The sequence below is a fragment of the Rhipicephalus sanguineus genome, chromosome 6 (genome assembly GCF_013339695.2).
Source record: "Rhipicephalus sanguineus isolate Rsan-2018 chromosome 6, BIME_Rsan_1.4, whole genome shotgun sequence".
Classification (NCBI taxonomy): Eukaryota; Metazoa; Arthropoda; class Arachnida; order Ixodida; family Ixodidae; genus Rhipicephalus; species Rhipicephalus sanguineus.
In genome coordinates, this window is record NC_051181.1 from 66,799,428 (window position 1) to 66,871,516 (window position 72,089).

General features: G+C 48.1%; 1 protein-coding gene across 1 annotated transcript; it reads left to right on the forward strand.

Annotated features, from left to right (window-relative positions):
* The first annotated feature begins 3,900 nt into the window (after nt 1-3,900).
* LOC125758855 (uncharacterized) lies at nt 3,901-51,686 on the forward strand. Its single transcript, XM_049416526.1, has 4 exons — nt 3,901-4,638; nt 45,982-47,015; nt 49,625-50,479; nt 51,540-51,686. Exons 2-4 carry the CDS (start codon nt 46,008-46,010, stop codon nt 51,684-51,686), a joined length of 2,010 nt encoding a protein of 669 aa, XP_049272483.1. The 5' UTR covers nt 3,901-4,638; nt 45,982-46,007.
* Nucleotides 51,687-72,089: the final 20,403 nt, after the last annotated feature.

A 72,089-nucleotide genomic window follows, 5' to 3' on the forward strand; every position in this document is an offset into this window, starting at 1 on the left:
CCTTGAAATTTGACCCATTTCCGCGGCGCGTAGCGTTGCAAATTTTGGCAGACGTGATCGTGAACACCCAGTGTATGCATTGCGCCCCTTAGCTCAAAATTGTCAAAACTGGTAAGGGGCCCTTCAATAGATCAAATTCCAGAAACATTTCTGGTCCTTGGAGCCTTAAATGCACACAGCAGTCTATGGGGTGACTCGCTGCGATGCGCGAGGTGGTCTGATTGAACAGTTCCTTTTCTCTTGTGGCGCATGTCTCTTGAATAAAACACAACCAACATATTATAGCCTTGCAAACTGAACGTTCTCGTCCATAGATCTCAGCATAACGTCTCCAAAGTGAACTCCTTGCGACTGTACTACCCGCGTAACATGTTCTATTCTACGTATGTGGATGATGTGCAGGTTGGCTATAAGTCTTGTAATTTTGCAATATGTGAGCGGCAGGTTCAGCTTGGTTTGAGCGAGGTTTACAAATGGGCAGAGGAAAACGGGTTGCCACTTTTAACGCTTCTTACGGGTCACGGCCGCTTCCCGCAGTACTTTTATCGCTTTCACTTAATGCGCGTTCCTCGTTGTCCCTGAGGCTTCTACAACATGGACATGTCGCACTTCCTCCATGCATGTGAGGTCACTACGCCTTTCACCTCGCGTATTCAACCGCAAGAACCGTACCGAGCTGGGCATTACACGCAGATCCTTGCTTGTCCCAAAAACCGCGCCCTCCTCATACGCGCGGTACGTGCACTGAGCGCCGCTATCCATCACGTTTCGTCACGAGATGCCAACGCGTGCATTAGCCGGATGCATCTCATTTATATCGCAAATGGTAGGGAGCTATTGCATAATCGAGGCGTACACAGTGGCCATCACGGTGGGGCCCTTGGGCCCCTGTGCGCCTCGTTATGCAAACTCTGCGCCGAAATCTCCTTTCGGCAGACCGGTCATGCCTGCCGTGTGCTGGCGCAACGTTCATCGCTTACAAGAACCCGTGCCAAGCCAGCTGCGCAAGTGCTCATCACTGCCTCCCTTGACGTGCAGAGACAAGTCTGCACCCTGGCAATCTGGCAGCCTTGTGCAGGTCACCGCCGTCAAGTCGTCGGACTTTACCTTGCCTCTTAACTCTAGCTATTCATGTCAGTTGCTTTGTGCTCTCTCTCTTGCGTTTGTCATCTGTTCCTGTCTCTACCCTTTTCTTCCATTTTCCTTTTCTCCTTTTACTTCTTTCCTTCATCGTTCAACCCCTTTCACTTTACACTTTCTTTCCTGTCTTTCACGTCACACTTCATTGGGAATGCCAATGCGAAAACCGACTCTGTCTCATTATTCATTTAAAAAAACGCCTGCTGGGCTTCTGTGCTCGTCGTCCCAACACCTTAGGGCCCAAATGTGCTACCGTTGCGCATATTTTTCTTTTATCTAATTGGCGTTTCTTCTAAATTTGCGCTTTGGGTTACATTTCAGCCCTACATTTCAACCCTACTTCCCCCGCAGGGGCGTCTGTGGAAGCAGGCGTTTGGTGTGTAGCGAAACCACGGACCCGAGCTAACGGGGGGGTTTCGACCCCCTACCACGCCTAGCCGTGCGTGGCTTTGCCGTGTCCGGGGAAAAGGGGATCCTGGGGGTTGAGCCGACGCCGGGTGATTGGACCTTTAAGGCCCCCTGGCAGAGGCAACACACCCCTTTGGCCCCGGCTTCACGCAGACGGCACCCCTGGGCTGACCCACCCAGGGGAAATCGGCAGTCGCCTTTTCCTGTCTCTCTCTCTACCTACATCTTCGTCTTTTTCTCTCTTTCAATCTTTCCTGTCTTGTCCTCTTTTCTAGATACTTCTAATTTTCTTGGCGGCAAGGGTTAACCGTGTGTGGTCATCCAACCTTGGTACACCATATTAGGTTATAGTGGCGGCGTACGACTGGCGTGCTGCAGTCCTTTTTTACAAAGCTATGCCGCGTCCCCCTGTAGGGCTCCGTGGTAGGCGGTCGGCGCTGTTGCCGAACTTACATATTATTCTTATGGCTACACAAGCTTCCGCCCTTCTCGATCGGCCTCTCAAGAGCAACCGCACCGAAGCAACCTTCCATTTTTCTCTCCAGCCCAGAATAACATTCCCGAAGTACCACGTATTACACTCAGACAGTACACCAGCAAGGAAGCTATCACCATTTTTGGTGGCCAAGTGCCTCAAAGAAAAAATCGGACCAAAGCATAAAGTAACTAAAATGTCAAGTGGCGATTTGCTCATTGAACTAACTGAAAAAGAACAAGTTCCGAAGATCACCGAGCTTACGAACATTGAGAACACAACAGTATCTACCACCGTTCACAGATCTCTAAATACAAGCAAAGGCGTCATATCCGAGCAAGATTTCATTGGCCTTAGCGATGAGGAACTCCTCGACGGGTTCCAAGATCAACAAGTCATCAAGGTTCAGAGAATTGTAATACGACGAAATGATCAAGAAACTCCAACAAAACATATCATTCTGACCTTTGCAACAAGTGACATGCCTACCTCAATTGAGGCAGGATACCTGAAAATCAATGTAAGGCCTTATATTCCAAACCCGAGGCGGTGTTTCAAATGCCAACAGTTTGGGCATGCATCGCAAGTATGCCGAGGGAAGGACACCTGCGCAAAATGCAGCTCAAATGATCACAAAGCTGAAAGTTGCGAAGCCTCACCTCATTGTGTCAACTGTGGTGGAGACCATCCCGCCTATTCACGGTCCTGTCCATCCTGGAAAAGAGAGAAGGAAATCATCACACTAACCGTAAAAGAAAAGATCTCATTTGTCGAAGCGAGAAAACGCTTGTCACACCTCTTCCACAAAAGCTATGCCGAGGTGACGCGTAAGGGGGCAGCGTCACAACGGCCTCAGGAGTCCACCGTGTCCGCTCAAAGCGATGCGGTGGTACCTCCTCCCGCCCCCCAGGTGGAAGCAGCCACGGCTGCTCCACCGAATCTTAAGGCCCCGCAGGCGGCAGCCTCGCAGGGCCTTAAGATCAATCGCACCTCGAGGCCTGAGACACGCCTTTCAGTGCCCGAGTCTCGGACCCCCAGCGCCTCTGAAAAGGCGATGGAGGTCGATCCCAAAACCTCGGTGTCGTCGACACCGAAGGACCAGCGCTCCCTCGAGCGCGCCAAGCGGGACAAGATCCCAATAACTCTGCAACCGAAGCGATAACCCAAGTGGATATCGCTCTTCACGGACCCAATTTCTACCATATGTCACCTACCATCATTTTAACAATTGATCCACATTATTAGTACATTTGCTTCCTTGTAATTTCATCATGGCTTTTATTGTTCATTGGAACATCAGAGGTCTATTTCAAAACTTAGGTGACATAAAGGACATTTTTAACAAGTTTTCCCCGATAGCATTGTGCCTCCAGGAAACAAACCTGGGCGCAAAGCACACTCGTATACTAAAAGGTTACAGAGTTGTCCGTAAGGACCGGCAACATTGTATCCGTTTATCGGGAGGAGTTGCAATTGTAGTAAAAGGTGGCATTCCCACCCGAGCAATCACATTAAACACCCCTCTCGAGGCTGTAGCAGTCAGCATTATAGCACACAAAACCATATCCATCTGCTCCATCTACATTCCCCCCCATGAACAATTGACACTACGAGAACTCGAGGACTTGACAGCGCAACTTCCAGAACCGTTTGTTCTCGTAGGCGATTTTAATGCTCATGGCACGCTATGGGGCAGTGACCAAACAGACCAAAGAGGGCAACTTATTGAAGATTTTATTTTATCGAATGACATCTGTCTTTTAAACTCGGGCACACCAACTTACTTTTCACCAAGTTCACGCAAGTTTAGTTGCCTCGATCTTGCAATTTGCTCACCATCTATTTTTAATGATTTTAAGTGGGAAGTACCGGACTCTTCGTACGGCAGCGATCATTTACCTGCAATCATCAAACTGCCATCGTCACTACCCACCATCACCTCTAAACCACGCCGCTGGCTAATCCATCTTGCGAACTGGGCACTATTTTTAGAAAACGCGAAACTAGAGGACATCATCTCGCCAGATATTACGATCGATGACATTAATGACAAAATCACGGAAATTTTAATTGCAGCCGCAGAAAAGTCAATACCACGATCGTCAACTCATGTCCGAAAAACGAGAAATGTCTGGTGGACAAAAGAATGCACTGAAGCAAAGAAACTGCAAAATAAAGCTTGGGGCGTCTTGAGGAGGTACCCCACATATAGCAACCTCGTAAACTTCAAGCAGGCTAAAGCGAAAGCGCGCTATATCCGTAGGCAGGCCGAAAAAACATCATGGCGCGATTACATAACTTCTATAAATAGTACTGTCTCGTCTAAACGATTGTGGGACCAGTTGAGAAAATTCAGAGGAGACTACTCAGCCTACACTATACCAATTCTCACAAGCCCAGACATCCAGACAACAACACAAGAACAAGCCGACATATTAGGGGAGCACTTCTACAACATTTCCAGTTCAGCCAACTACACTGATACTTTCCTCAAACACAAAGAAACCGCAGAGAAGCAGAAACTACCGCTCACAGGTGCTTCACACGAAGCTTACAACCAACCCCTAACACTACAGGAACTAAACATTGCACTCTCACATGGTAAAAAAACGGCAGTAGGCCCCGACAACATACACTACTCTATGCTGGCACATCTGTCCGAATCATCGACAAAAGTTTTACTTACATTTTTCAACATGGTATGGCAATCCGGGTCTATGCCAGAACAATGGAAAACTGCCATAGTAGTCCCATTTCTGAAAGCCGGTAAACCCCCAACATCCCCGAGCAGCTACAGACCAATTGCTCTTACCAGTTGCCTCGCGAAAACTTACGAAAGTGTTATCAATTGCAGACTGTCTTTTATCCTCTATTCAAGAAATTTGATTGATAATCATCAATGCGGATACAGAAAAGGTTGCTCAACCACTGACCATCTTGTTCGTCTTGAGCATGAAATACGAGAAGCATTTCGCTACAAACAGTACTGTCTCGCGGTTTTTTTCGATCTAGAGAAGGCCTACGATACCACGTGGCGACACGGAATTCTGCAAGACCTCGCTAATCTAGGCATTCGAAGCAAAATGCTAAAGTGTTTGTCCGACTTCATGACTAACAGAACATTTCAGGTGCGGTTGGGCACTGTGCTTTCACGCACGTTTGTCCAGGAAAATGGCGTACCACAAGGCTGTATCCTTAGCACTACCTTGTTCATAGTAAAAATGAATTCAATCAATAAGATCATACCACCCACAATAATGCACTCTCTATATGTTGACGATCTGCAAATCGCTTCTCGTGCCTCTAACCTATCAACCTGTGAGAGGCAACTTCAAATTACCATAAACAAACTAACACATTGGGCCGACAGAAATGGTTTCCGTTTTTCCACACAAAAGACTGTTGCTGTGATGTTTACACTAAAAAGAGGATTATTCCCAGACCCAGTTCTTACATTAAACAACATGGCGATGATGATAAAACACGAACAAAAATTTTTAGGTGTGACATTCGACAGTAAACTGAATTTTCTTGCTCATATTAATGCACTTAAAATAAATGCAAATAAAGCGCTTAACATACTAAAGGTTTTGTCCCATAAGCATTGGGGCTCTGATAGATTATGCCTCCTGAAGGTTTATCGTTCTGTTGTCCGCAGTATTTTAGATTATGGGTGTGTTGTTTACGGCTCAGCCAGAAAATCCTACATTGGGCGTCTGGACCCCGTACACAATCTCGGTCTCCGGTTGTCCAGTGGCGCGTATAGAACATCCCCGATACAGAGTTTATACATAGAGTGCAATGAACCTCCGCTATGCCAGCGTCGCGCACTTTTAACCCTTTCTTATGTTCTAAAGATCAGGTCACAGTCTCAACATATATGCCACGACATCACCACGCAATGTCACTCACGCTTACATTACTCTAATAGGCCACACTTCATCAAACCACTGATTTTACGTTTTGAAGAGCATTGCCGCTCATACGATATTTGTGAGTACGCACTCAATGTCGCCATGAAACCGCCGAGACTGCCGCCATGGTCTGATCTGACGCAGCTGTGTGACTTTTCACTGACCAATCTAAAGAAACACAACACCGCGCGAGAATACATAATCCAGGAATTCCGTGCACTTCAGGACAAATACAAAGGATATACCGAAATATACACAGACGGCTCGAAAACAAAACACCATGTAGGCAATGGGATTGTGACAAAAGAAAGCGCTGTCAGTGTTAGAATACCTGAGTTCATGTCCATTTTCAGCGCTGAGATGTACGCCTTATTGGAAGCAGTACAAAAAATCATCACCGAGAAACACCGACAAGCAATCATTTACACGGACTCATTAAGTTCAGTAAAGGCGCTACATTTAAGATCGGAGTGCGAACCCTTACTCGGTGATATCCTACACACTATCTCCAGTAACGAGGATGTCACTATTCGTTTCTGTTGGGTACCAAGCCACATAGGGATACCAGGCAACGAAAAGGCGGACGAATGTGCGTCGCTAGCAGCACAGACATCGGTTAAGCGAATAAATATTCCCCTTAATGACAGCCTCCGTAACATTCGCGTAGCATTATCTTCAAAATGGCAGCAACAATGGGACTCCTGCACGAGTAATAAACTGCATCTAGTGAAGCCCACGGTGGGAGAATGGAAGTCGTGCCGTCACCAAGAACGGTTCATTGAGGTTATCCTATGCCGACTCCGCATTGGGCACACCCACCTCACTCACAACTTTTTGCTCAAAGGGGAAGACATGCCGGAATGTGGAAAATGTCAACAGCCATTAACAGTTACACATATTCTAATCACGTGCCCACACATTGAAACAGAAAGGCGAAAACATTTCAGAGAGTTTTACAAGCGTCAAATACCTATGCACCCGAATCTGATTTTAGGAGAGGATCCACTTGTTCCCCTATGTAACGCTATCAATTTCTTGAAAGCAAGCGGCTTTTTAGATAAACTTTAGAGATACTGGTTATAATAGAACACCTTGTGTTTGGCGCAGCTTAGCCTGAGTTGCTCTTGCGCCATTAAACCCAATATAACTAACTAACTCAACCCTACTTCCTTTATATTTATTTGATTTAAACCTGGTATGCTTCGGCAGGAACAGGTCTTTCCCATCACTTTCTTTTTTATTTTATTTTTATCCTAACACCCCGCAGGGGCGTCTGCGCAAGCACGCGTTTGGTGTGTAGCGACACCACGGACCCGAGCTAAAGAGGGGGTTTCGACTCCCTCCCACGCCTAGCCGTGCGTGGCGTTGCCGTGTCCGGGGAAAAGGGGATCCTGGGGGTTGAGCCGACGCCGGGTGATTGGACCTTTAAGGCCCCCTGGCAGAGGCAACACACCCCTTTGGCCCCGGCTTCACGCAGACGGCACCCCTGGGCTTACCCACCCAGGGGATATCGGCAGTCGCCTTTTCCTGTCTCTCTCTCTACCTACATCGTCGTCTTTTTCTCTCTTTCAATCTTTCCTGTTTTCTCTTTTCTAGATACTTCTAATTTTCTTGGCGGCAAGGGTTAACCGTGTGTGGTCATCCAACCTTGGTACACCATATTAGGTTATAGTGGCGGCGTACGACTGGCGTGCTGCAGACCTTTTTTACAAAGCTCTGCCGCGTCCCCCTGTAGGGCTCCGTGGTGGGCGGTCGGCGCTGTTGCCGAACTTACATATTATTCTTATATCTACACAAGCTTCCGCCCTTCTCGATCGGCCTCTCAAGAGGAACCGCACCGAAGCAACCTTCCATTTTTCTCTCCAGCCCAGAATAACATTCCCGAAGTACCACGTATTACACTCAGACAGTACACCAGCAAGGAAGCTATTTCCATTTTTGGTGGCCATGTGCCTCAAAGAAAAAATCGGACCAAAGCATAAAGTAACTAAAATGTCAAGTGGCGATTTGCTCATTGAACTAACTGAAAAAGAAAAAGTTCCGAAGATCACCGAGCTTACGAACATTGGGAACACAACAGTATCTACCACCGTTCACAGATCTCTAAATACAAGCAAAGGCGTCATATCCGAGCAAGATTTCATTGGCCTTAGCGATGAGGAACTCCTCGACGGGTTCCAAGATCAACAAGTCATCAAGGTTTAGAGAATTGTAATACGACGAAATGATCAAGAAACTCCAACAAAACATATCATTCTGACCTTTGCAACAAGTGACATGCCTACCTCAATTGAGGCAGGATACCTGAAAATCAATGTAAGGCCTTACATTCCAAACCCGAGGCGGTGTTTCAAATGCCAACGGTTTGGGCATGCATCGCAAGTATGCCGAGGGAATGGAGGCGATGGAGGTCGATCCCAAAACCTCGGTGTCGTCGACACCGAAGGACCAGCGCTCCCTCGAGCGCGCCAAGCGGGACAAGATCCCAATAACTTTGCAACCGAAGCGATAACCCAAGTGGATATCGCTCTTCACGGACCCAATTTCTACCATATGTCACCTACCATCATTCTAACAATTGATCCACATTATTAGTACATTTGCTTCCTTGTAATTTCATCATGGCTTTTATTGTTCATTGGAACGTCAGAGGTCTATTTCAAAACTTAGGTGACATAAAGGACATTTTTAACAAGTTTTCCCCGATAGCATTTTGCCTCCAGGAAACAAACCTGGGCGCAAATCACACTCGTATACTAAAAGGTTACACAGTTGTCCGTAAGGACCGGCAACATTGTAGCCGTTTATCGGGAGGAGTTGAAATTGTAGTAAAAGGCGGCATTTCCACCGGAGCAATCACATTAAACACCCCTCTCGAGGCTGTAGCAGTCAGCATTATAGCACACAAACCATATCCATCTGCTCCATCTACATTCCCCCCCATGAACAATTGACACTACGAGAACTCGAGGACTTGACAGCGCAACTTCCAGAACCGTTTGTTCTCGTAGGTAATTTTAATGCTTATGGCACGCTATGGGGCAGTGACCAAACAGACCAAAGAGGGCAACTTATTGAAGATTTTATTTTATCGAATGACATCTGTCTTTTAGACTCGGGCACACCAACTTACTTTTCACCAAGTTCACGCAAGTTTAGTTGCCTGGATCTTGCATTTTGCTCACCATCTATTTTTAATGATTTTAAGTGGGAAGTACTGGACTCTTCGTACGGCAGCGATCATTTACCTGCAATCATCAAACTGCCATCGTCACTACCCACCATCACCTCTAAACCACGCCGCTGGCTAATCCATCTTGCGAACTGGGCACTATTTTTAGAAAACGCGAAACTAGAGGACATCATCTCGCCAGATATTACGATCGATGACATTAATGACAAAATCACGGAAATTTTAATTGCAGCCGCAGAAAAGTCAATACCACGATCGTCAACTCATGTCCGAAAAACGAGAAATGTCTGGTGGACAAAAGAATGCACTGAAGCAAAGAAACTGCAAAATAAAGCTTGGGGCGTCTTGAGGAGGTACCCCACATATAGCAACCTCGTAAACTTCAAGCAGGCTAAAGCGAAAGCGCGCTATATCCGTAGGAGGGCCGAAAAAACATCATGGCGCGATTACATAACTTCTATAAATAGTACTGTCTCGTCTAAACGATTGTGGGATCAGTTGAGAAAATTCAGAGGAGACTACTCAGCCTACACTATACCAATTCTCACAAGCCCAGACATCCAGACAACAACACAAGAACAAGCCGACATATTAGGGGAGCACTTCTACAACATTTCCAGTTCAGCCAACTACACTGATAACTTTCCTCAAACACCAAGAAACCGCAGAGAAGCAGAAACTACCGCTCACAGGTGCTTCACACGAAGCTTACAACCAACCCTTAACACTACAGGAACTATACATTGCCCTCTCACATGGTAAAAAAACGGCAGTAGGCCCCGACAACATACACTACTCTATGCTGGCACATCTGTCCGAATCATCGACAAAAGTTTTACTTACATTTTTCAACATGGTATGGCAATCCGGGTCTATGCCAGAACAATGGAAAACTGCCATAGTAGTCCCATTTCTAAAAGCCGGTAAACCCCCAACGTCCCCGAGCAGCTACAGACCAATCGCTCTTACCAGTTGCCTGGCGAAAACGTACGAAAGTGTTATCAATTGCAGGCTGTCTTTTATCCTCTATTCAAGAAATTTGATTGATAATCATCAATGAGGATACAGAAAAGGTTGTTCAACCACTGACCATCTTGTTCGTCTTGAGCATGAAATACGAGAAGCATTTCGCTACAAACAGTACTGTCTCGCGGTTTTTTTCGATCTAGAGAAGGCCTACGATACCACGTGGCGACACGGAATTCTGCAAGACCTCGCTAATCTAGGCATTCGAGGCAAAATGCTAAAGTGTTTGTCCGACTTCATGACTAACAGAACATTCCAGGTGCGGTTGGGCACTGTGCTTTCACGCACGTTTGTCCAGGAAAATGGCGTACCACAAGGTTGTATCCTTAGCACTACCTTGTTCATAGTAAAATGAATTCAGTCACTAAGATCATACCACCCACAATAATGCACTCTCTATATGTTGACGATCTGCAAATCGCTTCTCGTGCCTCTAACCTATCAACCTGTGAGAGGCAACTTCAAATTACCATAAACAAACACATTGGGGCCGACAGAAATGGTTTCCCGCTTTTCCACACAAAAGACTGTTGCTGTGATGTTTACATTAAAAAGAGGATTATTCCCAGACCATGGAGATGATGATAAAACACGAACAAAAATTTTTAGATGTGACATTCGGCAGTAAACAGAATTTCCTTGCTCATATTAATGCACTTAAAATAAAGGCAAATAAAGCGCTTGACATACTAAAGGTTTTGTCCCATAAGCATTGGGGCTCTGATAGATTATGCCTCCTGAAGGTTTATCGTTCTGTTGTCCGCAGCATTTTAGATTATGGGTGTGTTGTTTACGGCTCGGCCAGAAAATCCTACATTGGGCGTCTGGACCCCGTACACAATCTCGGTCTCCGTTTGTCCAGTGGCGCGTATAGAACATCCCCGATACAGAGTTTATACATAGAGTGCAATGAACCTCCGCTATGCCAGCGTCGCGCGCTTTTAACCCTCTCTTATGTTCTAAGGATCAGGTCACAGTCTCAACATATATGCCACGACATCACCACGCAATGTCACTCACGCTTACATTACTCTAATAGGCCACACTTCATCAAACCACTGATTTTACGTTTTGAAGAGCATTGCCGCTCATACGATATTTGTGAGGACGCACTTAATGTCGCCATGAAACCGCCGAGACTGCCGCCATGGTCTGATCTGACGCAGCTGACTGACCAATCTAAAGAAACAACACCGCGCCAGAATACATAATCCAGGAATTCCGTGCACTTCAGGACAAATACAAAGGATATACCGAAATATGCACAGACGGCTCGAAAACAAAACACCATGTAGGCATTGGGATTGTGACAAAAGAAAGCGCTGTCAGTGTTAGAATACCTGAGTTCATGTCCATTTTCAGCGCTGAAATGTACGTCTTATGGGAAGCAGTACAAAAATCATCACCGAGAAACACCGACAGGCAATCATTTACACGGACTCATTAAGTTCAGTAAAGGCGCTACATTTAAGATCGGAGTGCGAACCTTTACTCGGTGATATCCTACACACTATCTCCAGTAACGAGGATGTCACTATTCGTTTCTGTTGGGTACCAAGCCACATATGGATACCAGGCAACGAAAAGGCGGACAAATGTGCGTCTCTAGCCGCACAGACATCGGTTAAGCGAATAAATATTCCCCTTAATGACAGCCTCCGTAACATTCGCGTAGCATTATCTTCAAAATGGCAGCAACAATGGAACTCCTGCACGAGTAATAAACTGTATCTAGTGAAGCCACGGTGGGAGAATGGAAGTCGTGCCGTCACCAAGAACGGTTCATTGAGGTTATCCTATGCAGACTCCGCATTGGGCACACCCACCTCACTCACAACTTCTTGCTCAAAGGGGAAGACATGCCGGAATGTGGAAAATGTCAACAGCCATTAACAGTTACACATATTCTAATCACGTGCCCACACATTGAAACAGAAAGACGAAAACATTTCAGAGAGTTTTACAAGCGCCAAATACCTATGCACCCGAATCTGATTTTAGGAGAGGATCCACTTGTTCCCATATGTAACGCTATCAATTTCTTGAAAGCAAGCGGCTTTTTAGATAAACTTTAGAGATACTGGTTATAATAGAACACCTTGTGTTTGGCGCAGCTTAGCCTGAGTTGCTCTTGCGCCATTAAACCCAATATAACTAGCCAACTATTTTATCCTAACAATGGCAATGAATTTTACTGTGGCAGAGGAAAACGGGTTCTGGCTAAATCCACAAAAGGGCACGTGCGTCTTATCTCCAGAAAGAGAGACATACACCAAGAACAGACATTGACCTGTAAATAGAGAACATAAATTCCTAAGGCTAATTTTAGACACGAAGCTGGCCTTCAAATCACACATCAAGTATATCAAAAACAAGTGCATAAAATAATGAATGTTCTGAAAGTCTTGTCACGTACTACTTGGGCTACTGACAGAAAGTGTCTGATGAATCTGTGTAGAAGCCTTATACGCACGCGTCTGGATCATGGGGCGATAATTTATCAGTCTGCAACACCAAGCGCCTTGAAGGATGCTTGACCCTGTCCATCATCTAGGCATTCGCCTTTCTACGGGTGCTTTTCGTACTAGCCCCGTAGAAAGCCTTTACGTTGAATCAAACGAGTGGTCGTTACACCTCCAGAGGTCCTACCAATCTTTTGTATGGTTCCTCAAGGTAAACGCGAACAACGACACCCGTTACACTCTACTATCAATGATTTGTCCAGTTCTATCCTGTTTGACAACCGTCCTGCATGAGAAAGCCCTACGCAGTTCGTGTCAAGGGCCTAGCTGAAGAAATAGGTGTGCTACTTTTTGAGCACCGTCTGCTGACTCCCGCTGCATATCCCCCGCCGTGGCGGTGGAACTCAGATTGCGATGTATCCTTCATGAAAGTTACTAAGCACGCGCGTACTGCATATACCCGTACACACTTCCTCGAACTCCAGCGCAAATACACTTTTCCAGAATTCTTTACCGATGCCTCAAAGTCTCACAGTTCGTTGTCCTCTTTGTCCTACACAGCGGTTGGTCCATCCTTTTTGTAGGCGTTGTGCACCCCAATACAAGCATCTTCACAGCAGAATCATGTGCTATATTTGTGGCCATCAAACATATTGTTACGCATATGGACAAAGAAAACGAAGGCCGGTGAACGTGCTGGCCGCTCAGAGGCAGCTGAAGAAGAAGACGACGACGCTGGGAGATTCAACCTGTTGGCCGCTCCTGCGCTCACCTTCGCGTCCAAATAAACGGCCCCTTCAGTCGTATACGTCTCGGCCTCCTTCGAGCGTAACAGCGTGGTGGAGGTGCTGGGTACGCGCTCACGACGACGGAACCATCACTGCTGCAGCTTCGTCGAAGCCGTCGACTCGCCGGCCTCCGCCATCTGACGAGATTGTCTCCGACATGCCCCAAGAAGGAGATGCTCCCAGGGCAGCACCTTGCGGTCCGTTGCAGTACTACCGAGTCCCACCGCCCTTCAGAGGAAAGGCGGGTGAAGACGTCGACGCGTGGCTCATCCAGTACAAGCGAGTGAGCAAGTCCAATGGATGGGACACAGCCGCTCAGCTCACCAACGTGGTCTTCTCCCTGACCGACACCGCACTCGTGTGGTACGAAAACCACGAGGACGCGCTTACAACGTGGGATCTTTTCGTTGAGGAGCTGCAGGCGTGTTTCGGGGACTCTGTCGCAAAAAAGAAGCGTGCTGAGCAGACGTTATCGCAAAGAGCGCAGCTGCCAGGTGAGACGTGCACGACATATATCGAAGAAGTATTAAGGCTGTGCAAGGTAGTCAGCGCTAATATGTCGAGGAAGATAAAGTCGGGCATTTGCTAAAAGGAGTGGCTGACGACGTCTACACTTTTCTAATCGGAAAGGATACCCTCAGTTCTGTGTCCTACTTCATTCGGCACTGCAGAACTTTTGAAACGTTGAAGATGCGTCGGATCACGCCAAAGTTTGGTCGGCTGGCTAACGTGACGACTGTTGCCAGTGTAGACACGAGCCCTTGCCTCGACATTTCCTCGACCATTCGACAGATTGTCCGCGAGGAACTCTCCCGCCAAGAAATGCTGCGTTCAACTGCCGACCATCATGAGATGTACACGCCACGTGACGCTATGACTGCGCCTCTTTCGGCCCCCTGGCAACCGACGATTAGCGCAGCGGCTGTGAGTACAGCCCAGCCCCACAGTCAAGGGTGACAACGCGCGTTCCAGCTCCGCGCTATGATCGACGCGCTCAGCGCACGCCTCCCCGACGACCGACGTATCATCATGACATCCCCGACGAACCCATCCGCTATACAAGAGCAAACGGTGACGCTCATTTCACTGAAGAGCAACCAAGGTTTCGACCTCTGCCGGTGTGCTACTCCTGCGGTGTACCGGGCCATATATCACGGTTTTGCAACCGTCGTGTAGCTCCGCGATACGGCCCACCGCCAGAATATTCACGACCCTCCGAACGGCATCGCGGTGTCACGCGGCCACCACCATCTGGCAACGATTATTGGCCAAGCAGCTTCCGGAATCACTCCCCGGCATCTGACAGGAGTTTGACGCCTCCACCGCGACCGCGTGCTCCCCGTTCTCCCTCACCGCTGCGTCGCACCACGTCCCCTCGCCAGCGGAAAACTAGCTAGCGCGGCCGATGGAGGTGAGGTCGCTGGTGATGTGCTACTGACAGAAATACCTCCTGTGTGGATGCTCAAAAATAAAGTGCGTGTTCTTGTGGATGATGTGCCTGTGATGGCCCTGGTGGACACAGGGGCGACAATTTTCCGTAATGAGTGTTTCTTTTAAAGACGTGCTAGGGCGCAAAGTTGTTTTTAAGTGGGACGAAACTTCAAAGTTCTGCGGAGTGAGTGGCGAGCCGTTGCGTCCTATTGGTGTGTGCAGTGCTGACGTGCTTTTGGAGGTCATGTTATTACAACGGAATTCACGATTATTCCTCGGTCGACCCATGACGTTATTCTGGGCATGGACTTTTTGCGGGAGTGTGTGCCACTGTCGACTGCCGCACAGGGAAGATATTTGTGAGTGGTCTTCCATCAGAGCTCCTGGAAAACTCTGCGGAAGGCGAAACTACATTGTGTGTTTGTGGCGATACTGTCATACCTGCGCTCATCTACCGTTCGTGTGCCTGTTGTCTGTTGCGGCGCCGATTGCGACAGCTTCGACGCCAGCGTAGAGCCGATGCACGTTAACTGCGTGAAGAAGAATGTGTTGGTTCCCCATTGTGTGGTGTCTATCAACAGCGGACGCACTGGCTTATGGACCGTAAACTGTTCTTCAGAGCCCCGTGATGGTACCAGATGGTTTGAAATTGGCCTGGGTCAGCAGAGACCGGGTCAGCAGAGACCACGCGCCCTTATCGGTGGCCGAACTAACAGATGTGCCGGATGAACCTGGAGTTCACAGTTCGGAAACGCCCTTTTGTCAATGATAAATAAGTCGCTTAGCACAAGCGAACGGCGAACATTAGTGGGGTGCTTTCGAAGCACGTTTCGGTATTTGACTTTGCGCAGATGGACAACATACCCTCCATCCCTGCGTCTCGAACACGCCATACCATCAACACGGGTTCGGCCAATCCGATTCGACAAAAGCCGTATCGTGTTTCACCATCAGAGCGCCAAATTATCAACGATCAAGTGCAGGAGATGGTGAAAAAGGGAGTCATACAAGAGTCAGCCAGTCCGTGGGCAGCTCCAGTGATTCTCGTTAAAAAGAAAGATGGATCTTGGAGATTTTGCGTGGACTATCGCCGGTTGAATGCCGTAACAAAAAAAGACGTGTACCCACTCCCACGCATTGATGACGCAATAGACTGCCTACATTCGGCCTCTTACTTTTCCTCAGTAGACTTACGATCCGGCTACTGGCAAATTCCGATGCATCCTGAGGACAAGGAAAAGACTGCCTTTGTGACTCTGACGGGCTCTTTGAATTTAATGTGATGCCCTTTGGACTGTGCAATGCTCCGGCGACGTTCGAGAGATTTATGGACACCATTCTGCGCGGCTTGAAGTGGAACATCTGTATGTGCTACCTCGACGACGCGTCATCTTTGGCGGACATTCAGTGAGCACAACTCGCGTCTGGATATTGTTCTGAACTGCATCCGAAACGCTGGACTAGTTTTAAACTCGAAGAAGTGCCACTTCGGAGACCGCCAAACCCTCGTGCTTGGGCATCTCGTCGATAAGGATGGCATACGCCCCGATCCCCAGAAGACAGCAGCCGTTGAAGCATTCAGTGCACCGCGCTCTGTCAAGGAGCTCCGCAGTTTTCTGGGGCTTTGTTCCTATTTCCGACGCTTTATTCCCAAATTTGCTGACGTCGCGCACCCTCTCACATGCCTGCTACGAAAGGGCATTCCCTTTGAGTGGACTCCGGAGTGTCAGTCTTCTTTTCGTCAACTGAAGTTTCTGCTCACGTCACGACCTGTCCTTCAGCACTTCAATCTTTGGCCCCAACAGAACTTCACACGGATGCCAGTGGCGTAGGTATTGGTGCCGTTCTAGTCCAGCGCTATGGTGACCGCGAACACGTCATTGCATACGCAAGTCGCTCACTAAGCCGGCCCGAACAGAATTACACTGTCACGGAACAAGAATGCCTGGCAGTAATATTTGCGATCCGCGGTTTTCGGTCTTACCTGTAGGGCGGCCATTCACAGTAGTCACTGACCATCACTCGCTGTGTTGGCTTGTCAACCTTCGTACCCTTGTGGCCGCCTTGTGCGCTGGGGCTTAGGCGGCAGACAAGAATACAGCTTCACGTCTCTTACAAGAGCGGCCGACGACACGCGATGCGGACTGCCTCTCACGTATGCCACTCAGCACTACGGACTGTGACGCCGATGACTTTGACCACCTTATAGCTTCTGTATCGCGTAATTTTCCAGACCTCGACACTTTCAAAGCAGAGCAGCAAAAGGAGCAAAATAGCACCGCTCTTCACCACCACGTCCGCCTCTACTAATGCGCGCCATTTCTGCATGCGCGATGGACTCTTGTACAAGAAAAACCTTTCTGGCAATGGCGTACGTTTTCTTCTGGTGGTGCCGGAGAGCCTTCGCACAGCCATTATGAGTGCCATGCACGACGACCTACGTTGGACATTTAGGTTCTGCGCGGACGCTCCACCGGACTAAGGAACGTTTTTATTGGCCTGGAATGCAAAAGTCCGTTGAGATGTATGTGGCCAGCTGCATGCAGTGTCAGCGCCATAAACGCCCATCTACTGCCCCAGCTGGTCTCCTCCAACCGATGCCACCCCAAGCACACCTTTCCAACAAGTGGGCATTGACTTCCTGGGCCCTTTTCCAAAAACGGCTAAGGGCAAACCGTGGATAATTGTTTGTGTCGATTACCTGACACGCTATTGTGAGACGGCGGCCGTCCCCTCCGCAACGGCCAGTGACGTCTCATTGTTCCTGCTGCAACACGTCATACTCGACATGGCCCACCTCGCGTGATCATCAGCGACCGTGGACGACAATTCACAGCGGATGCCGTGGAGGAGCTTCTTCGTTTATGTGAATCCCGCTTGCGTCACTCGACACCTACCATCCACAAACGAATGGGCTTACGGAGCGCACCAACCGGACCATTATCAACATGTTGTCTATGTATGTCGCATCCGACCATAGAACTGGGATGACGTGCTACCTTTCATCACATTGCATTCAATACTGCCAAGCACGAGGCTACCGGCTATAGCCCTTCTTTTTGTTGTACGCACGTCCACCTCGGCACACAATCGACACTGTTTCCTTTCTGTATCACGAAAACGTCACAGTCGCCGAGACCCTCTGCCTGCTGAAGAGGCGCGTCGTATAGCACGATTACGCACCTTGGCATCTCAAGACAGAGCGAAAGCACGGTACGACATTCACCACCGGCCTGTAACCTATCGACCGGTGATTTAGTCTGGCTGTGGACTCCTACTCGGAAACGCGGCTTATGTCAAAAGTTTTTAGCCACATACGATGGACCATTGTTTTATCACCAGACTCACAGGTCACCTATACCATCGCTCGCCTTACGGCAAGTGGTAGACGAGCTGCCAAGACCCAGGTGGTCCATGTCGCCCGCTTGAAATTTTTTACGTCGCGACAACCCGACTGACTCGCCCGGCGGCCTTCGTCTGCGAGGAGAGGAATGTTAGCATATGGACAAAGAAAACGAAGGCCGGTGAACGTGCTGGCCGCTCAGAGGCAGAGAAGAGAAGACGACGACGCTGGGAGATTCAACCTGTTGGCCGCTCCTGCGCTCACCTTCGCGTCCAAATAAACGGCCCCTTCAGTCGCATACGTCTCGGCCTCCTTCGAGCGTAACAATATTAAAGAATTAAAAACTACAACGTGCAGTGATATACAGATTCGCTAAGCGTCGTGAAAGCTCTGAAACTTTAAAAAGCACAAGAACCCTGTCCTAGTCTAGGTCTACACAATATTCTGCACGATCTACGCACTCTACGGCATGTCGTAGTGTGCTGGGTGCCAGGGCGCCGCGAAATTCAAGGAAACGTGTTTGCGGACCAGCTAGCTGCTACTGCCCACGAAAACGCTGCCGCCAATACATATATAGCTGTGCCTTCACTTGACTTAAACCCTTCCTTAAAAGAAAGCGCAGAGACTACTGGCAGCGGTCGTGGGACAGGCAAAACAAAATAAATTCATCTCATCAAGCCATGTCGCGTATTGGCCGCCAGTATCAGTCACATCGCACAAAGTAACACTTACCAGGATAAGAATAGGACACACACAGTCATAGGCGTGCGCACAGAGGGGGCAGGGGGCGGCTGCCCCCCTGATCACCTAAGAGGTGGGCGCGAAATCTGCCCATACATTGACTTAGTAGGGTGGGGGGGGCGCTGCGATGAACGTTTGCCCCCCCCTCCTGATGGGGAACCCTGCGCACGCCTATGCACACAGTGCACATCACACCTTCTCCGGTGGTGATCCACCCATGTGTGTGAGATGTGGTGAAGCACTAACCGTGCTTCACATTTTAATACAGTGTAATCAACTAGAACTCTTAGAAAACAACACTTCTTACCCTACGACAACAATTACCATTTCACCCATCAATATTCGTCGTTAGGGAACCTGTTATTAGACATCAGTCATGTTCGGGTTTTAAAAGAAGACGATTGCTTTCACGTAAATATACCCGGGAATCCGTAGCGCCTCTGAAAGAGGTTGTTGCTACTGTAGTTACATTATAGAAATACTGCCTCCTTGCCTTGGCCTCAAAGGCGTTAAGGAGGCATCGCGCTTCCACCATATCCCCATTGTTTTATCATCACGACCACTTGCCATTCATATCTATGCACATGTTTCACGTCACTCTCTAGATTTTTTATGTTTTACCCACCCTTAGCGATATGAATTTTAGGCCCATACAGCCACTTAACAAATCATGTTCACATTCGCTGTCATGTCCTGACGCCTTTGGCCATCAAATGGCCCTTGCGCCAATAAACATCACATATTATCATCAAAGTCAATGCCGGCGAAAGACTACAGCGAAAACCCTAGTGCGAAGCACGGGCAACGCCGGCTACAGAGTCTGTCTGGCAGCTGCTTCGCCAGAATAATAGCGCCAGTTTACTAGCCAAAGAGACGTGGACGAGAAAGAGGACACAGGAGAACGCTAGACTTCAACTACACTTATTACACATAACACTTAGGTATATATAGACAAATTGGGGACTGCATGCGCGCAAAACGTCCTGTTAATACTGATATTCAGCAACAAAGATGAGTTATCAGTTTCTTTCCGGATAGCCAAGTTAGTTGTCAGAGGAGAGCGTAGGAGGGACTGCTGACACACGCGGCAGCTTCTTTTTTAAAGGGACACTAAAGAGAAACAATGAATTGGTTTAGATGATAAAGTGTGCTCGGAGAACCTTGTGTAGTTTATTTCACCACCATAGGTTTATTATTAGAGGAGGAAAACCAAGTTCAAAGTTTCATTTTTAAATTTCGCGCCGAACTTTGTAATTTGTGACGTAAAAGACTTCAAGTAGCATTTAACGTATTTTGGCGCCACGGCTCGACGAAATTTCGACAAACTCTTTATGTCAAGTCTCTGGCCCCTCAGAGGACAATGTACTTCGATTTCGATTAGGAAACTACGTAGGCCCAAGCAGGCGCCGTCAAAAATATCTGACGTCACGGAAAATGGTGCGGAAATTTCAAGGTGGCGTCGCCACTTGTATTTTTTTTGCGCGTTTTCTCGCTTATTAAGCGTCTTCGCGCAGAAAGCATGGTGTTTTTGGCATCGTGGAAGACTACTTTACTAATGCGAGAGAAATCGTTTTGCTCTTTAGTGTCCCTTTAATGACCAAAGCTTCATAAATTTCCCTCTCCCCTTGCGTTACGAAGCTGCGCAGCTCTGATGTTTTTTCATAGTATGGGGAGCAAGAACAACTGCTATGGTCAGCAAGGTGCCCACCACCGGCCAGCGCCTTCACTGCCGCTCGGTGGTCCTGCAGCCTTATGAATGCAGCGGCCGGTTCGGCCTACGTAACACCGGCCACAGGACAGCAGAATCTTGTACACCACTGCGGTTTTGCACGGAACAAAATGAGTGGCGTGACTCAGTTTACAGGCCTTGTCTTGGCTTAAGCCGTTCACCGATGCACACATGCGTAGAAGCTTATTCGGCGCCGTAAACACGATGTGTACGCCGCATTTTTCCGCCACTTCTTCAGTCGGGCGAGAACTGGTGTACGCAAGGAATAGGCACGGGACGTTCCGTGGTTCACCCTGTTTTGTCTGGTGGCTAGGCCGCCAGCCTTCACTTCCTTTACTAGACTCTCCACCACGGACTTAATCAGCGGTTCAAAAAAGCCGGCCAATTTCAAGCATTCAACTTGGCCTCTCACGCTCTCTCTCCTACAAGGTACTCGCCCGACTTAGCAAGCGCAGCTCGCAAGCAATTTCTTGCTATCCCTCTCTTTACAATCCTTTACTGGGCCGAATGATATCCCAGGATCTGTTTTTGGAAGAGGTCCGTATTCCCAGCAAATGTGCTGACTACAGCTAATGCGCAGATCTAGAAAATGTGAAATCCCTCATTAGGCATCTCTCACGTGAACCTGAGACCCTCACCGCATCTTTCAAACTGCAGGACTTGCTCTGTAGCCCCTGCACCCTTGAGGTGTTCTTAACAGCACAAGGTAATCATCCAAGTACCTAAAAATCTTTGCCACCTTTGCAACGCCAACAGATGACGCAATACGCTATCAACGTATGTTAAGAAAATGTCGCTTAAAATTGTTAGTATACATGATCGATTGCACCCCCTCTTTTTGTACAATGTGTCATTGGCGAAGGTTACCACTTTACATGATAGATAACTCTAAGCATTTCTTTAAAGAAACTGTCAACAGAAAGCCCCGCCGCGTTCATAAATTCAACTGCACCGAAGGTATCAATGCTGTTTCTGACAGCGCAAAACAAGGCACTTTTTGGAATCAAATAAAACAAGTCTGCAACGTCTGCGGAAAAGCCAACCAGCTGCGTCCCCGTCCGTGGCTACGCGGATAAAAAATCAATGGCATCGCCTGAGTTCCGTGTCAAATACGGATCATCCAGCTGAACAGCTTGATCCAACTTTCAACTTTCCGCCTTACATGATCGCTTCGCCAGAACCAGGCATGCAAGAAGAAGTAAGAGCACCGGGAAGTCGAGCGGTGAGGCTCAAGAGCTATCGCTCGGTGGCAACATTTCACCGAATACTCTTGTGTTGGATACAGTGTGCTATACCGGGAGCGATTGCATCGACAGTCCCACGACTACAGATCTACAGATTCCTGCAGCCCTGTGATACGTTACAAGTCACATCAGCTTCTACCTAGCTGCCTGACAAAAATAAGTGAAACTACATTTGATATAATATGCGTGTGGTAAATACGTATACCATTACCTTTTACATCAGTACTGGGTCCCCGCAGGGGCGTCTGTGGAAGCAGGCGTTTGGTGTGTAGCGACACCACGGACCCGAGCTAACGGGGGGGTTTCGACCCCCTCCCACGCCTAGCCGTGCGTGGCTTGGCCGTGTCCGGGGAAAAGGGGATCCTGGGGGGTGAGCCGACGCCGGGTGATTGGACCTTTAAGGCCCCCTGGCAGAGGGCAACACACCCTTTGGCCCCGGCTTCACGCAGACGGCACCCCTGGGCTGACCACCCAGGGGAAATCGGCAGTCGCCTTTTCCTGTCTCTCTCTCTACCTACATCCTTCGTCTTTTTCTCTCTTCAATCTTTCCTGTCCTCTCCCTCTTTTCTGGATACTTCTAATTTTCTTGGCGGCAAGGGTTTACCAGTGTGTGGTCATCCCACCTTGGTACACCATATTAGGTTATAGTGGCGGCGTACGACTGGCGTGCTGCAGTCCTTTTTACAAAGCTCTGCCGCGCCCCCTGTAGGGCTCCGTGGTGGGCGGTCGGCCTGTTGCCGAACTTACATATTATTCTTATGGCTAACACAAGCTTCCGCCCTTCTCGATCGGCCCTCTCAAGAGGAACCGCACCGAAGCAACCTTCCATTTTTCTCTCCAGCCCAGAATAACATTCCCGAAGTACCACGTATTACACTCAGACAGTACACCAGCAAGGAAGCTATCACCATTTTTGGTGGCCAAGTGCCTCAAAGAAAAAATCGGACCCAAAGCATACGTAACTAAAATGTCAAGTGGCGATTTGCTCATTGAACTACTGAAAAAGAACAAGTTCCGAAGATCCCGAGCTTACGAACATTGGCAACACAAACAGTATCTACCACCGTCCACAGATCTCTAAATACAAGCAAAGGCGTCATATCCGAGCAAGATTTCATTGGCCTTAGCGATGAGGAACTCCTCGACGGATTCCAAGATCAACAAGTCATCAAGGTTCAGAGAATTGTAATACGACGAAAATGATCAAGAAACTCCATACAAAACCTATCATTCTGACCTTCGCAACAAGTGACATGCCTACCTCAATTGAGGCAGGATACCTGAAAAATCAATGTAAGGCCTTACATTCCAACCCGAGGCGGTGTTTCAAATGCCCAACGGTTTGGGCATGCAGTCGCAAGTATGCCGAGGGAAGGACACCTGCGCAAATGCAGCTCAAATTATCACAAAGCTGAAAGTTGCGAAGCTCACCTCATTGCTGTCACTGTGGTGGAGACCATCCCGCCTACTCACGGTCCTGTCCATCCTGGAAAAGAGAGAAGGAAATCATCACACTAACCGTAAAGGAAAAGATCTCATTTGTCGAAGGCGAGAAAACGCTTGTCCACACCTCTTCCACAAAAGCTAGCCGAGTGACGCGTAAGGGGCAGCGTCACAACGGCCTCAGGAGTCCACCGTGTCCGCTCAAAGCGATACGGTGGTATCTCCCCCCGCCCCCCAGGTGGAAGCAGCACGGCTGCTCCACCGAAACTTAAGCCCCGCAGCGGGCAGCCTCGCCAGGGCCTTAAGATCAATCGCACCTCGAGGCCTGAGACACGCCTTTCAGTGCCCGAGTCTCGGACCCCCAGCGCCTCTGAAAAGGCGATGGAGGTCGATCCCAAAACCTCGGTGTCGTCGACACCGAAGGACCAGCGCTCCCTCGAGCGCGCCAAGCGGGACAAGATCCCAATAACTTGCAACCGAAGCGATAACCCAAGTGGATATCGCTCTTCACGGACCCAATTTCTACCATATGTCACCTACCATCATTTAACAATTGATCCACATTATTAGTACATTTGCTTCCTTGTAATTTCATCATGGCTTTTATTGTTCATTGGAACATCAGAGGTCTATTTCAAAACTTAGGTGACATAAAGGACATTTTTAACAAGTTTTCCCCGATAGCATTTGCCTCCAGGAAACAAACCTGGGCGCAAAGCACACTCGTATACTAAAAGGTTACACAGTTGTCCGTAAGGACCGGCAACATTGTATCCGTTTATCGGGGGAGTTGCAATTGTAGTAAAAGGTGGCATTCCCACCCGAGCAATCACATTAAACACCCCTCTCGAGGCTGTAGCAGTCAGCATTATAGCACAAAACCATATCCATCTGCTCCATCTACATTCCCCCCCATGAACAATTGACACTACGAGAACTCGAGGACTTGACAGCGCAACTTCCAGAACCGTTTGTTCTCGTAGGTGATTTTAATGCTCATGGCACGCTATGGGGCAGTGACCAAACAGACCAAAGAGGGCAACTTATTGAAGATTTTATTTTATCGAATGACATCTGTCTTTTAAACTCGGGCACACCAACTTACTTTTCACCAAGTTCACGCAAGTTTAGTTGCCGATCTTGCATTTTGCTCACCATCTATTTTTAATGATTTTAAGTGGGAAGTACGGACTCTTCGTACGGCAGCGATCATTTACCTGCAATCATCAAACTGCCATCGTCACTACCCACCATCACCTCTAAACCACGCCGCTGGCTAATCCATCTTGCGAACTGGGCACTATTTTTAGAAAACGCGAAACTAGAGGACATCATCTCGCCAGATATTACGATCGATGACATTAATGACAAAATCACGGAAATTATAATTGCAGCCGCAGAAAAGTCAATACCACGATCGTCAACTCATGTCCGAAAAACGAGAAATGTCTGGTGGACAAAAGAATGCACTGAAGCAAAGAAACTGCAAAATAAAGCTTGGGGCGTCTTGAGGAGGTACCCCACATATAGCAACCTCGTAAACTTCAAGCAGGCTAAAGCGAAAGCGCGCTATATCCGTAGGCAGGCCGAAAAAACATCATGGCGCGATTACATAACTTCTATAAATAGTACTGTCTCGTCTAAACGATTGTGGGACCAGTTGAGAAAATTCAGAGGAGACTACTCAGCCTACACTATACCAATTCTCACAAGCCCAGACATCCAGACAACAACACAAGAACAAGCCGACATATTAGGGGAGCACTTCTACAACATTTCCAGTTCAGCCAACTACACTGATACTTTCCTCAACACAAAGAAACCGCAGAGAAGCAGAAACTACCGCTCACAGGTGCTTCACACGAAGCTTACAACCAACCCCTAACACTACAGGAACTAACATTGCACTCTCACATGGTAAAAAAACGGCAGTAGGCCCCGACAACATACACTACTCTATGCTGGCACATCTGTCCGAATCATCGACAAAAGTTTTACTTACATTTTTCAACATGGTATGGCAATCCGGGTCTATGCCAGAACAATGGAAAACTGCCATAGTAGTCCCATTTCTGAAAGCCGGTAAACCCCCAACATCCCCGAGCAGCTACAGACCAATTGCTCTTACCAGTTGCCTCGCGAAAACTTACGAAAGTGTTATCAATTGCAGACTGTCTTTTATCCTCTATTCAAGAAATTTGATTGATAATCATCAATGCGGATACAGAAAAGGTTGCTCAACCACTGACCATCTTGTTCGTCTTGAGCATGAAATACGAGAAGCATTTCGCTACAAACAGTACTGTCTCGCGGTTTTTTTCGATCTAGAGAAGGCCTACGATACCACGTGGCGACACGGAATTCTGCAAGACCTCGCTAATCTAGGCATTCGAGGCAAAATGCTAAAGTGTTTGTCCGACTTCATGACTAACAGAACATTTCAGGTGCGGTTGGGCACTGTGCTTTCACGCACGTTTGTCCAGGAAAATGGCGTACCACAGGCGGTATCCTTAGCACTACCTTGTTCATAGTAAAATGAATTCAATCAATAAGATCATAACCACCCACAATAATGCACTCTCTATATGTTGACGATCTGCAAATCGCTTCTCGTGCCTCTAACCTATCAACCTGTGAGAGGCAACTTCAAATTACCAGAAACAACTAACACATTGGGCCGACGAAATGGTTTCCGTTTTCCACACAAAAGACTGTTGCTGTGATGTTTACACTAAAAAGAGGGATTATTCCCAGACCCATTCTTACATTAAACACATGGCGAGGATGATAAAACCGAACAAAAATTTTAGGTGTGACTTCGACAGTAACTGAATTTTCTTGCTCATATTAATGCACTTAAAATAATGCAATAAAGCGCTTAAACATACTAAAGGTTTTGTCCCATAAGCATTGGGGCTCTCTGATAGATTATGCCTCCTGAAGGTTTATCGTTCTGTTGTCCGCAGTATTTTAGATTATGGGTGTGTTGTTTACGGCTCAGCCAGAAAATCCTACATTGTGCGTCTGGACCCCGTACACAATCTCGGTCTCCGGTTGTCCAGTGGCGCGTATAGAACGATCCCCGATACAGAGTTTATACATAGAGTGCAATGAACCTCCGCTATGCCAGCGTCGCGCACTTTTAACCCTTTCTTATGTTCTAAGATCGGTCACAGTCTCAACATATATGCCACGACATCACCACGCAATGTCACTCACGCTTACATTACTCTAATAGGCCACACTTCATCAAACCACTGATTTACGTTTTGAAGAGCATTGCCGCTCATACGATATTTGTGAGTACGCACTCAATGTCGCCATGAAACCGCCGAGACTGCCGCCAGGGTCTGATCTGACGCAGCTGTGTGACTTTTCACTGACCAATCTAAAGAAACAACACCGCGCGAGAATACATAATCCAGGAATTCCGTGCACTTCAGGACAAATACAAAGGATATACCGAAATATAGCACAGGAACGGCTCGAAAACAAAACACCATGTAGGCAATGGGATTGTGACAAAAAGAAAGCGCTGTCAGTGTTAGAATACCTGAGTTCATGTCCATTTTCAGCGGCTGAGAATGTACGCCTTATTGGAAGCAGTACAAAAAATCATCACCGAGAAACACCGACAAGCAATCATTTACACGGACTCATTAAGTTCAGTAAAGGCGCTACATTTAAGATCGGAGTGCGAACCCTTACTCGGTGATATCCTACACACTATCTCCAGTAACGAGGATGTCACTATTCGTTTCTGTTGGGTACCAAGCCACATAGGGATACCAGGCAACGAAAAGGCGGACGAATGTGCGTCGCTAGCAGCACAGACATCGGTTAAGCGAATAAATATTCCCTTAATGACAGCCTCCGTAACATTCGCGTAGCATTATCTTCAAAATGGCAGCAACAATGGGACTCCTGCACGAGTATAACTGCATCTAGTGAAGCCCACGGTGGGAGAATGGAAGTCGTGCCGTCACCAAGAACGGTTCATTGAGGTTATCCTATGCCGACTCCGCATTGGGCACACCCACCTCACTCACAACTTTTTGCTCAAAGGGGAAGACATGCCGGAATGTGGAAAATGTCAACAGCCATTAACAGTTACACATATTCTAATCACGTGCCCACACATTGAAACAGAAAGGCGAAAACATTTCAGAGAGTTTTACAAGCGTCAAATACCTATGCACCCGAATCTGATTTTAGGAGAGGATCCACTTGTTCCCCTATGTAACGCTATCAATTTCTTGAAAGCAAGCGGCTTTTTAGATAAACTTTAGAGATACTGGTTATAATAGAACACCTTGTGTTTGGCGCAGCTTAGCCTGAGTTGCTCTTGCGCCATTAAACCCAATATAACTAACTAACTCAACCCTACTTCCTTTATATTTATTTGATTTAAACCTGGTATGCTTCGGCAGGAACAGGTCTTTCCCATCACTTTCTTTTTATTTTAGTTTTATCCTAACACCCCGCAGGGGGCGTCTGCGGCAAGCACGCGTTTGGTGTGTAGCGACACCACGGACCCGAGCTAGAAGAGGGGTTTCGACTCCCTCCCACGCCTAGCCGTGCGTGGCGTTGCCGTGTCCGGGGAAAAGGGGATCCTGGGGTTGAGCCGACGCCGGTGATTGGACCTTTTAAGGCCCCCTGGCAGAGGCACACACCCTTTGGCCCCGGCTTCACGCAGACTGCACCCCTGGGCTTACCCACCCAGGGGATATCGGCAGTCGCCTTTTTCCTGTCTCTCTCTCTACCTACATCGTCGTCTTTTTCTCTCTTTCGATCTTTCCTGTTTTTCCTCTTTTCTAGATACTTCTAATTTTCTTGGCGGCAAGGGTTAACCGTGTGTGGTCATCCAACCTTGGTACACCATATTAGGTTATGGTGGCGGCGTACGACTGGCGTGCTGCAGACCTTTTTTACAAAGCTCTGCCGCGTCCCCCTGTAGGGCTCCGTGGTGGGCGGTCGGCGCTGTTGCCGAACTTACATATTATTCTTATATCTACACAAGCTTCCGCCCTTCTCGATCGGCCTCTCAAGAGGAACCGCACCGAAGCAACCTTCCATTTTTCTCTCCAGCCCAGAATAACATTCCCGAAGTACCACGTATTACACTCAGACAGTACAACCACAAGGAAGCTATTTCCATTTTTGGTGGCCATGTGCCTCAAAGAAAAAAATCGGACCAAAGCATAAAGTAACTAAAATGTCAAGTGGCGATTTGCTCATTGAACTAACTGAAAAAGAAAAAGTTCCGAAGATCACCGAGCTTACGAACATTGGGAACACAACAGTATCTACCACCGTTCACAGATCTCTAAATACAAGCAAAGGCGTCATATCCGAGCAAGATTTCATTGGCCTTAGCGATGAGGAACTCCTCGACGGGTTCCAAGATCAACAAGTCATCAAGGTTTAGAGAATTGTAATACGACGAAATGATCAAGAAACTCCAACAAAACATATCATTCTGACCTTTGCAACAAGTGACATGCCTACCTCAATTGAGGCAGGATACCTGAAAATCAATGTAAGGCCTTACATTCCAAAACCCGAGGCGGTGTTTCAAAATGCCAACGGTTTGGGCATGCATCGCAAGTATGCCGAGGGAAATGGAGGCGATGGAGGTCGATCCCAAAACCTCGGTGTCGTCCGACACCGAAGGACCAGCGCTCCCTCGAGCGCGCCAAGCGGGACAAGATCCCAATAACTTTGCAACCGAAGCGATAACCCAAGTGGATATCGCTCTTCACGGACCCAATTTCTACCATATGTCACCTACCATCATTCTACAATTGATCCACATTATTAGTACATTTGCTTCCTTGTAATTTCATCATGGCTTTTATTGTTCATTGGAACGTCAGAGGTCTATTTCAAAACTTAGGTGACATAAGGACATTTTTAAACAAGTTTTCCCCGATAGCATTTTGCCTCCAGGAAACAACCTGGGCGCAAATCACACTCGTATACTAAAAGGTTACACAGTTGTCCGTAAGGACCGGCAACATTGTAGCCGGTTATCGGGAGGAGTTGAAATTGTAGTAAAAAGGCGGCATTTCCACCGGAGCAATCACATTAAACACCCCTCTCGAGGCTGTAGCAGTCAGCATTATAGCACACAAAACCATATCCATCTGCTCCATCTACATTCCCCCCCATGAACAATTGACACTACGAGAACTCGAGGACTTGACAGCGCAACTTCCAGAACCGTTTGTTCTCGTAGGTAATTTTAATGCTTATGGCACGCTATGGGGCAGTGACCAAACAGACCAAAGAGGGCAACTTATTGAAGATTTTATTTATCGAATGACATCTGTCTTTAGACTCGGGCACACCAACTTACTTTTCACCAAGTTCACGCAAGTTTAGTTGCCTGGATCTTGCATTTTGCTCACCATCTATTTTTAATGATTTTAAGTGGGGAAGTACTGGACTCTTCGTACGGCAGCGATCATTTACCTGCAATCATCAAACTGCCATCGTCACTACCCACCATCACCTCTAAACCACGCCGCTGGCTAATCCATCTTGCGAACTGGGCACTATTTTAGAAAACGCGAAACTAGAGGACATCATCTCGCCAGATATTACGATCGATGACATTAATGACAAAATCACGGAAATTTTAATTGCAGCCGCAGAAAAGTCAATACCACGATCGTCAACTCATGTCCGAAAAACGAGAAATGTCTGGTGGACAAAAGAATGCACTGAAGCAAAGAAACTGCAAATAAAGCTTGGGGCGTCTTGAGGAGGTACCCCACATATAGCAACCTCGTAAACTTCAAGCAGGCTAAAGCGAAAGCGCGCTATATCCGTAGGAGGGCCGAAAAAACATCATGGCGCGATTACATAACTTCTATAAATAGTACTGTCTCGTCTAAACGATTGTGGGATCAGTTGAGAAAATTCAGAGGAGACTACTCAGCCTACACTATACCAATTCTCACAAGCCCAGACATCCAGACAACAACACAAGAACAAGCCGACATATTAGGGAGCACTTCTACAACATTTCCAGTTCAGCCAACTACACTGATAACTTTCCTCAAACACCAAGAAACCGCAGAGAAGCAGAAACTACCGCTCACAGGTGCTTCCACACGAAGCTTACAACCAACCCTTAACACTACAGGAACTATACATTGCCCTCGTCACATGGTAAAAAAAACGGCAGTAGGCCCGACAACATACACTACTCTATGCTGGCAACATCTGTCCGAATCATCGACAAAAGTTTTACTTACATTTTTCAACATGGTATGGCAATCCGGGTCTATGCCAGAACAATGGAAAACTGCCATAGTAGTCCCATTTCTAAAAGCCGGTAAACCCCCAACGTCCCCGAGCAGCTACAGACCAATCGCTCTTACCAGTTGCCTGGCGAAAACGTACGAAAGTGTTATCAATTGCAGGCTGTCTTTTATCCTCTATTCAAGAAATTTGATTGATAATCATCAATGAGGATACAGAAAAGGTTGTTCAACCACTGACCATCTTGTTCGTCTTGAGCATGAAATACGAGAAGCATTTCGCTACAAACAGTACTGTCTCGCGGTTTTTTTCGATCTAGAGAAGGCCTACGATACCACGTGGCGACACGGAATTCTGCAAGACCTCGCTAATCTAGGCATTCGAGGCAAAATGCTAAAGTGTTTGTCCGACTTCATGACTAACAGAACATTCCAGGTGCGGTTGGGCACTGTGCTTTCACGCACGTTTGTCCAGGAAAATGGCGTACCACAAGGTTGTATCCTTAGCACTACCTTGTTCATAGTAAAAATGAATTCAGTCACTAAGATCATACCACCCACAATAATGCACTCTCTATATGTTGACGATCTGCAAATCGCTTCTCGTGCCTCTAACCTATCAACCTGTGAGAGGCAACTTCAAATTACCATAAACAAACACATTGGGCCGACAGAAATGGTTTCCGCTTTTCCACACAAAAGACTGTTGCTGTGATGTTTACATTAAAAAGAGGATTATTCCCAGACCATGGAGATGATGATAAAACACGAACAAAAATTTTTAGATGTGACATTCGGCAGTAAACAGAATTTCCTTGCTCATATTAATGCACTTAAAATAAAGGCAAATAAAGCGCTTGACATACTAAAGGTTTTGTCCCATAGCATTGGGCTCTGATAGATTATGCCTCCTGAAGGTTTATCGTTCTGTTGTCCGCAGCATTTAGATTATGGGTGTGTTGTTTACGGCTCGGCCAGAAAATCCTACATTGGGCGTCTGGACCCCGTACACAATCTCGGTCTCCGTTTGTCCAGTGGCGCGTATAGAACATCCCCGATACAGAGTTATACATAGAGTGCAATGAACCTCCGCTATGCCAGCGTCGCGCGCTTTTAACCCTCTCTTATGTTCTAAGGATCAGGTCACAGTCTCAACATATATGCCACGACATCACCACGCAATGTCACTCACGCTTACATTACTCTAATAGGCCACACTTCATCAAACCACTGATTTTACGTTTTGAAGAGCATTGCCGCTCATACGATATTTGTGAGGACGCACTTAATGTCGCCATGAAACCGCCGAGACTGCCGCCATGGTCTGATCTGACGCAGCTGACTGACCAATCTAAAGAAACAACACCGCGCCAGAATACATAATCCAGGAATTCCGTGCACTTCAGGACAAATACAAAGGATATACCGAAATATGCACAGACGGCTCGAAAACAAAACACCATGTAGGCATTGGGATTGTGACAAAAGAAAGCGCTGTCAGTGTTAGAATACCTGAGTTCATGTCCATTTTCAGCGCTGAAATGTACGTCTTATGGGAAGCAGTACAAAAATCATCACCGAGAAACACCGACAGGCAATCATTTACACGGACTCATTAAGTTCAGTAAAGGCGCTACATTTAAGATCGGAGTGCGAACCTTTACTCGGTGATATCCTACACACTATCTCCAGTAACGAGGATGTCACTATTCGTTTCTGTTGGGTACCAAGCCACATATGGATACCAGGCAACGAAAAGGCGGACAAATGTGCGTCTCTAGCCGCACAGACATCGGTTAAGCGAATAAATATTCCCCTTAATGACAGCCTCCGTAACATTCGCGTAGCATTATCTTCAAAATGGCAGCAACAATGGAACTCCTGCACGAGTAATAAACTGTATCTAGTGAAGCCCACGGTGGGAGAATGGAAGTCGTGCCGTCACCAAGAACGGTTCATTGAGGTTATCCTATGCAGACTCCGCATTGGGCACACCCACCTCACTCACAACTTCTTGCTCAAAGGGGAAGACATGCCGGAATGTGGAAAATGTCAACAGCCATTAACAGTTACACATATTCTAATCACGTGCCCACACATTGAAACAGAAAGACGAAAACATTTCAGAGAGTTTTACAAGCGTCAAATACCTATGCACCCGAATCTGATTTTAGGAGAGGATCCACTTGTTCCCATATGTAACGCTATCAATTTCTTGAAAGCAAGCGGCTTTTTAGATAAACTTTAGAGATACTGGTTATAATAGAACACCTTGTGTTTGGCGCAGCTTAGCCTGAGTTGCTCTTGCGCCATTAAACCCAATATAACTAACCAACTATTTTTATCCTAACAATGGCAATGAATTTTACTGTGGCAGAGGAAAACGGGTTCTGGCTAAATCCACAAAAGGGCACGTGCGTCTTATCTCCAGAAAGAGAGACATACACCAAGAACAGACATTGACCTGTAAATAGAGAACATAAATTCCTAAGGCTAATTTTAGACACGAAGCTGGCCTTCAAATCACACATCAAGTATATCAAAAACAAGTGCATAAAAATAATGAATGTCTGAAAGTCTTGTCACGTACTACTTGGGCTACTGACAGAAAGTGTCTGATGAATCTGTGTAGAAGCCTTATACGCACGCGTCTGGATCATGGGGCGATAATTTATCAGTCTGCAAACACCAAGCGCCTTGAAGATGCTTGACCCTGTCCATCATCTAGGCATTCGCCTTTCTACGGGTGCTTTCGTACTAGCCCCGTAGAAAGCCTTTACGTTGAATCAAACGAGTGGTCGTTACACCTCCAGAGGTCCTACCAATCTTTGTATGGTTCCTCAAGGTAAACGCGAACAACGAACACCCGTTACACTCTACTATCAATGATTTGTCCAGTTCTATCCTGTTTGACAACCGTCCTGCCATGAGAAAGCCCTACGCAGTTCGTGTCAAGGGCCTAGCTGAAGAAATAGGTGTGCTACTTTTTGAGCACCGTCTGCTGACTCCCGCTGCATATCCCCCGCCGTGGCGGTGGAAACTCAGATTGCGATGTATCCTTCATGAAAGTTACTAAGCACGCGCGTACTGCATATACCCGTACACACTTCCTCGAACTCCAGCGCAATACACTTTTCCAGAATTCTTTACCGATGCCTCAAAGTCTCACAGTTCGTTGTCCTCTTTGTCCTACACAGCGGTTGGTCCATCCTTTTTGTAGGCGTTGTGCACCCCAATACAAGCATCTTCACAGCAGAATCATGTGCTATATTTGTGGCCATCAAACATATTGTTACGCATATGGACAAAGAAAACGAAGGCCGGTGAACGTGCTGGCCGCTCAGAGGCAGCTGAAGAAGAAGACGACGACGCTGGGAGATTCAACCTGTTGGCCGCTCCTGCGCTCACCTTCGCGTCCAAATAAACGGCCCCTTCAGTCGTATACGTCTCGGCCTCCTTCGAGCGTAACAGCGTGGTGGAGGTGCTGGGTACGCGCTCACGACGACGGAACCATCACTGCTGCAGCTTCGTCGAAGCCGTCGACTCGCCGGCCTCCCGCCATCTGACGAGATTGTCTCCGACATGCCCCAAGAAGGAGATGCTCCCAGGGCAGCACCTTGCGGTCCGTTGCAGTACTACCGAGTCCCACCGCCCTTCAGAGGAAAGGCGGGTGAAGACGTCGACGCGTGGCTCATCCAGTACAAGCGAGTGAGCAAGTCCAATGGATGGGACACAGCCGCTCAGCTCACCAACGTGGTCTTCTCCCTGACCGACACCGCACTCGTGTGGTACGAAAACCACGAGGACGCGCTTACAACGTGGGATCTTTTCGTTGAGGAGCTGCAGGCGTGTTTCGGGGACTCTGTCGCAAAAAAGAAGCGTGCTGAGCAGACGTTATCGCAAAGAGCGCAGCTGCCAGGTGAGACGTGCACGACATATATCGAAGAAGTATTAAGGCTGTGCAAGGTAGTCAGCGCTAATATGTCGGAGGAAGATAAAGTCGGGCATTTGCTAAAAGGAGTGGCTGAGGACGTCTACACTTTTCTAATCGGAAAGGATACCCTCAGTTCTGTGTCCGACTTCATTCGGCACTGCAGAACTTTTGAAACGTTGAAGATGCGTCGGATCACGCCAAAGTTTGGTCGGCTGGCTAACGTGACGACTGTTGCCAGTGTAGACACGAGCCCTTGCCTCGACATTTCCTCGACCATTCGACAGATTGTCCGCGAGGAACTCTCCCGCCAAGAAATGCTGCGTTCAACTGCCGACCATCATGAGATGTACACGCCACGTGACGCTATGACTGCGCCTCTTTCGGCCCCCTGGCAACCGACGATTAGCGCAGCGGCTGTAGAGTACAGCCCAGCCCCACAGTCAAGGGTGACAACGCGCGTTCCAGCTCCGCGCTATGATCGACGCGCTCAGCGCACGCCTCCCCGACGACCGACGTATCATCATGACATCCCCGACGAACCCATCCGCTATACAAGAGCAAACGGTGACGCTCATTTCACTGAAGAGCAACCAAGGTTTCGACCTCTGCCGGTGTGCTACTCCTGCGGTGTACCGGGCCATATATCACGGTTTTGCAACCGTCGTGTAGCTCCGCGATACGGCCCACCGCCAGAATATTCACGACCCTCCGAACGGCATCGCGGTGTCACGCGGCCACCACCATCTGGCAACGATTATTGGCCAAGCAGCTTCCGGAATCACTCCCCGGCATCTGACAGGAGTTTGACGCCTCCACCGCGACCGCGTGCTCCCCGTTCTCCCTCACCGCTGCGTCGCACCACGTCCCCTTCGCCAGCGGAAAACTAGCTAGCGCGGCCGATGGAGGTGAGGTCGCTGGTGATGTGCTACTGACAGAAATACCTCCTGTGTGGATGCTCAAAAATAAAGTGCGTGTTCTTGTGGATGATGTGCCTGTGATGGCCCTGGTGGACACAGGGGCGACAATTTCCGTAATGAGTGTTTCTTTTAAAGACGTGCTAGGGCGCAAAGTTGTTTTTAAGTGGGACGAAACTTCAAAGTTCTGCGGAGTGAGTGGCGAGCCGTTGCGTCCTATTGGTGTGTGCAGTGCTGACGTGCTTTTGGGAGTTCATGTTATTACAACGGAATTCACGATTATTCCTCGGTCGACCCATGACGTTATTCTGGGCATGGACTTTTTGCGGGAGTGTGGTGCCACTGTCGACTGCCGCACAGGGAAGATATTTGTGAGTGGTCTTCCATCAGAGCTCCTGGAAAACTCTGCGGAAGGCGAAACTACATTGTGTGTTTGTGGCGATACTGTCATACCTGCGTCATCTACCGTTCGTGTGCCTGTTGTCTGTTGCGGCGCCGATTGCGACAGCTTCGACGCCAGCGTAGAGCCGATGCACGTTAACTGCGTGAAGAAGAATGTGTTGGTTCCCCATTGTGTGGTGTCTATCAACAGCGGACGCACTGGCTTATGGACCGTAAACTGTTCTTCAGAGCCCGTGATGTTACCAGATGGTTTGAAATTGGCCTGGGTCAGCAGAGACCGGGTCAGCAGAGACCACGCGCCCTTATCGGTGGCCGAACTAACAGATGTGCCGGATGAACCTGGAGTTCACAGTTCGGAAACGGCCCTTTTGTCAATGATAAATAAGTCGCTTAGCACAAGCGAACGGCGAACATTAGTGGGCGTGCTTTCGAAGCACGTTTCGGTATTTGACTTTGCGCAGATGGACAACATACCCTCCATCCCTGCGTCTCGAACACGCCATACCATCAACACGGGTTCGGCCAATCCGATTCGACAAAAGCCGTATCGTGTTTCACCATCAGAGCGCCAAATTATCAACGATCAAGTGCAGGAGATGGTGAAAAAGGGAGTCATACAAGAGTCAGCCAGTCCGTGGGCAGCTCCAGTGATTCTCGTTAAAAAGAAAGATGGATCTTGGAGATTTTGCGTGGACTATCGCCGGTTGAATGCCGTAACAAAAAAGACGTGTACCCACTCCCACGCATTGATGACGCAATAGACTGCCTACATTCGGCCTCTTACTTTTCCTCAGTAGACTTACGATCCGGCTACTGGCAAATTCCGATGCATCCTGAGGACAAGGAAAAGACTGCCTTTGTGACTCCTGACGGGCTCTTTGAATTTAATGTGATGCCCTTTGGACTGTGCAATGCTCCGGCGACGTTCGAGAGATTTATGGACACCATTCTGCGCGGCTTGAAGTGGAACATCTGTATGTGCTACCTCGACGACGGCGTCATCTTTGGCAGGACATTCAGTGAGCACAACTCGCGTCTGGATATTGTTCTGAACTGCATCCGAAACGCTGGACTAGTTTTAAACTCGAAGAAGTGCCACTTCGGAGACCGCCAAACCCTCGTGCTTGGGCATCTCGTCGATAAGGATGGCATACGCCCCGATCCCCAGAAGACAGCAGCCGTTGAAGCATTCAGTGCACCGCGCTCTGTCAAGGAGCTCCGCAGTTTTCTGGGGCTTTGTTCCTATTTCCGACGCTTTATTCCCAAATTTGCTGACGTCGCGCACCCTCTCACATGCCTGCTACGAAAGGGCATTCCCTTTGAGTGGACTCCGGAGTGTCAGTCTTCTTTTCGTCAACTGAAGTTTCTGCTCACGTCACGACCTGTCCTTCAGCACTTCAATCATTTGGCCCCAACAGAACTTCACACGGATGCCAGTGGCGTAGGTATTGGTGCCGTTCTAGTCCAGCGCTATGGTGACCGCGAACACGTCATTGCATACGCAAGTCCCTCACTAAGCCGGCCCGAACAGAATTACACTGTCACGGAACAAGAATGCCTGGCAGTAATATTTGCGATCCAGCGGTTTCGGTCTTACCTGTATGGGCGGCCATTCACAGTAGTCACTGACCATCACTCGCTGTGTTGGCTTGTCAACCTTCGCTACCCTTGTGGCCGCCTTGTGCGCTGGGCGCTTAGGCTGCAAGAATACAGCTTCACCGTCTCTTACAAGAGCGGCCGACGACACGCCGATGCGGACTGCCTCTCACGTATGCCACTCAGCACTACGGACTGTGACGCCGATGACTTTGACCACCTTATAGCTTCTGTATCGCGTAATTTTCCAGACCTCGACACTTTCAAAGCAGAGCAGCAAAAGGACGCAAAATTAGCACCGCTCTTCACACCACGTCCGCCTCTACTAATGCGCGCCATTTCTGCATGCGCGATGGACTCTTGTACAAGAAAAACCTTTCTGGCAATGGCGTACGTTTTCTTCTGGTGGTGCCGGAGAGCCTTCGCACAGCCATTATGAGTGCCATGCACGACGACCCTACGTCTGGACATTTAGGTTCTGCGCGGACGCTCCACCGGACTAAGGAACGTTTTTATTGGCCTGGAATGCAAAAGTCCGTTGAGATGTATGTGGCCAGCTGCATGCAGTGTCAGCGCCATAAACGCCCATCTACTGCCCCAGCTGGTCTCCTCCAACCGATGCCACCTCCAAGCACACCTTTCCAACAAGTGGGCATTGACTTCCTGGGCCCTTTTCCAAAAACGGCTAAGGGCAACCGTTGGATAATTGTTTGTGTCGATTACCTGACACGCTATTGTGAGACGGCGGCCGTCCCCTCCGCAACGGCCAGTGACGTCTCATTGTTCCTGCTGCAACACGTCATACTCCGACATGGCCCACCTCGCGTGATCATCAGCGACCGTGGACGACAATTCACAGCGGATGCCGTGGAGGAGCTTCTTCTTCGTTTATGTGAATCCCGCTTGCGTCACTCGACACCCTACCATCCACAAACGAATGGGCTTACGGAGCGCACCAACCGGACCATTATCAACATGTTGTCTATGTATGTCGCATCCGACCATAAGAACTGGGATGACGTGCTACCTTTCATCACATATGCATTCAATACCGCCAAGCACGAGGCTACCGGCTATAGCCCTTTCTTTTTGTTGTACGCACGTCCACCTCGGCACACAATCGACACTGTTTTCCCTTTCTGTACTCACGAAAACGTCACAGTCGCCGAGACCCTCTGCCTTGCTGAAGAGGCGCGTCGTATAGCACGATTACGCACCTTGGCATCTCAAGACAGAGCGAAAGCACGGTACGACATTCACCACCGGCCTGTAACCTATCGACCCGGTGATTTAGTCTGGCTGTGGACTCCTACTCGGAAACGCGGCTTATGTCAAAAGTTTTTAGCCACATACGAGGGACCATTTGTTATTATCACCAGACTCACAGAGGTCACCTATACCATCGCTCGCCTTACGGCAAGTGGTAGACGAGCTGCCAAGACCCAGGTGGTCCATGTCGCCCGCTTGAAATTTTTTACGTCGCGACAACCCGACTGACTCGCCCGGCGGCCTTCGTCTGCGAGGAGAGGAATGTTACGCATATGGACAAAGAAAACGAAGGCCGGTGAACGTGCTGGCCGCTCAGAGGCAGCTGAAGAAGAAGACGACGACGCTGGGAGATTCAACCTGTTGGCCGCTCCTGCGCTCACCTTCGCGTCCAAATAAACGGCCCCTTCAGTCGCATACGTCTCGGCCTCCTTCGAGCGTAACAATATTAAAGAATTAAAACTACAACGTGCAGTGATATACAGATTCGCTAAGCGTCGTGAAAGCTCTGAAAACTCTTAAAAAGCACAAGAACCCTGTCCTAGTCTAGGTCTACACAATATTCTGCACGATCTACGCACTCGTACGGCATGTCGTAGTGTGCTGGGTGCCAGGGCGCCGCGAAATTCAAGGAAACGTGTTTGCGGACCAGCTAGCTGCTACTGCCCACGAAAACGCTGCCGCCAATACATATATAGCTGTGCCTTCACTTGACTTAAACCCTTCCTTAAAAGAAAGCTCAGAGACTACTGGCAGCGGTCGTGGGACAGGCAAACACAAAATAAACTTCATCTCATCAAGCCACATGTCGCGTATTGGCCGCCAGTATCAGTCACATCGCACAGAAGTAACACTTACCAGGATAAGAATAGGACACACACAGTCATAGGCGTGCGCACAGAGGGGGCAGGGGGGGCGGCTGCCCCCCCTGATCACCTAAGAGGTGGGCGCGAAATCTGCCCATACATTGACTTAGTAGGGTGGGGGGGGGGCGCTGCGATGAACGTTTGCCCCCCACCTCCTGATGGGGAACCCTGCGCACGCCTATGCACACAGTGCACACTCACACCTTCTCTCCGGTGGTGATCCACCCATGTGTGTGAGATGTGGTGAAGCACTAACCGTGCTTCACATTTTAATACAGTGTAATCAACTAGAAACTCTTAGAAAACAACACTTCTTTACCCTACCGACAACAATTACCATTTCACCCATCAATATTCGTCGTTAGGGACCTGTTATTAGACATCAGTCACTGTTCGGGTTTTTAAAAGAAGACGATTGCTTTCACGCAATATACCCAGGGAATCCGTAGCGCAACCTCTGAAAGAGGTTGTTGCTACTGTAGTTACATTATAGAAATCACTTGCCTCCTTGCCTTTGGCCTCAAAGGCGTTAAGGAGGCATTCGCGCTTCCACCATATCCCCATTGTTTATCATCACGACCACTTGCCATTCATTATCTATGCACATGTTTCACGTCACTCTCATGATTTTATTATGTTTTACCCCACCTTAGCGATATGAATTTTAGGCCCTATACAGCCACTTAACATAATCATTGTTCACATTCGCTGTCATGTCCTGACGCTCTTTGGCCATCAAATGGCCCTTGCGCCAATAAACATCACATATTATCATCAAAGTCAATGCCGGCGAAAGACTACAGCGAAACCCTAGTGCGAAGCACGGGCAACGCCGGCTACAGAGTCTGTCTGGCAGCTGCTTCGCCAGAATAATAGCGCCAGTTTACTAGCCAAAGAGACGTGGACGAGAAAGAGGATACAGGAGAACGCTAGACTTCAACTACACTTTATACACATAACACTTAGGTATATATAGACAACTTGGGGACTGCATGCGCGCAAACGTCCTGTTAATACTGATATTCAGCAACAAAGATGAGTTATCAGTTTCTTTCCGGATAGCCAAGTTAGTTGTCAGAGAGAGCGTAGGAGGGACTGCTGACACACGCGGCAGCTTCTTTTTTAAAGGGACACTAAAGAGAAACAATGAATTGGTTTAGATTGATAAAGTGTGCTCGGAGAACTCTTGTGTAGTTTATTTCACCACCATAGGTTTATTATTAGAGGAGAAAACCAAGTTCAAAGTTTCATTTTTAAATTTCGCGCCGAACTTTGTAATTTGTGACGTAAAAGACTTCAAGTAGCATTTAACGTATTTTGGCGCCACTGGCTCGACGAAATTTCGACAAACTCTTTATGTCAAGTCTCTGGCCCCCTCAGAGGACAATGTACTTCGATTTCGATTAGGAACTACGTAGGCCCAAGCAGGCGCCGTCAAAAATATCTGACGTCACGGAAAATGGTGCGGAAATTTCAAGGTGGCGTCGCCACTTGTATTTTCTTTTGCGCGTTTTCCTCGCTTATTAAGCGTCTTCGCGCAGAAAGCATGGTGTTTTTGGCATCGTGGAAGACTACTTTACTAATGCGAGAGAAATCGTTTTGCTCTTTAGTGTCCCTTTAATGACCAAGCTTCATAAATTTCCCCTCTCCCCTTGCGTTACGAAGCTGCGCAGCTCTGGATGTTTTTTCATAGTATGGGGAGCAAGAACAACTGCTATGGTCAGCAAGGTGCCCACCACCGGCCAGCGCCTTCACTGCCGCTCGGTGGTCCTGCAGCCTTATGAATGCAGCGGCCGGTTCGGCCTACGTAACACCGGCCACAGGACAGCAGAATCTTGTACACCACTGCGGTTTTGCACGGAACAAAATGAGTGGCGTGACTCAGTTTACAGGCCTTGTCTTGGCTTAAGCCGTTCACCGATGCACACATGCGTAGAAGCTTATTCGGCGCCGTAAACACGATGTGTACGCCGCATTTTTCCGCCACCTTCTTCAGTCGGGCGAGAACTGGTGTACGCAAGGAATAGGCACGGGACGTTCCCGTGGTTCACCCCTGTTTTGTCTGGTGGCTAGGCCGCCAGCCTTCACTTCCTTTACTAGACTCTCCACCACGGACTTAATCAGCGGTTCAAAAAAGCCGGCCAATTTCAAGCATTCAACTTGGCCTCTCACGCTCTCTCCTACAAGGTACTCGCCCGACTTAGCAAGCGCAGCTCGCAAGCAATTTCTTGCTATCCCTCTCTTTACAATCCTTTACTGGGCCGAATGATATCCCAGGATCTGTTTTTTGGAACGAGGTCCGTATTCCCAGCAAATGTGCTGACTACAGCTAATGCGCAGATCTAGAAAATGTGAACATCCCTCATTAGGCATCTCTCACGTGAACCTGAGACCCTCACCGCATCTTTCAAACTGCAGGACTTGCTCTGTAGCCCCTGCACCCTCTTGAGGTGTTTCTTAACAGCACAAGGTAATCATCCAAGTACCTAAAAATCTTTGCCACCTTTGCAACGCCAACAGATGACGCAATACGCTTATCAACGTATGTAGAAAATGTCGCTTAAAATTGTTAGTATACATGATCGATTGCACACCCCCTCTTTTTGTACAAATGTGTCATTGGCGAAGGTTACCACTTTACATGATAGATAACTCTAAGCATTTCTTTAAAGAAACTGTCAACAGAAAGCCCCGCCGCGTTCATAAATTCAACTGCACCGAAGGTATCAATGCTGTTTCTGACAGCGCAAAACAAGGCACTTTTGGAATCAAATAAAACAAGTCTGCAACGTCTGCGGAAAAGCCAACCAGCTGCGTCCCCGTCCGTGGCTACGCGGATAAAAAATCAATGGCATCGCCTGAGTTCCGTGTCAAATACGGATCATCCAGCTGAACAGCTTGATCCAACTTTCAACTTTCCGCCTTACATGATCGCTTCGCCAGAACCAGGCATGCAAGAAGAAGTAAGAGCACCGGGAAGTCGAGCGGTGAGGCTCAAGAGCTATCGCTCGGTGGCAACATTTCACCGAATACTCTTGTGTTGGATAACAGTGCTGCTATACCGGGAGCGATTGCATCGACAGTCCCACGACTACAGATCTACAGATTCCTGCAGCCCTGTGATACGTTACAAGTCACATCAGCTTCTACCTAGCTGCCTGACAAAAATAAGTGAAACTACATTTTGATATAATATGCGGTGGTAAATACGTATACCATTACCTTTTACATCAGTACTGGGTCCCCGCAGGGGCGTCTGTGGAAGCAGGCGTTTGGTGTGTAGCGACACCACGGACCCGAGCTAACGGGGGGGTTTCGACCCCCTCCCACGCCTAGCCGTGCGTGGCTTTGCCGTGTCCGGGGAAAAGGGGATCCTGGGGGTTGAGCCGACGCCGGGTGATTGGACCTTTAAGGCCCCCTGGCAGAGGCAACACACCCCTTTGGCCCCGGCTTCACGCAGACGGCACCCCTGGGCTGACCCACCCAGGGGAAATCGGCAGTCGCCTTTTCCTGTCTCTCTCTCTACCTACATCTTCGTCTTTTTCTCTCTTTCAATCTTTCCTGTCCTCTCCTCTTTTCTGGATACTTCTAATTTTCTTGGCGGCAAGGGTTAACCGTGTGTGGTCATCCCACCTTGGTACACCATATTAGGTTATAGTGGCGGCGTACGACTGGCGTGCTGCAGTCCTTTTTTACAAAGCTCTGCCGCGTCCCCCTGTAGGGCTCCGTGGTGGGCGGTCGGCGCTGTTGCCGAACTTACATATTATTCTTATGGCTACACAAGCTTCCGCCCTTCTCGATCGGCCTCTCAAGAGGAACCGCACCGAAGCAACCTTCCATTTTTCTCTCCAGCCCAGAATAACATTCCCGAAGTACCACGTATTACACTCAGACAGTACACCAGCAAGGAAGCTATCACCATTTTTGGTGGCCAAGTGCCTCAAAGAAAAAATCGGACCAAAGCATAAAGTAACTAAAATGTCAAGTGGCGATTTGCTCATTGAACTAACTGAAAAAGAACAAGTTCCGAAGATCACCGAGCTTACGAACATTGGCAACACAACAGTATCTACCACCGTCCACAGATCTCTAAATACAAGCAAAGGCGTCATATCCGAGCAAGATTTCATTGGCCTTAGCGATGAGGAACTCCTCGACGGATTCCAAGATCAACAAGTCATCAAGGTTCAGAGAATTGTAATACGACGAAATGATCAAGAAACTCCTACAAAACATATCATTCTGACCTTCGCAACAAGTGACATGCCTACCTCAATTGAGGCAGGATACCTGAAAATCAATGTAAGGCCTTACATTCCAAACCCGAGGCGGTGTTTCAAATGCCAACGGTTTGGGCATGCATCGCAAGTATGCCGAGGGAAGGACACCTGCGCAAAATGCAGCTCAAATTATCACAAAGCTGAAAGTTGCGAAGCCTCACCTCATTCTGTCAACTGTGGTGGAGACCATCCCGCCTACTCACGGTCCTGTCCATCCTGGAAAAGAGAGAAGGAAATCATCACACTAACCGTAAAAGAAAAGATCTCATTTGTCGAAGCGAGAAAACGCTTGTCACACCTCTTCCACAAAAGCTAGCCGAGGTGACGCGTAAGGGGGCAGCGTCACAACGGCCTCAGGAGTCCACCGTGTCCGCTCAAAGCGATACGGTGGTATCTCCCCCCGCCCCCCAGGTGGAAGCAGCCACGGCTGCTCCACCGAAACTTAAGACCCCGCAGGCGGCAGCCTCGCAGGGCCTTAAGATCAATCGCACCTCGAGGCCTGAGACACGCCTTTCAGTGCCCGAGTCTCGGACCCCCAGCGCCTCTGAAAAGGCGATGGAGGCCGATCCCAAAACCTCGGTGTCGTCGACACCGAAGGACCAGCGCTCCCTCGAGCGCGCCAAGCGGGACAAGATCCCAATAACTTTGCAACCGAAGCGATAACCCAAGTGGATATCGCTCTTCACGTACCCAATTTCTGCCATATGTCACCTACCATGATTTTAACAATTGATCCACATTATTAGTACATTTGCTTCCTTGTAATTTCATCATGGCTTTTATCGTTCATTGGAACATCAGAGGTCTATTTCAAAACTTAGGTGACATAAAGGACATTTTTAACAAGTTTTCCCCGATAGCATTTTGCCTCCAGGAAACAAACCTGGGCGCAAAGCACACTCGTATACTAAAAGGTTACACAGTTGTCCGTAAGGACCGGCAACATTGTATCCGTTTATCGGGAGGAGTTGCAATTGTAGTAAAAGGTGGCATTCCCACCCGAGCAATCACATTAAACACCCCTCTCGAGGCTGTAGCAGTCAGCATTATAGCACACAAAACCATATCCATCTGCTCCATCTGCATTCCCCCCCATGAACAATTGACACTACGAGAACTCGAGGACTTGACAGCGCAACTTCCAGAACCGTTTGTTCTCGTAGGTGATTTTAATGCTCATGGCACGCTATGGGGCAGTGACCAAACAGACCAAAGAGGGCAACTTATTGAGGATTTTATTTTATCGAATGACATCTGTCTTTTAAACTCGGGCACACCAACTTACTTTTCACCAAGTTCACGCAAGTTTAGTTGCCTGGATCTTGCATTTTGCTCACCATCTATTTTTAATGATTTTAAGTGGGAAGTACCGGACTCTTCGTACGGCAGCGATCATTTACCTGCAATCATCAAACTGCCATCGTCACTACCCACCATCACCTCTAAACCACGCCGCTGGCTAATCCATCTTGCGAACTGGGCACTATTTTTAGAAAACGCGAAACTAGAGGACATCATCTCGCCAGATATTACGATCGATGACATTAATGACAAAATCACGGAAATTATAATTGCAGCCGTAGAGAAGTCAATACCACGATCGTCAACTCATATCCGAAAAACGAGAAATGTCTGGTGGACAAAAGAATGCACTGAAGCAAAGAAACTGCAAAATAAAGCTTGGGGCGTCTTGAGGAGGTACCCCACATATAGCAACCTCGTAAACTTCAAGCAGGCTAAAGCGAAAGCGCGCTATATCCGTAGGCAGGCCGAAAAAACATCATGGCGCGATTACATAACTTCTATAAATAGTACTGTCTCGTCTAAACGATTGTGGGATCAGTTGAGAAAATTCAGAGGAGACTACTCAGCCTACACTATACCAATTCTCACAAGCCCAGACATCCAGACAACAACACAAGAACAAGCCGACATATTAGGGGGGCACTTCTACAACATTTCCAGTTCAGCCAACTACACTGATAACTTTCCTCAAACACAAAGAAACCGCAGAGAAGCAGAAACTACCGCTCACAGGTGCTTCACACGAAGCTTACAACCAACCCTTAACACTACAGGAACTATACGTTGCACTCTCACATGGTAAAAAAACGGCAGTAGGCCCCGACAACATACACTACTCTATGCTGGCACATCTGTCCGAATCATCGACAAAAGTTTTACTTACATTTTTCAACATGGTATGGCAATCCGGGTCTATGCCAGAACAATGGAAAACTGCCATAGTAGTCCCATTTCTGAAAGCCGGTAAACCCCCAACATCCCCGAGCAGCTACAGACCAATTGCTCTTACCAGTTGCCTCGCGAAAACTTACGAAAGTGTTATCAATTGCAGACTGTCTTTTATCCTCTATTCAAGAAATTTGATTGATAATCATCAATGCGGATACAGAAAAGGTTGCTCAACCACTGACCATCTTGTTCGTCTTGAGCATGAAATACGAGAAGCATTTCGCTACAAACAGTACTGTCTCGCGGTTTTTTTCGATCTAGAGAAGGCCTACGATACCACGTGGCGACACGGAATTCTGCAAGACCTCGCTAATCTAGGCATTCGAGGCAAAATGCTAAAGTGTTTGTCCGACTTCATGACTAACAGAACATTTCAGGTGCGGTTGGGCACTGTGCTTTCACGCACGTTTGTCCAGGAAAATGGCGTACCACAAGGCTGTATCCTTAGCACTACCTTGTTCATAGTAAAAATGAATTCAATCAATAAGATCATACCACCCACAATAATGCACTCTCTATATGTTGATGATCTGCAAATCGCTTCTCGTGCCTCTAACCTATCAACCTGTGAGAGGCAACTTCAAATTACCATAAACAAACTAACACATTGGGCCGACAGAAATGGTTTCCGTTTTTCCACACAAAAGACTGTTGCTGTGATGTTTACACTAAAAAGAGGATTATTCCCAGACCCAGTTCTTACATTAAACAACATGGCGATGATGATAAAACACGAACAAAAATTTTTAGGTGTGACATTCGACAGTAAACTGAATTTTCTTGCTCATATTAATGCACTTAAAATAAAGGCAAATAAAGCGCTTAACATACTAAAGGTTTTGTCCCATAAGCATTGGGGCTCTGATAGATTATGCCTCCTGAAGGTTTATCGTTCTGTTGTCCGCAGTATTTTAGATTATGGGTGTGTTGTTTACGGCTCAGCCAGAAAATCCTACATTGGGCGTCTGGACCCCGTACACAATCTCGGTCTCCGGTTGTCCAGTGGCGCGTATAGAACATCCCCGATACAGAGTTTATACATAGAGTGCAATGAACCTCCGCTATGCCAGCGTCGCGCACTTTTAACCTTTTCTTATGTTCTAAGGATCAGGTCACAGTCTCAACATATATGCCACGACATCACCACGCAATGTCACTCACGCTTACATTACTCTAATAGGCCACACTTCATCAAACCACTGATTTTACGTTTTGAAGAGCATTGCCGCTCATACGATATTTGTGAGGACGCACTCAATGTCGCTATGAAACCGCCGAGACTGCCGCCATGGTCTGATCTGACGCAGCTGTGTGACTTTTCACTGACCAATCTAAAGAAACAACACCGCGCCAGAATACATAATCCAGGAATTCCGTGCACTTCAGGACAAATACAAAGGATATACCGAAATATGCACAGACGGCTCGAAAACAAAACACCATGTAGGCATTGGGATTGTGACAAAAGAAAGCGCTGTCAGTGTTAGAATACCTGAGTTCATGTCCATTTTCAGCGCTGAAATGTACGTCTTATGGGAAGCAGTACAAAAATCATCACCGAGAAACACCGACAGGCAATCATTTACACGGACTCATTAAGTTCAGTAAAGGCGCTACATTTAAGATCGGAGTGCGAACCATTACTCGGTGATATCCTACACACTATCTCCAGTAACGAGGATGTCACTATTCGTTTCTGTTGGGTACCAGGCCACATAGGGATACCAGGCAACGAAAAGGCGGACGAATGTGCGTCGCTAGCAGCACAGACATCGGTTAAGCGAATAAATATTCCCCTTAATGACAGCCTCCGTAACATTCGCGTAGCATTATCTTCAAAATGGCAGCAACAATGGGACTCCTGCACGAGTAATAAACTGCATCTAGTGAAGCCCACGGTGGGAGAATGGAAGTCGTGCCGTCACCAAGAACGGTTCATTGAGGTTATCCTATGCAGACTCCGCATTGGGCACACCCACCTCACTCACAACTTCTTGCTCAAAGGGGAAGACATGCCGGAATGTGGAAAATGTCAACAGCCATTAACAGTTACACATATTCTAATCACGTGCCCACACATTGAAACAGAAAGACGAAAACATTTCAGAGAGTTTTACAAGCGTCAAATACCTATGCACCCGAATCTGATTTTAGGAGAGGATCCACTTGTTCCCATATGTAACGCTATCAATTTCTTGAAAGCAAGCGGCTTTTTAGATAAACTTTAGAGATACTGGTTATAATAGAACACCTTGTGTTTGGCGCAGCTTAGCCTGAGTTGCTCTTGCGCCATTAAACCCAATATAACTAACCAACTATTTTTATCCTAACAATGGCAATGAATTTTACTGTGGCAGAGGAAAACGGGTTCTGGCTAAATCCACAAAAGGGCACGTGCGTCTTATCTCCAGAAAGAGAGACATACACCAAGAACAGACATTGACCTGTAAATAGAGAACATAAATTCCTAAGGCTAATTTTAGACACGAAGCTGGCCTTCAAATCACACATCAAGTATATCAAAAACAAGTGCATAAAAATAATGAATGTTCTGAAAGTCTTGTCACGTACTACTTGGGCTACTGACAGAAAGTGTCTGATGAATCTGTGTAGAAGCCTTATACGCACGCGTCTGGATCATGGGGCGATAATTTATCAGTCTGCAACACCAAGCGCCTTGAAGATGCTTGACCCTGTCCATCATCTAGGCATTCGCCTTTCTACGGGTGCTTTTCGTACTAGCCCCGTAGAAAGCCTTTACGTTGAATCAAACGAGTGGTCGTTACACCTCCAGAGGTCCTACCAATCTTTTGTATGGTTCCTCAAGGTAAACGCGAACAACGAACACCCGTTACACTCTACTATCAATGATTTGTCCAGTTCTATCCTGTTTGACAACCGTCCTGCCATGAGAAAGCCCTACGCAGTTCGTGTCAAGGGCCTAGCTGAAGAAATAGGTGTGCTACTTTTTGAGCACCGTCTGCTGACTCCCGCTGCATATCCCCCGCCGTGGCGGTGGAAACTCAGATTGCGATGTATCCTTCATGAAAGTTACTAAGCACGCGCGTACTGCATATACCCGTACACACTTCCTCGAACTCCAGCGCAAATACACTTTTCCAGAATTCTTTACCGATGCCTCAAAGTCTCACAGTTCGTTGTCCTCTTTGTCCTACACAGCGGTTGGTCCATCCTTTTTGTAGGCGTTGTGCACCCCAATACAAGCATCTTCACAGCAGAATCATGTGCTATATTTGTGGCCATCAAACATATTGTTACGCATATGGACAAAGAAAACGAAGGCCGGTGAACGTGCTGGCCGCTCAGAGGCAGCTGAAGAAGAAGACGACGACGCTGGGAGATTCAACCTGTTGGCCGCTCCTGCGCTCACCTTCGCGTCCAAATAAACGGCCCCTTCAGTCGTATACGTCTCGGCCTCCTTCGAGCGTAACAGCGTGGTGGAGGTGCTGGGTACGCGCTCACGACGACGGAACCATCACTGCTGCAGCTTCGTCGAAGCCGTCGACTCGCCGGCCTCCCGCCATCTGACGAGATTGTCTCCGACATGCCCCAAGAAGGAGATGCTCCCAGGGCAGCACCTTGCGGTCCGTTGCAGTACTACCGAGTCCCACCGCCCTTCAGAGGAAAGGCGGGTGAAGACGTCGACGCGTGGCTCATCCAGTACAAGCGAGTGAGCAAGTCCAATGGATGGGACACAGCCGCTCAGCTCACCAACGTGGTCTTCTCCCTGACCGACACCGCACTCGTGTGGTACGAAAACCACGAGGACGCGCTTACAACGTGGGATCTTTTCGTTGAGGAGCTGCAGGCGTGTTTCGGGGACTCTGTCGCAAAAAAGAAGCGTGCTGAGCAGACGTTATCGCAAAGAGCGCAGCTGCCAGGTGAGACGTGCACGACATATATCGAAGAAGTATTAAGGCTGTGCAAGGTAGTCAGCGCTAATATGTCGGAGGAAGATAAAGTCGGGCATTTGCTAAAAGGAGTGGCTGAGGACGTCTACACTTTTCTAATCGGAAAGGATACCCTCAGTTCTGTGTCCGACTTCATTCGGCACTGCAGAACTTTTGAAACGTTGAAGATGCGTCGGATCACGCCAAAGTTTGGTCGGCTGGCTAACGTGACGACTGTTGCCAGTGTAGACACGAGCCCTTGCCTCGACATTTCCTCGACCATTCGACAGATTGTCCGCGAGGAACTCTCCCGCCAAGAAATGCTGCGTTCAACTGCCGACCATCATGAGATGTACACGCCACGTGACGCTATGACTGCGCCTCTTTCGGCCCCCTGGCAACCGACGATTAGCGCAGCGGCTGTAGAGTACAGCCCAGCCCCACAGTCAAGGGTGACAACGCGCGTTCCAGCTCCGCGCTATGATCGACGCGCTCAGCGCACGCCTCCCCGACGACCGACGTATCATCATGACATCCCCGACGAACCCATCCGCTATACAAGAGCAAACGGTGACGCTCATTTCACTGAAGAGCAACCAAGGTTTCGACCTCTGCCGGTGTGCTACTCCTGCGGTGTACCGGGCCATATATCACGGTTTTGCAACCGTCGTGTAGCTCCGCGATACGGCCCACCGCCAGAATATTCACGACCCTCCGAACGGCATCGCGGTGTCACGCGGCCACCACCATCTGGCAACGATTATTGGCCAAGCAGCTTCCGGAATCACTCCCCGGCATCTGACAGGAGTTTGACGCCTCCACCGCGACCGCGTGCTCCCCGTTCTCCCTCACCGCTGCGTCGCACCACGTCCCCTTCGCCAGCGGAAAACTAGCTAGCGCGGCCGATGGAGGTGAGGTCGCTGGTGATGTGCTACTGACAGAAATACCTCCTGTGTGGATGCTCAAAAATAAAGTGCGTGTTCTTGTGGATGATGTGCCTGTGATGGCCCTGGTGGACACAGGGGCGACAATTTCCGTAATGAGTGTTTCTTTTAAAGACGTGCTAGGGCGCAAAGTTGTTTTTAAGTGGGACGAAACTTCAAAGTTCTGCGGAGTGAGTGGCGAGCCGTTGCGTCCTATTGGTGTGTGCAGTGCTGACGTGCTTTTGGGAGTTCATGTTATTACAACGGAATTCACGATTATTCCTCGGTCGACCCATGACGTTATTCTGGGCATGGACTTTTTGCGGGAGTGTGGTGCCACTGTCGACTGCCGCACAGGGAAGATATTTGTGAGTGGTCTTCCATCAGAGCTCCTGGAAAACTCTGCGGAAGGCGAAACTACATTGTGTGTTTGTGGCGATACTGTCATACCTGCGTCATCTACCGTTCGTGTGCCTGTTGTCTGTTGCGGCGCCGATTGCGACAGCTTCGACGCCAGCGTAGAGCCGATGCACGTTAACTGCGTGAAGAAGAATGTGTTGGTTCCCCATTGTGTGGTGTCTATCAACAGCGGACGCACTGGCTTATGGACCGTAAACTGTTCTTCAGAGCCCGTGATGTTACCAGATGGTTTGAAATTGGCCTGGGTCAGCAGAGACCGGGTCAGCAGAGACCACGCGCCCTTATCGGTGGCCGAACTAACAGATGTGCCGGATGAACCTGGAGTTCACAGTTCGGAAACGGCCCTTTTGTCAATGATAAATAAGTCGCTTAGCACAAGCGAACGGCGAACATTAGTGGGCGTGCTTTCGAAGCACGTTTCGGTATTTGACTTTGCGCAGATGGACAACATACCCTCCATCCCTGCGTCTCGAACACGCCATACCATCAACACGGGTTCGGCCAATCCGATTCGACAAAAGCCGTATCGTGTTTCACCATCAGAGCGCCAAATTATCAACGATCAAGTGCAGGAGATGGTGAAAAAGGGAGTCATACAAGAGTCAGCCAGTCCGTGGGCAGCTCCAGTGATTCTCGTTAAAAAGAAAGATGGATCTTGGAGATTTTGCGTGGACTATCGCCGGTTGAATGCCGTAACAAAAAAAGACGTGTACCCACTCCCACGCATTGATGACGCAATAGACTGCCTACATTCGGCCTCTTACTTTTCCTCAGTAGACTTACGATCCGGCTACTGGCAAATTCCGATGCATCCTGAGGACAAGGAAAAGACTGCCTTTGTGACTCCTGACGGGCTCTTTGAATTTAATGTGATGCCCTTTGGACTGTGCAATGCTCCGGCGACGTTCGAGAGATTTATGGACACCATTCTGCGCGGCTTGAAGTGGAACATCTGTATGTGCTACCTCGACGACGGCGTCATCTTTGGCAGGACATTCAGTGAGCACAACTCGCGTCTGGATATTGTTCTGAACTGCATCCGAAACGCTGGACTAGTTTTAAACTCGAAGAAGTGCCACTTCGGAGACCGCCAAACCCTCGTGCTTGGGCATCTCGTCGATAAGGATGGCATACGCCCCGATCCCCAGAAGACAGCAGCCGTTGAAGCATTCAGTGCACCGCGCTCTGTCAAGGAGCTCCGCAGTTTTCTGGGGCTTTGTTCCTATTTCCGACGCTTTATTCCCAAATTTGCTGACGTCGCGCACCCTCTCACATGCCTGCTACGAAAGGGCATTCCCTTTGAGTGGACTCCGGAGTGTCAGTCTTCTTTTCGTCAACTGAAGTTTCTGCTCACGTCACGACCTGTCCTTCAGCACTTCAATCATTTGGCCCCAACAGAACTTCACACGGATGCCAGTGGCGTAGGTATTGGTGCCGTTCTAGTCCAGCGCTATGGTGACCGCGAACACGTCATTGCATACGCAAGTCCCTCACTAAGCCGGCCCGAACAGAATTACACTGTCACGGAACAAGAATGCCTGGCAGTAATATTTGCGATCCAGCGGTTTCGGTCTTACCTGTATGGGCGGCCATTCACAGTAGTCACTGACCATCACTCGCTGTGTTGGCTTGTCAACCTTCGCTACCCTTGTGGCCGCCTTGTGCGCTGGGCGCTTAGGCTGCAAGAATACAGCTTCACCGTCTCTTACAAGAGCGGCCGACGACACGCCGATGCGGACTGCCTCTCACGTATGCCACTCAGCACTACGGACTGTGACGCCGATGACTTTGACCACCTTATAGCTTCTGTATCGCGTAATTTTCCAGACCTCGACACTTTCAAAGCAGAGCAGCAAAAGGACGCAAAATTAGCACCGCTCTTCACCACCACGTCCGCCTCTACTAATGCGCGCCATTTCTGCATGCGCGATGGACTCTTGTACAAGAAAAACCTTTCTGGCAATGGCGTACGTTTTCTTCTGGTGGTGCCGGAGAGCCTTCGCACAGCCATTATGAGTGCCATGCACGACGACCCTACGTCTGGACATTTAGGTTCTGCGCGGACGCTCCACCGGACTAAGGAACGTTTTTATTGGCCTGGAATGCAAAAGTCCGTTGAGATGTATGTGGCCAGCTGCATGCAGTGTCAGCGCCATAAACGCCCATCTACTGCCCCAGCTGGTCTCCTCCAACCGATGCCACCTCCAAGCACACCTTTCCAACAAGTGGGCATTGACTTCCTGGGCCCTTTTCCAAAAACGGCTAAGGGCAACCGTTGGATAATTGTTTGTGTCGATTACCTGACACGCTATTGTGAGACGGCGGCCGTCCCCTCCGCAACGGCCAGTGACGTCTCATTGTTCCTGCTGCAACACGTCATACTCCGACATGGCCCACCTCGCGTGATCATCAGCGACCGTGGACGACAATTCACAGCGGATGCCGTGGAGGAGCTTCTTCGTTTATGTGAATCCCGCTTGCGTCACTCGACACCCTACCATCCACAAACGAATGGGCTTACGGAGCGCACCAACCGGACCATTATCAACATGTTGTCTATGTATGTCGCATCCGACCATAAGAACTGGGATGACGTGCTACCTTTCATCACATATGCATTCAATACTGCCAAGCACGAGGCTACCGGCTATAGCCCTTTCTTTTTGTTGTACGCACGTCCACCTCGGCACACAATCGACACTGTTTTCCCTTTCTGTACTCACGAAAACGCCACAGTCGCCGAGACCCTCTGCCTTGCTGAAGAGGCGCGTCGTATAGCACGATTACGCACCTTGGCATCTCAAGACAGAGCGAAAGCACGGTACGACATTCACCACCGGCCTGTAACCTATCGACCCGGTGATTTAGTCTGGCTGTGGACTCCTACTCGGAAACGCGGCTTATGTCAAAAGATTTAGCCACATACGATGGACCATTTGTTATTATCACCAGACTCACAGAGGTCACCTATACCATCGCTCGCCTTACGGCAAGTGGTAGACGAGCTGCCAAGACCCAGGTGGTTCATGTCGCCCGCTTGAAATTTTTTACGTCGCGACAACCCGACTGACTCGCCCGGCGGCCTTCGTCTGCGAGGAGAGGAATGTTACGCATATGGACAAAGAAAACGAAGGCCGGTGAACGTGCTGGCCGCTCAGAGGCAGCTGAAGAAGAAGACGACGACGCTGGGAGATTCAACCTGTTGGCCGCTCCTGCGCTCACCTTCGCGTCCAAATAAACGGCCCCTTCAGTCGCATACGTCTCGGCCTCCTTCGAGCGTAACAATATTAAAGAATTAAAACTACAACGTGCAGTGATATACAGATTCGCTAAGCGTCGTGAAAGCTATGAAAACTCTTAAAAAGCACAAGAACCCTGTCCTAGTCTATGTCTACACAATATTCTGCACGATCTACACACTCGTACGGCATGTCGTAGTGTGCTGGGTGCCAGGGCGCCGCGAAATTCAAGGAAACGTGTTTGCGGACCAGCTAGCTGCTACTGCCCACGAAAACGCTGCCGCCAATACATATATAGCTGTGCCTTCACTTGACTTAAACCCTTCCTTAAAAGAAAGCTCAGAGACTACTGGCAGCGGTCGTGGGACAGGCAAACACAAAATAAACTTCATCTCATCAAGCCACATGTCGCGTATTGGCCGCCAGTATCAGTCACATCGCACAGAAGTAACACTTACCAGGATAAGAATAGGACACACACAGTCATAGGCGTGCGCACAGAGGGGGCAGGGGGGCGGCTGCCCCCCCTGATCACCTAAGAGGTGGGCGCGAAATCTGCCCCATACATTGACTTAGTAGGGTGGGGGGGGGCGCTGCGATGAACCTTTGCCCCCCACCTCCTGATGGGGAACCCTGCGCACGCCTATGCACACAGTGCACACTCACACCTTCTCTCCGGTGGTGATCCACCCATGTGTGTGAGATGTGGTGAAGCACTAACCGTGCTTCACATTTTAATACAGTGTAATCAACTAGAAACTCTTAGAAAACAACACTTCTTTACCCTACCGACAACAATTACCATTTCACCCATCATTATTCGTCGTTAGGGAACCTGTTATTAGACATCAGTCACTGTTCGGGTTTTTAAAAGAAGACGATTGCTTTCACGTAATATACCCAGGGAATCCGTAGCGCAACCTCTGAAAGAGGTTGTTGCTACTGTAGTTACATTATAGAAATCACTTGCCTCCTTGCCTTTGGCCTCAAAGGCGTTAAGGAGGCATTCGCGCTTCCACCATATCCCCATTGTTTTATCATCACGACCACTTGCCATTCATTATCTATGCACATGTTTCACGTCACTCTCATGATTTTATTATGTTTTACCCACCCTTAGCGATATGAATTTTAGGCCCCTATACAGCCACTTAACATAATCATTGTTCACATTCGCTGTCATGTCCTGACGCTCTTTGGCCATCAAATGGCCCTTGCGCCAATAAACATCACATATTATCATCAAAGTCAATGCCGGCGAAAGACTACAGCGAAACCCTAGTGCGAAGCACGGGCAACGCCGGCTACAGAGTCTGTCTGGCAGCTGCTTCGCCAGAATAATAGCGCCAGTTTACTAGCCAAAGAGACGTGGACGAGAAAGAGGAATACAGGAGAACGCTAGACTTCAACTACACTTTATTACACATAACACTTAGGTATATATAGACAACTTGGGGACTGCATGCGCGCAAACGTCCTGTTAATACTGATATTCAGCAACAAAGATGAGTTATCAGTTTCTTTCCGGATAGCCAAGTTAGTTGTCAGAGAGAGCGTAGGAGGGACTGCTGACACACGCGGCAGCTTCTTTTTTAAAGGGACACTAAAGAGAAACAATGAATTGGTTTAGATTGATAAAGTGTGCTCGGAGAACTCTTGTGTAGTTTATTTCACCACCATAGGTTTATTATTAGAGGAGAAAACCAAGTTCAAAGTTTCATTTTTAAATTTCGCGCCGAACTTTGTAATTTGTGACGTAAAAGACTTCAAATAGCATTTAACGTATTTTGGCGCCACTGGCTCGACTAAATTTCGACAAACTCTTTATGTCAAGTCTCTGGCCCCCTCAGAGGACAATGTACTTCGATTTCGATTAGGAACTACGTAGGCCCAAGCAGGCGCCGTCAAAAATATCTGACGTCACGGAAAATGGTGCGGAAATTTCAAGGTGGCGTCGCCACTTGTATTTTCTTTTTGCGCGTTTTCTCGCTTATTAAGCGTCTTCGCGCAGAAAGCATGGTGTTTTTGGCATCGTGGAAGACTACTTTACTAATGCGAGAGAAATCGTTTTGCTCTTTAGTGTCCCTTTAATGACCAAAGCTTCATAAATTTCCCTCTCCCCTTGCGTTGCGAAGCTGCGCAGCTCTGATGTTTTTTCATAGTATGGGGAGCAAGAACAACTGCTATGGTCAGCAAGGTGCCCACCACCGGCCAGCGCCTTCACTGCCGCTCGGTGGTCCTGCAGCCTTACGAATGCAGCGGCCGGTTCGGCCTACGTAACACCGGCCACAGGACAGCAGAATCTTGTACACCACTGCGGTTTTGCACGGAACAAAATGAGTGGCGTGGCTCAATTTACAGGCCTTGTCTTGGCTTAAGCTGTTCACCGATGCACACATGCGTAGAAGCTTATTCGGCGCCGTAAACACGATGTGTACGCCGCATTTTTCCGCCACCTTCTTCAGTCGGGCGAGAACTGGTGTACGCAAGGAATAGGCACGGGACGTTCCCGTGGTTCACCCCTGTTTTGTCTGGTGGCTAGGCCGCCAGCCTTCACTTCCTTTACTAGACTCTCCACCACGGACTTAATCAGCGGTTCAAAAAAGCCGGCCAATTTCAAGCGTTCAACTTGGCCTCTCACGCTCTCTCCTACAAGGTACTCGCCCGACTTAGCAAGCGCAGCTCGCAAGCAATTTCTTGCTATCCCTCTCTTTACAATCCTTTACTGGGCCGAATGATATCCCAGGATCTGTTTTTTGGAACGAGGTCCGTATTCCCAGCAAATGTGCTGACTACAGCTAATGCGCAGATCTAGAAAATGTGAACATCCCTCATTAGGCATCTCTCACGTGAACCTGAGACCCTCACCGCATCTTTCAAACTGCAGGACTTGCTCTGTAGCCCCTGCCCCCTCTTGAGGTGTTTCTTAACAGCACAAGGTAATCATCCAAGTACCTAAAAATCTTTGCCACCTTTGCAACGCCAACAGATGACGCAATACGCTTATCAACGTATGTTAAGAAAATGTCGCTTAAAATTGTTAGTATACATGATCGATTGCACACCCCCTCTTTTTGTACAAATGTGTCATTGGCGAAGGTTACCACTTTACATGATAGATAACTCTAAGCATTTCTTTAAAGAAACTGTCAACAGAAAGCCCCGCCGCGTTTATAAATTCAACTGCACCGAAGGCATCAATGCTGTTTCTGACAGCGCAAAACAAGGCACTTTTTGGAATCAAATAAAACAAGTCTGCAACGTCTGCGGAAAAGCCAACCAGCTGCGTCCCCGTCCCTGGCTACGCGGATAAAAAATCAATGGCATCGCCTGAGTTCCGTGTCAAATACGGATCATCCAGCTTAACAGCTTGATCCAACTTTCAACTTTCCGCCTTACATGATCGCTTCGCCAGAACCAGGCATGCAAGAAGAAGTAAGAGCACCGGGAAGTCGAGCGGTGAGGCTCAAGAGCTATCGCTCGGTGGCAACATTTCACCGAATACTCTTGTGTTGGATAACAGTGCTGCTATACCGGGAGCGATTGCATCGACAGTCCCACGACTACAGATCTACAGATTCCTGCAGCCCTGTGATACGTTACAAGTCACATCAGCTTCTACCTAGCTGCCTGACAAAAATAAGTGAAACTACATTTTGATATAATATGCGGTGGTAAATACGTATACCATTACCTTTTACATCAGTACTGACGATGTCTGTATTAAAGCAGGCACTTATTCTATTAAATTCTATTGAATGCATTCTTGCGTAAATCTATCGACAAACGGTGCACACAATTCTATAAAAGATTCTTCGTGGTTTTCTGATAATCCCTGCAACGATTAGCCAGAACCTTACTAGGGTGCGATTTCAGTTTGTAAATTAAAATATTAATGCACATTGGTTAGTGAAGCCTAAAATTGGGCACTTGACAAGCGCACAGCGAGACGAGTGAGCAATCTGTGAGAGCCCAGCCTTCAAAATAGTTTACTTTAGAGCAGGGCTGGGCAGAGATACTCGGAAAAGTATTCCGGAATATAGATATCGAAATACATGGACCGGAAGCCTAAAATACAGATACTAAGATACATTTGGCTTTAGCGTAAAGGGATATTTCGGAGATACTTTTGCAATATGACGAAAAAACTATTCCGGAATACAGACACTGCAATACAGATACTAGAATACTTTTTTATTTCAAAGATGCTCCTACTCCGCTAAGACATAAGTGCAGCCCCGCAGGGGCGTCTGCGCAAGTAGGCGTTTGGTGTGTAGCGACACCACGGACCCGAGCTAACGGGGGGTTTCGACCCCTCCCACGCCTAGCCGTGCGTGGCTTTGCCGTGTCCGGGGAAAAGGGGATCCTGGGGGTTGAGCCGACGCCGGGTGATTGGACCTTTAAGGCCCCCCGGCAGACGCAACACACCCCTTTGGCCCCAGCTTCACGTAGACGGCACCCCTGGGCTGACCCACCCAGGGGAAATCGGCAGTCGCCTTTTCCTGTCTCTCTCCCTCCTCACATCTTCGTCTTTCTCTCTCACTTTTGATCTGTCCTGTCTTCTCCTTACTTCTTTTGACTTCCATCTTTCTGGGCGGCAAGGGTTAACCTGGTGTAAATAACCAACCTTGGTTAGATATATTAGGTTATAGCAGCGATGCATGGCTGGCGTCTCCAAGCGTTATCCAACCTTGTAGCGTCCCCTTGTTGGGCTCGGTGGTGGGTGGCCACCATCGCTGCCGAAATTTTCAAGTCATATATGGCACATATTGTCCCTTCACCAACTGATCGCTCCCTCAAACGGTGGCGCACCGATGAAACGCTAACCTTACCTCAGCAACAGAAACAATCATTTCCCAAATACCATGTCATACACAGTCAACATGAAACTAAGTCAGCACGAGGGATGTCGCCATTCCTGGTTGCGAAATGTCTCAGAGAAACCATTGGAACTGGTTACAAAGTCACAAGAATGGCAGCTGGCGATTTACTCCTAGAAGTACGAGATAAGCAGCAGTACGACAAACTGGCACACCTTGTTGCTTTTGGAAATTTCCCGATCTCTGTGAGCGCACACCGGAGTATGAACACTGTCAAAGGTGTAGTGTCCGATGAGGACCTGATTGGCCTCAGCGATGAAGAATTACTAGATGGATGGAAAGACTCAAGTGTCACTCATGTCCAACGAATCAAGATAAGGCGCGACAACACAGAAATACTGACCAAGCATTTGATCCTTACTTTTGCCTGCAACACACTACCCGAGAACATTGAAACCGGCTACGTCAAACTCCCTGTAAGGCCTTTCATTCCAAACCCGCGGCGATGCTTTAAATGCCAAAGGTTTGGTCACGCGTCTCAGAGCTGCCGAGGACAGCTTACCTGTGGAAAATGTGGAACGACGGGTCATTCTGTTGATGACTGCGCTGGCGATGAGACTCGCTGCGCGAACTGTGAAGGTGATCACCCTGCGTACTCCAGGGCCTGCCCGGCCTGGAAGAAAGAGAAAGAAGTACTCACCGTAAAAGTAAAAGAAAACATAACGTTCCGCGAAGCACGACAGCGAGTTTCAACGTCATTTCCACCAAGAACATCTTTTGCCGAAGTGGTGCGACGGGGGGCAGCACCACAACGGCCTATCGCGGTTGCCCGGACCACGCGCAGCGTGCCGAGGCAAACGCCACCCGCCCCTATGGTGGGAGCAGCGAAGGCTGCCCCACCTACCTTGAATCTGACCACACCGGTGGCCACTACAAGCTCCGGTACCATTGAGACAAAGGAGAGCACATCGCTCTCCGGCGCGGTGGCGTCCAAGACTTCGTCACACCAGACGAAGTATCCACCTGCCAAGCCAGAGATCCCGGCTACTCCAGAGTCGTCCGGTCTCACGACCACGCCTCGCCAGGCGAGGTCGGAAACACAAGCCAGCAGCTCGCGTACGCGGGCGTCCAGTGCCTCACACGAGGCAATGGACACAACTCCGGTGCCCTTGGCACCGAAAGAGCGGCGTAGCTCCCTGGAGCGCGCCAAGAAAACCAAAAAGCCTATAATGGGGCCCGACGACGGCCCTGCTACTTGAGCTTTAACTTTCAACCTAAACACTCACTTCCTTTTTGTACACACAGCACTACCTAACTTCCAATATGGAAGCACAAATTATACAATGGAACGTCAGAGGACTCCTTAGAAATCTCGACGATGTCCAAGAACTTTTACACAAACATACACCAAAGGTGCTGTGTGTACAGGAAACACACTTAAAATCCAAACACACCAACTTTCTACGCAGCTACATTATTTTCCGGAAGGACCGAGATGACGCTGTGGCGTCATCCGGTGGTGTCGCTGTTGTAGTTAATCAAGGAGTAGCATGCACACATCTACCACTTCGAACGTCCCTCGAGGCAGTGGCTGTTCGAGCAGTTCTTTCGAACAAACTCGTCACCATTTGCTCTCTCTACATACCTCCATACTACCACCTCCAAAAACATGAATTCCAGTCATTAATAGACCAACTTCCAGATCCTTATCTGGTACTTGGGGACTTCAATGCACATAGTGGTCTATGGGGTGACCCTCGCTGCGACGCGCGAGGACGTCTCATTGAACAGTTCCTTTTCTCTTCCGGCGCATGTCTCTTGAATAAAAAAGAGCCGACATACTATAGCCTCGCGAACAATACCTACTCGTCCATAGACCTCAGCATCACATCTCCATCACTTCTGCCTCTACTAACATGGAAAGTCATTAATAATCCCTATGGAAGTGACCATTTTCCTATAGTTCTGAGCACCCCGATAGCTATTGAATGTCCTCCACAGGTTCCCAAATGGCAAATTGACAAAGCCGATTGGGAACAGTTTCGTAAAATGGCTCTCTTAAGTTGGACTAACATGCGTGCTTTAAGCATAGATGAAGCTGTAGACTACTTTACAGCTTTTTTGATTGATGCTGCAATGAAGTGTATCCCACAAACAGCTGGACTGCCCGGCAAACGACGAGTGCCATGGTGGAACACTGAGTGTCGAAACGCGCGCAAAAAACAAAATAAAGCATGGAGGCTGCTTCGGGACTCGCCGACAGCCGAGAATTTGGACACTTTTAAAAACATAAAGTCACAAGGCAGGAGAACTCGCCGACAGGCAAGAAGACAAAGTTGGCAGAAATTTTTATCCGGAATTAACTCATATACACAGGAGGCTAAAGTCTGGAACATGGTTAGTAGGGTAGCAGGCCGACAAGCACACTCACTTCCTCTAGTAAACACACAAGGCGACAGCTTGGAAGACCAGGCGAACTCTCTAGGCGCACACTTCGAACAGGTCTCGAGCTCGTCGCACTGTTCTGAAGCTTTCCAACGATACAAAACAAGAATCGAAAAAGAGAAACTAGAGCGTAAATCCACAAAACACGAAGCATACAATGAACCCTTCGGCATAGCTGAGCTAGAAGCATCGCTTAATTGCTGCAATAATTCTGCCCCAGGCTCTGACCGTATTGTATATGAAATGTTGAAACACCTGCCATCTGAAACACAAAAAACTCTCCTTTCCCTGTATAATGCTGTTTGGTTTTCAGGCGAGATCCCCTCGGCCTGGAAAGAAGCCATTATTATTCCTATTCTAAAACAGGGCAAGGACCCATCCTCCGTTGCGAGCTACAGGCCCATTGCACTAACGAGCTGCCTGTGTAAAGTTTTTGAAAAGATGATAAACCGCCGACTTATACATTTCCTCGAAACAAACAAATCACTTGACCCATACCAGTGCGGTTTTCGAGAGGGTAGGTCTACCACTGACCACCTTATCCGTATCGAGGCACAAATTCGCGACGCTTTTGTCCACAAGCAATTCTTCCTTTCGGTGTTCCTCGATATGGAAAAGGCCTACGACACCACATGGCGCTTTGGAATATTAAGAGACCTGTCCCACTTAGGGGTACGCGGGAGAATGTTAAATATAATAGAGAGTTACTTGTCCAATCGAACATTTCGTGTTCGAGTGGGCAATGCCTTGTCCCGAATATTTGTCCAGGAAACTGGAGTGCCGCAAGGTGGTGTTCTGAGTTGCACACTTTTTATTATAAAAATGAATTCCCTACGTCTGTGTATTCCACGGAATATGTTTTATTGCACATATGTCGATGATGTGCAGATCGGTTATAAATCCTGCAACCTTTCAATGTGCGAGCGGCAGGTGCAACTTGGTTTAAACAAGGTATCCAAATGGGCAGACGAGAACGGGTTCAGCCTTAACCCGCAAAAAAGTACTTGCGTATTATTCTCAAGAAAAAGAGGCCCCCATCCCGATCCGGACATTAATCTGCATGGTCAGCGGCTGCCTGTGAAAACGGAGCATAAATTCCTCGGCGTAATTCTAGACACGAAACTCACCTTCATATCACACATAAAGTATATAAAGAACAAGTGCTTAAAAACCATGAATATTCTAAAGGTGTTGTCACGCACTACGTGGGGTAGTGACAAGAAGTGTCTGATGAATCTTTATAAAAGCCTCATACGCACGCGCCTGGATTATGGGGCGATAATATATCAGTCTGCGACACCAAGCGCGTTGAAGATGCTTGACCCTGTCCACCACTCGGGCATTCGTCTTTCTACGGGTGCTTTTCGCACCAGCCCCGTGGAAAGCCTCTACGTCGAATCGAACGAGTGGTCTCTCCACCTGCAGCGATCCTACATGTCGTTTCTATACTATCTCAAAGTGAACGCAGACAAAGAACACCCCTCACACCCCACAATAAATGACTTATCTAGCTCTGCCCTTTTCGACCACCGTCCTTCGGTGCGACAGCCCTACTCACTTCGTGTGAGGGGCTTGGCTGAGGAAACGGGTGTGCCACTTTTCGAACACTGTCTATTGGCTCCCGCTGCACAACTACCGCCGTGGCGGTGGCAGCTTATAGACTGCGACCTTTCTTTCATGGAAGTAACGAAACACGCGCCTATTGCACATATCCGTACATACTTCCTTGAACTACAACACAAATACACTTGTGCAGAATTCTTTACAGACGCCTCAAAGTCCAATACTTCTGTGTCTTACGCAGCCGTCGGGCCATCCTTTACGGATTCCGGTATTCTACACCCTGAATCAAGTATCTTCACGGCAGAAGCTTACGCGATACTTGCGGCCGTTAAACACATTCAACAATTAAAACTACAAAAGGCAGTGATTTACACAGATTCTCTAAGCGTGGTAAAAGCCTTAAAAACTCTGAAAAGACACAAAAACCCCGTCTTTGTCTCGCTGTATTCTCTTTTAAGCACGATATACGCACTCGAACAACATGTCGTAGTGTGCTGGGTGCCAGGGCACCGCGAGATACAAGGCAACGTGTTGGCGGACCAGCTAGCAGCATCCGCCCACGAAAACAGTCACAACACATCCTTAGCTATTCCTCCACTAGACCTAAAACACTTCCTGAAAAGAAAGCTCAGAGCCTTTTGGCAGACCACATGGGATATGCATACACGAAATAAGCTACACGTTGTCAAACCGCATCTCGGTAACTGGCCTCCAGTATCAAAATCACGCCACACAGAAGTTACACTCTGCAGACTTAGGATCGGCCACACATACAGTACACACACACACCTTCTGTCCGGTGGCGAGCCACCTTTGTGTGATAGATGTGGTCAGCCACTCACGGTCCTTCACGTCCTCATTCAGTGCAAGGAACTCGATGCTATCAGAAAAAAGCACTTTTTATTACCCTACCGGCAGCAATTTCCACTTCACCCTTCAATGTTCATCGGTAGGGACCCGCTTTTTACATATCAGTCACTGTCTGCTTTTTTAAACGATGTACCCAGTTTTCATGTCATATATCAAGGTGACCCGTAGCACGGCCTCTAAACAGAGGTCGCTGCTGCGGTGAATACGTTAAAGACAGCACTTGCCTCGCGGCCCTTGGACTCAAGGGCATTGACGAGGCATTCGTGCTGATGTCATATCTTCATAGTTTTATTCTTGCGACCACTTGTCATTCATTCCACCACACATATTTCACGCCACTCTCATGATTTTAATATATATATGTTTTACCCGCCTTTAGCGCGAGGAATTTTAAGGCCCCTATACAGCTACTTACCGCAACCATTGTTCATATCCTTTGTCTCATGAACTGGCGCTCTTTGGCCATCAATTGGCCCTTGCGCCATTAAACACCACATATCATCAAGACATAAGTGCAGCATAATAGTGTAAATAAAGCTGCAGTACAATGAAACTTTTAGTTTATTTGTTTATTACAGTACCCTCAGCGCCATTAAGACATCACGGTGGGGGGCTCGGCTTACAAAGTACATAACTAGTAATAATGACATAATTACACATATCAATCGCAATAAAAAGTACACTATTTCACAGCAACAGTAACAAGCATTGGGCACCGAAATCGACATGCTTGGTGACAACTAAATGAGCTATGCAACAAATAGCACAGTTTAAGCAAACCACTCGAACACTAATGAACACCAGTTAATTGAGAAACGTATACCTTTACTTTGCACATAAGATCTGCTTTGCTGATTCGGTTGCTGTGTGAGCTTTCGAAGCATGCTGTCTTCTAGACAGCGTCGACTCGGCCTCAGCACAAGACTCGCGAAAGAAAAAAGTCTATCTAGCAGTGCAGACGGGCACATTGTGCCCGTCTGCACTGCTAAATTCGTGTTATAGTGAATAAATACCACCTTCATAGCCGGGTAGCCCTGGAGCGCGGCGACATCTCTTCACGGGCCATCTAGATACCGAAACACTTCCTCCCTCACGTGGGTTGATCTGACCGCTCAGAAGCCCACGTCGGTCCCAATCTTCGATATCCTCAGCCGTCTGGCCCGGTCGGCGCCGGGTCAGACGACTGAGGAATCCGCTGCCCATATAGGCCGGTCATAATTACATACGCGCAATGGAGCCCAATATGTCGAAACTACAATCCAAAAATTGGCTTCTTAAAATCACGTTCTTTTGGGGTGAGAGGATGTAAGCCCTCCCAAGTCGCTCCTGCAAGTTCTCTAAACAGACGTGGAATCAGGGACAGCTGCTCAGAGCGCCCAGTCAGAAACTACAGCAAGAACTCGTCGCCTGGGCCGAAATGGTCACTCTTCAATAAAGGTGTGACCACCACCGAAGCTACAAGCACCCATTTCAGTAAGCCGCAATAGGCGAAGTCGCCTCCGCCGGTGGGGAGCCTGGTACCACAAAAGACCGTTTCACGCTTGTGATCAATTAGGAACACATCCTGACACGCTGGAGAGGTGGCTGAAAGCGCGATAAAGATAGCCATCTTCCAGTCACTTCCGCCGCGACCATGGAAACTGCTTTTAGAAGTGCCGCCGCTTTGAGAACTGAACGCACGCGAAGCATTGCAAAGCCTCAGTTCCAAGGCGGTATCCGCGTGGGGGGTCACGAAGTAATGGTTTGCCACCCGAAAAAAAAAAACTAGGCGAGCTGCACTGGCCTTAAGAGACATCGACTTTCGTCGGCAGAGGCCGACAATACTGCCTCCGCGATTCTGCCGTCTGCGGCATCGCGCGCTTTACCACATGGGCCATTCTGTGCTTGAGGGGAAACCATCCCTGCCCTTTCTGTCAGCGACCGGCGGCACGCCTTTGCTTGTCTTGGCACAAAACAAATGAAAAAAAAAAAACAGTCAGACCCCCTTGGAAACACGCGTCAAGTAATTTTCGACAGAAAGAAAACCTAACGAGATACCGTGTCCTGCACTGTATCGCGATACAAGCGATGCATCGTGCAAGTATTTCACTACTGAGCTACAAATACATTTTTCAAATGTATCTCGATACAGAAATACAGATACTCAAAAGTATCTCTGAAATACTATGGCGATACTCTTGTATCGCGATACTGCCCAGCCCTGTTTTAGAGGCGACATCTCTCACCAAGAAAAAATTCTTTTGGTGGCTTCCTTCTCCCTATTTGGCATTGTATTCTCAGAAATTTCAACTGCAGGGCAAAAAAATGTCTGGTGTGATAAACTATATTGCGTTGGAAATTGGACGGATTCTGCGTTACCAGAAATCCTGCACTTATGAAAATCAGAGAGGTAAAGAAATAGGCATTCTTGTCAATATATAGTATACGTAAAAAAATAGTTCTATTTCTAAGTGAAATTGACGTTACGCAGTAGTCCTTCGTTCTGTAAAAAGTACCTGCCTCAAATTATTTTTTTAGTTATCCAATCGTCTGGTCCCTTAATGGTGCGTGCACCGGTGCGCTCCATGCAAAGCACTCGTGACGCAGTGGCAAGCAGTCCAGGGGCCGAACGACAAGAAACTGCCCGGGGAGGCTTCATTCACAAAGCTCCGCCGACGTCACATGCTACCCGAGATACCCGATACCCGAGAAAGATACCCGAGAGACGCTTCCGTGAAGTAGTACAATCAAATATCTTGAAAGTTACGTCGTGTCAGTCAGGCTTCAAAATATGGTGGCAGGATAAAATTAAATGATCACTATATGCATTACTTAAGAATCAAGCGATTGCACACCAACGCGGGCTGCTCCCGTGGCAACAAGCCGCAAACTTGTGTCCTATCAGCAGCATAAATAGATGGCCACGCTCTGTTCACATTCTTAAATGGTCGCCGTTCCTTCAAAGGCCAGAAAAACACTTGCAGCCACTCGCGACGCAAAAGAGTGGCCCACCTTACGCTGTCATGAAGCAGCGGTTGACCGCCCGCAAGGAAGGCTGCGGGCTAAGTTCAAGTAAAGTACACGGAATTACGCATCTGGGGATGGATGGTCGGTGCGCGAGGACGCGCCGCAGCCGGCAGGTAGTCCCTTTTTCGAACTGTCCGCTGCCTTCACGACTGCGGAAGTAAGAGAAGGCACTATTAGTAAATTAGCTGGACACAATATCGCTGCGCGGTGTCAATGATAACAGCCACATTATACAAATGGTTGTCTGACACGATGAGCACCAAAGAAAGAATTGAGGGGCCCATTTTCTCCTTATACACAACTAGGGTGTCTCGATGCGCGCTCCCCCTCCACCACCGTGTAAGCTGGATCAACTCTGTTGTCTGCTACTGCTTACTGCGTCACTTACCCCCACTCTTCACCTAATTTTCCCAAATAAAAAATCTGTATCTCTGCTACTGCGTCTGCCATTGCGATGCCCACTCCACAGGCACCCTATACCCACCACAGGCATCTAACGAGCATCGCGCAGCTGCATGTAGAGTTCGTTCTGTTATAACGTGTGATGTTTTAATAAACAAGGTGCTGCGCAAAAGAAACATGGACGAGAAGAGAACGGGCGCAGCACCTTTTTTGATGATGTAAGACGGACTCGCCCAGCCGTTTTAATGATATGACGAGAACAAAAAAAAAATTGCGTCGGCAGTTTGAAGGTCTCAGACTATATGTTGGGTAGTTAGTCACTCTTCATCTTGGTTAAAGGCGCGAAACACACACACACACGCGTGCCATCGCCTTTCGTTGTGTCTGTGTGTTTCGTGCCTTTAAAGAAAGTTTCCTGAAAGACCACTTGGCTTCTGGTTGAAAGGAGAATTTAACGAACTGCGTGCCGCCAAAAGCCAAAATCCACAGCATAGCCACGGGGTGAATGGTGATGAGTGGAGCAGCACGTTGGGCTAGTTGGTTGATGTTCATTCTTCAAAAGTATACTGCGCTAAAAGGAACAAGGACACACAAAAGGGGGGTCTGCGCATGTGTTGTCCCCCCTTTTCTGTGTCCTTGTTCCTTTTAGCGCAGTATACCTTTGAAGGTGATGAGTGGGGCGAAACTCCGGGGGGCATCATCGGTAAACCGTGAATACTCCGAGCGAAAGTGAAAGCGCGCCAACAGCAAGCGGATTTTATTACAACGGTCCCCCTAGTTTACGTCACCGCACTAAATCAGACGATTGCCTTCCACCAATGACACGCGCCATATGTGAATTTCCCGTGAATTCTGCCCAGTACATCATCAACGGCGTGAGATCGGGCGCCTTTATACTAAAGGGTCGATGAGAGTCAAGGCGACTTGCAGCTCACTTTAATTTTACATGTACGCTGTGAATTTTTATTGTTTAATCAAGCACAGGAGAAATCTCACACAGGCACTACCTTAGAGGTCAAAATCCAGTGCCTGTATACACGGGGTGGTGAGTGAGCGGTTGTGCACCGCGAGCAGTCGGTTTTTTCAATCAAGAAACTCGCTAGCAGACGCTGCCTGCGTCGGCGTCGCGAGGCGAGAGAGAGAGAGGGGGGCGGGGACTAGAGCACGCATCTGCAGTGCAGCGAGCGCCTCCGTGCCATCTAGCGATCTTTCTGAGAACTAGAGGTGGCTACGGCAGCGCCATCTAGTGAACACTCCAAGAACTAGAGGTCCTACTTCTACTACTACTACTACTACTACTACTACTACTACTACTACTACTACTACTACTACTACTACTACTACTACTACTACATACTATAGTGGATGGACAAACGCACACCCAAAGGAGCTTCGCCCCTAAAAGAAAACCTCTCATTGCACACCCTACTTTCAAATCTTGATTTTCGAATGATCAATCAGCTGCCCCATTGACGGACTGAATGCCGCAGCGCTGAGTGGAAGGCAATGGTCTTGATTTTCAAGTAACCACTCTGCGGTTGAAAGGAGGTCCTATCTAAGTCACATTGGTTGTTACCGAGGTCGCGGTTGTTCCATGGTTGTTACCGAGGTCGCGAAAACTGCAGTGCGATATTGGTTGCAGTAAAACTGCAAACCACATCACATAACCGGCCCTTCGTGATTTCGATGCATCGTTTGTGACGGATGCGTGGTGGAGAGCATCGGAAATTTTGTCCACACGAGGTTATGCCAGCGTGCATCGACAGAACGCTGGTACGCGCCATCATGTGTATCACCTTTATCGAAACTCGGCCGCAGCGGACGGGTCCTCAGGACCAGCACTTGAGCGCCATGACCACCCAGCCAATGCATCCGGGCCGCTTTTATTGTTTCGCTGTAGTTTCAAACGTAATTTATACTATTTTTTGCGGAATATTGCAAGATAATGCTACGAAACGTAGCATTTATGGCACATTTTTATGTTTAGCTTGAGTACACTACGTTTACGTTTAGGTGAGTATAGCCCGCACATTGATTTTACGTTGCAGACTATTTCATTTTGGGGCCGAATTCTGCTGAGCAAAGTGCTTCCACAGTTACTCTGTATTTTGTTTTGGTTTTTGTTACCTTACTATGCATCTTCAGATGGGGTAAAAAATCAATGAAGCATATCAGAATATTTCGTGCTTCGCATATTGTGTCTATGGCATTAAATCTCCACTTTCACGCAAATATTGACTATGAAAACCTGTATAGCATGTTTTACGCAGGAATACTTTGTAAACTGGTAAATATAATAAACCGGTCATCGATGTCGCTAAAATTAAGCGGCCACACGGCCTCTCAACAGTGAAAAAAAAATTACCATCAATAAATAGCAATTTCATATGTGATAGCTTGTTTTTGTCGCGGGGATCTTTAAAATACTTAATAAATAACAAAAATAGCAGTTCGGCGAAAGACGGAAGCTTGAAGGGATGAAAAAATATGGACGACGCATGAGCTTCGCCTTCAAGAGTAGAACGCGATAGCGTAATCGGGCCCCGTGCTTATCGCGTTCTCAATTGCCAGCCTGCTTTCGGTTCTTAGTGCATGCCTCACCCGTGCCGTAAAGAAACGAATGACTGTGCGCGTAACATTGGCCGTTTCCAAGTATCCTAGATGCTTTGATTTGAATATGATTCAGGATTGCAGTTCGGCATAGCGACTCAAGAAAAAGGTTAGATTACCTTTTGCTTAGCTGTTAACACTCCTTATACAATATGCAGCTTCCCTTCCAGTATTCATATCGTTTAGTATTTGCTTTAGTTTTTTCCATTTTTTGTATACTGTTTACTTAACATCGATTAGCATTATTGTTGCATAAATATTTCCTTGTTATGCATTACCATAGTATGTATAAAACCTAACCATCTTACTTTTGTTCATTGATTGCCTGTTGCATACATTTTGACCTTCTTTTCTTGTTTCTGTTTTGTTACATTATGTTTACGTTGTTTTCCACCCCCGAGCAATGTATGGGTAAGGAGGCCTTTGTCAGGCAGTTGCATCTGCCTTTAGTGCTTTGATTGCAGACAACGTCTGTGCAACCAACTTCAAATTAAGAAAAGAAAATTGAATTTCTTGTACAACAGGATATCAGCACGTTTTCCTGCGAATCTTTGTGTCGCTGGCACGCCTGTACACTGCATTTAGTCTTTTGATTAAATATTCTGCTGCAGAGCTTAGAGAGAACTTCAGGGTGAACATATTGCCTGTCTAGGATGTGATGCCTTTAAATGTTCTCTTCTCAGGGTATGAGCAAAGCGCATAACCTCACCGCTTGTATAAACAAGTTATTAACACACTGAACATACTCTTTAGCGCAGTTCGGAACATCTTCCAGTCATTTGGCGAGCGGTTCGTGCTATGGGACAGGCGACACCCAATCACTGTGCCGCAGAAAACGCCGTGCACGCTAGTAGACATCATGTAGCGCGAAAAAGACACAACGGACACACAAAACCACAAACCACAGGCGCTACTAACCACTTTAATAGAAATTCAAGGTACACAGAATATATATGCGTGGCGAACGCGCAAGCGAAAACGTAACATCCGGCAGGCTACAGGGGGCGCTAGGCAGAATACACAACAGTACGACTGAAAACGCATGTTCCGCGGCAAGCAAGACATACAGACGTCTGACTAACGCAATCACTACCACTTGAGAAAAAACGCTTCTAAGAGTTCTCGTGCCGTCCTATCTCTACTCCTACCCAGGATCTTGACATCGTGAGAACTTGGGGCACATGGGCAGGCATTGCAACGGGCGGAAAGGTGCGCGTTCATGTCCTTGTTGAAGTGCATCTCGCGCGCTGCCTCCACTCATTCTGTACACCTGTGACGCAGCGACCGTTTTCCTACGCAGTGCACTTGCCAAGCAAGACAGGGGGATTTATACACCAACCCGGGGCGCAACGCACATCCAAGCGGCTTGGCCATGTTTTACATGGCAGCCTTTGAAATGGCTGCTTCATGATGCAGGGACACAATTGGGCGAGCCATTGGGAGCAGAAACCTTACGGTGGGTAGAACTGGACCTAACATGCCACCTTTTTGTAATTGTCGGCTCATTTTGTTGCACATAGGGTCACAATACTTCAGTGCCTTGGGCATCAAAGCTCACCATTCTCGCAGGAGTGCCGCCTTTAATAGTTCTGTAGTGAAGAGTTTCAGCCACAGCCATCAAGGCAGAACGAGGGTAGCCGGCTTTGGAAAACTGGCCTGCATGTTGTGCTCACAAGATATTTTGAGTGCCGACCCTAGGCAAAGTGAAGCAATAGCCCTTTTTACTAGCTTAGAATGGGGAGTGTCGTATGGTAAAAGTTCCTT

What these genes read in the sequence shown, in the direction of transcription:
- LOC125758855 (XM_049416526.1), top strand. Translation starts at nt 46,008, where the DNA reads ATGCTGGCACATCTGTCCGAATCATCGACAAAAGTTTTACTTACATTT. An exon ending in TGAAGGTTTATCGTTCTGTT is followed by an intron (nt 47,016 to 49,624) that starts GTCCGCAGTATT and finishes TCACTGCTGCAG; the next exon opens with CTTCGTCGAAGCCGTCGACT. An exon ending in GCCCAGCCCCACAGTCAAGG is followed by an intron (nt 50,480 to 51,539) that starts GTGACAACGCGC and finishes GTCTATCAACAG; the next exon opens with CGGACGCACTGGCTTATGGA.